The 51,295-nt window shown below is 43.7% G+C and overlaps 2 protein-coding genes across 2 annotated transcripts; both read left to right on the top strand.

The window, feature by feature from the left end:
* Nucleotides 1-4,779: 4,779 nt before the first annotated feature.
* On the top strand, nucleotides 4,780-50,850 carry LOC127670681 (zinc finger protein 25-like). The gene is given in 7 exon segments (XM_052165124.1): nucleotides 4,780-4,935; nucleotides 6,707-6,833; nucleotides 17,885-17,977; nucleotides 22,107-22,145; nucleotides 22,148-22,215; nucleotides 23,183-24,889; nucleotides 50,118-50,850. Coding segments are annotated over 6 exon segments (1,833 nt in total). The 5' UTR covers nucleotides 4,780-4,932; the 3' UTR covers nucleotides 24,686-24,889; nucleotides 50,118-50,850.
* LOC127670686 (zinc finger protein OZF-like) lies at nucleotides 39,438-50,124 on the top strand. The gene is made up of 5 exons (XM_052165138.1): nucleotides 39,438-39,508; nucleotides 41,251-41,377; nucleotides 44,430-44,522; nucleotides 47,567-47,676; nucleotides 48,567-50,124. Exons 1-5 carry the CDS (start codon nucleotides 39,506-39,508, stop codon nucleotides 49,911-49,913), a joined length of 1,680 nt encoding a protein of 559 aa, XP_052021098.1. The 5' UTR covers nucleotides 39,438-39,505; the 3' UTR covers nucleotides 49,914-50,124.
* Nucleotides 50,851-51,295: the final 445 nt, after the last annotated feature.

Genomic DNA, 51,295 nt, shown 5'->3' with positions numbered 1-51,295 from the left:
GCTAATTAATATCTACTTATCAATGATTGCATTCCATGTGTATTCTTTTGTGATTGGGTTACCTCGCTTAGGATGATATTTCCAGTTCCAACCATTTGCCTAAAAATTTCATGAATTCATTGTTTTTAATTGCTGAGTAATAGTCCATTGTGTAAATATACCACATTTTCTGTATCCATTCCTCCACTGAGAGACATCTGGGTTCTTTCCAGCTTCTGGCTATTATAAATAAGACTGCTATGAACATAGTGGAGCATGTGTCCTTATTGCATGCTGGGGAATCCTCTGGGTATACCCAGGAGAGGTATAGCAGGGTCCTCTGGAAGTGTCATGTCCAGTTTTCTGAGGAACCGTCAGACTGATTTCCATAGTGGTTGTACCATCTTATAATCAAAATCCCAACTCAGTTCTTCACAGAGTTAGAAAAAGCATTCTCAAATTCATCTGGAATAACAAAAAACTCAGGATAGCTAAAACTATTCTCAACAGTAAAAGAACTTCTGGGGGAATCAGTATCCCAGACCTCAAGCAATACTACAGAGCAATATGTTAAAAACTGCATGGTGTTGGCACAGTGACAGGCAAGTGGACCAGTGGAATAGAATTGAAGACCCAGAAATGAATCCACACACCTATGGTCACTTGATCTTCGACAAAGGAGCAGAAAACATCTAGTGGAAAAAAGATAGCCTTTTCAACAAATGGTGCTGGTTCAACTGGAGGTCAGCATGCAGAAGAATGAGAATTGATCCATTCTTATCTCCTTGTACTAAGCTCAACTCCAAGTGGATCAAGGACCTCCATATAAAACCAGACACACTAACTAATAGAACTATTCTAACTAATAGAAAAGAAACTGGGGAAGACCCTTGAGGACATGGGCACAGGGGGAAATTTCCTGAACAGAACACCAATAACTTATGCTCTAAGATCAAGAATTGACAAATGGGACCTCATAAAATTACAAAGTTTCTGTAAGGCAAAGGACACTGTCAAAAGGACAAAACAGCAACCAACAAATTGGGGAAAGATCTTCACCAACCCTATATCCGATAGAGGGCTAATATCCAATATATACCAAGAACTCAAGACGTTAGACCCCAGGGAACCAAATAACCCTATTAAAAATGGGGTACAGATCTAAACAAAGAATTTTCACCTGAAAAAATTCGGATGGCCAAGAAGCACCTTAAGAAATGCTCAACATCATTAGTCATTAGGGAAATGCAAATCAAAACAACCCTGAGATTTCACCTCACACCAGTCAGAATGGCTAAGGTTAAAAACTCAGGAGACAGCAGGTGTTGGTGAGGATGTGGAGAAAGAGGAACACTCACCCTTTCAAAGTGTCCCTTTTTCTTCCTGAGACTTCTACTAGCAGGTTGAAAGTTAGAGCCTTGAAGTTCCTGCTGAGATAGAACAAAGGCCACATTACTTAACCCCCCTCCCCCTCCCCACCCCAGCTGTTAGTCTACTTGTTTCAATTGCCTAAGCCTGCAGTTTTTTACCCTCTGAAAGAGCAAGAAAGTTTTTAGGACTTTTTAGAAGTTATCATCAGCATTTCAGTATCCTTAGAGAGCTAGAACTTCTATAGACCATCAGTCTTTAAAGCCACACCAGAGTCCTACTCTGTGACTGATCCTGGCACCTCACTAGAGTTCTGCTGTGACCAATGATTTGTGAATCAATTAACAACTCTAGGTCCTCTTGAGTCTGCCCTGAGTCTTCAGTGTATGAGTATTTATTAGACCAAAAAGGAGATAGCCTTCCCTGGTTCACACATGTAGAAATCGACTTTTTTCTTCTTCTGATGTCCACTGAACTTATACATTTCTCTGCTTTCTTGCATTTTATTTAATGTGTGTGTGCTTGTGAGTATAAGGTATGTGATGGCTAATCTTGGCTGCTGGGAAGAGGACCAATTACACAGTTAGCCTGTGAGCTTGACTATGGGGCATTTTTTAAAATGATAATTGATTTGGAAGTGCCCAGCCCAACATAGGTAGTACCATCCCTAGGCAGATGGGCTTGGGCTGTATAAGGAAGGTAGCTGACTGTGATTGTTAGCATCATTTCTCTGTGGTTTCTGCTTCAAGCTCCTGCTTCAGTGGCGTTCCCTCCTGTATTTATTTAGTCAGGGTTCTCTAGAGTCACAGAATTTATGGAATGTCTCTCTATATTAAGGGAATTTGTTTTGATGACTTACAGTCTATAGTCCAAGCACCCCAACAATGGTCAGCTGGTGAATGGGAAGTCCAAGGATCTAGTAGTTACTCAGTCCCATGAGCCCAGTCGTTTCAGTTGACCTTCTGTAGAAGTAGGTTCCAGCAGATGTGCTGGCAAGTGAGTGCAAGCTGGCCAGAAGAGTGAATCTTCCTTCTTCCAATGTCCTTATGTAGGCCTCCAGGAGAAGGTGTGGCCCAGGTTAAAGGTGTGTACCTCTGCGCCTGGATCTGGGACTTGTTTTGTCCCAGGCTGACCTTGAACTCAGAGATCTTCTTGCCTTAGTCTCCTGGGATTAAAGGTGTGTACAACCTTGCCTGAGCCTAAGCTTTTCGTATGCCAATGTAACTCAATATCTCTAAGCTAAGATTCAGGTCAGAAACTCTTGTCTTCCAGCCTCAAGATCTGGATCACAGGTGAGCCCTCCAATTCTGCATTATATATTCAAGTTGACAACCAGGAATAGACAATATACCCCACCCTTGTGGAAAGCATCCCTGCAGTTGTCCAGGCAAGCAAGTGACCCAACCCATGAAGAGATGAGAATGAAAATGGTTCATATTGACTTCACCATCCTGGACCAGACTCAGGGAGTCTAATGTCAGGTGGTTCGTTGTCAGCATATTTTAAACATAGTACAGTTTGGGGAAAAGCTTCCAGGAAACAATCATTCCATTCTAAGTGCACAATGAAGCTTAAGGTTTTACTTTATAGAAACTCCTTTACAAAGTACTTGTGGCCATGGGTGTGTTCTACAGCTAAACATCCTAGAATCTAGTGTGGTCTCCAACCAATAGCATAGAGGTTAGCAGGCCATAAAATACATGTGGTGGATCCAACCAATAGCATAGAGGTTAGCAGGCTATAAAATACATGTGGTGGAATCCACACTAAGGATGGGTTTTATTTATTAAAAGCAATGGAGAGAGAGAGAGAGAGAGAGAGAGAGAGAGAGAGAGAGAGAGAGAGAGAGAGAGAGAGAGAGGTTATGGAATAAACATTTTGCAGGATGCAGAATTTGTGTAAGGTATAGCAAAAGGTGAGTTTGGTCTGTTCCCACAGACAGCACGGATGTCACCAGGTCATTAACAATATCCACTTCTAGTCATGTGGGTGGAAAAACAGGCATTTTTATCTCATCCTCTGAGGAGAGAACCCTGTGTATTTAACATTCCTGGCTTCCTAATGCTCTGTGGGCATAAGAACCTTTGTGCTCCCAACATGCTCCGACTTCCCTCAAAGACAGACTTTTAAGTTATAAAACAAATCAAACCTTTCCTCCCCAAATTGCTTTTGGTCAGTGTTTAAACACAGCACCAGAAAGGCAAACAGTATGGCTGTCACAGAGCACATATGGAGGCCAAAGGACAACTTTTGAGAGTTGGTGCTTTCCTTATAATATCTGGGTTCTAGGAATGGAACTCAGGTTATCCAACTTGGTGGCAAACTCCTTTACCCAATGAGGCATCTTTATGGCTTCACTTTTAAGTAATAAACAAAACTGTGTTATTTATGAACAAAATGGCCAAATAACACCATTTGTATTTTCAGATAATGAAGTAATCTAATCTGTGTGATATAATTTTATTGCTGCCCTCGAGTGTGGATTAAACCAGAATCAACATCAAGTAGAGTAACACATTAACCCTAAATAAGCCTTAATCACAGAAATGGTCAGGCATTATAGAGAGACTACTACAAGTTCAAAGCCATAGCTGGCTCTGTAATGAGTTCCCAGAAAGTCAGGATTTTGTACTGAGCCAAAAAGAAGCTGGAAGGATGAATTTCCAATCATGAGATGGAATCTCTAGCGCCTACATAAGGAAGTTGGGGGATCACTGGGGTGGGCTGGCTGCCACCTTTCCTCTAGGTTAAGCAAGAAACTTTGTCCCAGGGGGATCAAGTCCAAATGTCATAGAATAAGATATTCAACCTCCTTCTCCGGCCACACATACGCACACGCACACACACACACACACACACACACACACACACACACGCACACACACGCACACATAAAAGAAAAAGGAAACAAAGTTGGCCAGCGAGATGACTCACTGAGTAAAGGCTCCCCCATACAACCCTCATGGGGTGATCCGTGGGACTCACAGGGTAGAAGGCAGGAACGACAACTCTCACAAGTTGTCCTCTGAATACTACAAGTGTGCCAAGGCAGGAGGAACCCCACAAAAACCAATAAATAAATAGAACGTAAAAACGACAAAGAAAACAAGAAAAATCTGCTAATTAAATGAAAAGAACACAACAAAAATCACAATTACTATTCATTTGTTCGCCAATGGCAAAGAAATTCCTTTCTACACGAGTGCAAAGTGGTTACTTTCATTCCATGGGGTGGAGTGCTGGGGGCGCAGTGACCTGTCTAGCATTTGCTGGCCACTGGAAAGACACATCTATAGCCCTTTCTCCTGTCACTCAGGAGGGCCTGAAACTCTGTCCAATCAAAAGCACTGTTATAGGAGGATCCAATTGAATTCCCTGAGAAAGTTGGAGGGCGGGCTTTGAACTAAGGTTCTTCTTATCCCCGCCCACTTACCACTACCCACCCATCACCTTCCCAGTTGGAATCTGTCAGGTGCTTCACCATCTGGGGGTTTGGGATTCTCTGCCTCGTCCTCTCGTCAGTGTCTCACTGCTTGCTGCTGAGGGAGGCTCCATAATTAGGACCCTGGAGTCCAGGAACCGGAAATGGTGAGCGCGTGGCGTCCTGACCTGGGCTCTGTGTTGGAGCATCTCACCTTCCAGCCTGGTCCCTCCGGACAGTCCTGTCCAGACCGGGACTGGTGTCCTGCCAGGGCTGATGGGTTTTCGGGACCTGGGCTTTTGAGAGTGGCTTGGCCAGGCGCGCCGCGGAAAGCGCAGTCGTCGCTGCATCTAGGCCAGGGCGTTCCCAGACTCGCGCTGTGTTTTCTGCTGGGTTCTGAGTGCACTTTTGGGTTTGTGTATCTGCCTCCATGTCTTTGTGGTTTTTTGAACCAGACTCTCCAAATCTAGGTGTATGAGCGCCGGCCAGCACTATGGTTCTGCTGCCGCGGACTTGGCTTTAGTTTTCACTTAAGGAAATGCTTCCTGAGGAGAAGCCAGTGGCTGATTGAATCTCTGCCCCTCCCCTTACTCACCTGGGGAGGTGGGTCCAGGGCTAGCTGGACCTAGGCATGTAAACAGACTCTTGGTTTATCTCTGCTGTCACTTCATCTTTGTTTAATTCAACATTTTTATTTTAAAATGATATTTTTATTTTACATGTTTATTTTACCTACATGTACGCTTGCCCACCTCGTGAGTACCAAGTGGCCTTGGAAGGCAGAACAGGACATCAAATCCACTGAACTAGAGTTACAGTTGTAAGCCACCATGTGGATGCTGTGAATTGAACCTGGTCCCCTGCATCAGCAGACAGTACTTTTAGTTGTTGAGTTCCAACCCTGTTTAATTATTTTTATGACATGACCAATATATTACATTGTAGCTGTACTGATGTTACATTCTCCTGCTTTAAAAATTATACACATATATGATATGTATAATTACCCAATTGTCTCTTCACAACAAATCTCTCTAGTATGTGTGTGTGTGTGTGTGTCATCATGAGCAAAGGCACCTTCCCAGTGATCACACTAATGAAATATGATGTCCCCTCCAGTATCTATTAAGTACCTAGAGCTCTATAGGGGGAAGTGAGGCCTTATGCACCCTTCTCCATCCCCGGATGGGTGATGGGCCTTGTCTTGTGAAGTAGGCACTGCAGCTGTGAGGTCCTGGGTGCAGTAGCTGTGTCGTTCCTGTACTCCTGCCCACAGGCTGACTCTCACACTTTCCATGCCCGCATCAGTGGTGTTCCCTGAACCTTGGAGAGGGTGAGAACAGATGCCCATGTGCGGCTGAGCAGTCAGTGGTCACTTATTCCTGGCATTCTGCCCTGTTACAAGTTTCTGTATTAACTGTTTCTTACTGGAAACAAGCTTCTCTGACCAGGACTGGGATTAGTGCTACACCATTTAACCATTTTTAAGACAGAGTGCTAGGAGTTTCCTTTTAACCACAGCCTTTTCCTTTCAAACACTTGTACTCTGGACATCACAGTGGCAGGAGATTGAAATAACTCATCACATTGGATCCATAAACAGAGCACAGGAAGCCAATGTTTTATCTCTCTCTCTCTCTCTCTCTCTTTCTGCCCCCCCCCCCCCCCCCCCCCGTTCTTAAAACTCAGGACCCAGCACTTGAGACAGCAGCATCCACAGTGGATGGGTCCTTTCACCTCAGTCAAACTACTTTTAAAAAATTCCAACTCATGTCTCCATACTCTAGACCGTTTGTCGTTGAGGTTTCTCTCTCATTATCTCACAGCCTGCCGAGCCTTCAGGGAAAACCACACAGGGAGGGTGGTGAAACCACACAGAGAGGATTGGGGTTCCCAAAGCCGAGTGCTTGTGGTCTAAAAAGGAACGTGTCACTCCAGGGCTCCGTGTCCTTTGAAGACATCGCTGTGGACTTCACCTGGGATGAATGGCAGGGTCTGGATGCTGCTCAGAGGACCCTCTACAGGGACGTGATGCTGGAGAACTACAGCAGTCTCCTGTTCCTGGGTAAGGCCGAGCTGCCACTCGCAGTGCCGACTGCATTTTTGGATGGTAATTTTAGGAATTATTATTTTGTTGTTGTTGTTTTATTTTGTTTTTGTTTTTCAAGAAAAAACCAAAACAGCCTGTTCTAGAGAGTAAGGTTCTCAACAGCTAGGGCCACACTGGGAAACCATGTCTTGGGGTGGGGGTTAATCATTACTTCCATATGCATCTCAGTAAACACTCCCAGTCTTCTGCCTTTTTCCTCTCCCCTGAATAGTTTCCAGACTCTAAGGGTTGATGTTTTCTTGGGGGAGGGGGTGTGGATTTGTCTTTGTTTTCTCTCTATTGCTGCCAGGTAAACTTAGCTTGCAAATAAGATGAAAACTGCTGGACGACTTCTTCTTCTTCTTCTTCTTCTTCTTCTTCTTCTTCTTCTTCTTCTTCTTCTTCTTCTTCTTCTTCTTCTTCTTCTCCTTCTCCTCCTCCTCCTCCTCCTCCTCCTCCTCCTCCTCCTCCTCCTCCTCCTCCTCCTCTTCTTCTTTTTGTGTGTGTGTGTGTGTTGGGAGTGAGATGTTGTATGACATATTTAGTTTATGTTCTTTATTTTCCTGGGCAGACATAAGGAAACTTCTGTCCATAAGTATGAACTGAGTAGATGAGCCAAAAGCAAGGTTCCATCATTCCAGCTTAGACAGGAAGTGAGCGTCCTGGGATCCTTAGAGAACAAGTGCACTCAGACAGTCGTAGCACCAAGAGGTCCCAGCCCTGCTCAGGTTATACCTAGTGTGTCGCATAGTTGGCTAAAAGCCAGTCCTGAATGGAATGCTGGTCGTGTTTATGACAACCCTGTGTGGGAATTTCAAGAGACCCACAATATTATCATCACCTGAGAGCCAGGCATCTGCTCTATGGTCCTGTGTTGCTGTGACTGTAGACAGGAGTCTACTGCAGGTCACCACAGCTACTCGACTTTAAGCTCAGAGGAAATGACAGTTATAGCTTCCTATAACCCCCTCCAGTGTGTTCATGTAACCGTAAGACTTCATTCACTTCAGCGAGTAGTGCTAGTCTTTGTGCCACATGGTTTTCACTGTCTCGATAGACCCTTACCTTAGCTTTCATGAACAACACTGAAATACCCAGAGAGCTGCAGAGGTCTCTACACAGTACACTTCGTGAATACTGTGTCTTGGTCAGTCAGCAGAACAATAGCAACATCATGTTTTTTGAGAATGTTTCAAACTATATTGCATGTTAGCTGTACTGGTTTGTATTAGCATCGTCATCTTTGGGGACTTTTCATCATTGTTATTGTAAATTTTAATTGATCATGCTAAGATGACAGAAGTGACACCTCCTTGTGATTGTGCTTGGTGTTTTCATGATGAGTAGGAGCGGTGGGCTTTCTTTTTATGCTTTTGTGGGCTGTTTGTGTTTAAGAAATGGCTCTTCAGGCCATTTACCCAGATTTAAGAGAAGGTTGACTGTGTTCCTTCTCCTTAGGGATCCTAGGTCATTACTTGTTCTGTAAGTGACTGTCTTGGATGAATTCTTTGCCCATGTTTTCCCCCATATAGGATGGTTTCTTCTATTGGTTGTTTACCTTCCTATAGAGATGATTTCAAGAGTCATAACCAATTTGACATTTGCTTCTATTTGCTCTTTTACACATATATTAAAACGCTGTATGATTGCTCCAAAGAGTTTTCTGTATATGCTAACAACTTTATAGTTTCTGTCTTGTGCTTAAATTTTGATACAATTTTAACAGATTTCTGTATAGGGAGAAAGAAGGCCTATTACCTTTCTTCAACTGGTAAGTACTCATGTTTCTCAACATGATTGCAAGTAAACTTAACAGGAGGAAAGATTTATGTTGGCTGTGGCTTTGAATAGTTTTAATCAGTGATTACTTGGAATCTTATTTACCTTCCTACTGCTGTTATAAAACACCAAGAGCAAGGCAACATATAGAAAGAAGGGTTTTCTTGGGGTTTGTGGTTCCCGAGGACTAAATCTATTACTACCCTGCTGGGGATGCATGGCAGAAAGCAGACACAGCAGAAGGGACAGCTGAGAGCCCCTATCTCCAACCACAAATAGGAAGTAGAAAGAAAAATGGGATTGAAAATTCTCTGAATTCCCAAAGCCCTTCCCCAGTGACATACTTCTAGCAAAGACTCATGTCCTGAGTTTCCCTGCACAGTGCCATCCACCAGTGTTCAAATGCCTGAGACCATGGGGGGCATCTCAGGCAAACCATACTTGGCTATGTTACTTTTATCCTCTGGTGAGAGAGGTAACACAAACTGTTACAAAACGGTTTGCCTCACTGCAGGGTTGTTCCTTGGGGTTACTTTGACAATTGGCAGTATTATTCCTTGAATGTGTTGGTTATAATCATTGGTTGCTTTTCTATTTCTGAAGAATATTATTGTTATTAGATTGAAATGGAAAGTCGCTAATTAAAGTATTTTCTAGTCTATAACATCAATGGAATATGATTGATTTTTTTGTTTGTTTGTGTTTGCTTTTGTTTTCCTGGGGAGGGGGCCCTGAAACAAGGTTTTACTATCGGGCATAATCACTGTTGTGTGAAAGTATAGGCCTGTGCCTAGTTTATCCAGCTTGCACAGTAAGTAGCTGAGGTTGGCCTTTAAATACATTTTTGAATATTTATTTTATGTGTATGTGTGCCCGAGTGTGTACCTGCGTGTCCAGTAGCCTGGGGATGGGGGACAGAAGGGGGCATCCGATCTCCTGGAGCTGGAGTTACAGATGGTGGTGAGCTGCCATATGGGTCGGGCAGACTGAACTCCAGTTCTCTGCAAGGCATTTAGTGCTCTCTGCCATGAGCCATGGACTCTGTCCCTCCCGTTTAAGTCTATTTGTTTGTTTCTTGAAGTAAGACATTTCTATGTAGTCCTGTATACCCTTGGATTCTATAGACCAGACTGGCCTAGACTTCAGAGTCACCTACCTCTACCTCCTGTTGGATCATATAATATTATTTATATGTATGCCCTTAGGACTGACTGTTTGGCCCTAGACAATGACTGTACTTATCTTGACTACTGCGCTTATATAAAACACAGTTGTGGGGCTGGGGAGATGGCTCAGTGTGTAAAGGTGCTTGCTGCCAAGCCTGACCACCCAGGTTCAATCCCCAGGACCTGCAGTGTGGAATGAGAGAAGTACCTGCTAATAGTTGTTCTCCATCTTCCACATATATGACATGCCATGTTCATGCTCAAACACACGCATACACATAACACACACATACACACAAATACATACTTGTAGCAAACACATTTTAAAAGTAGACTTGCTGAGCCTAAATAGCTGTTGCTCTCACTAAGGATTCAAGTCAATTCCCAGCACACACATGGTGGCTTACAATCCTCTCTAACTCCAATCCCGGGGCATCTGATGACTTCTTCTGACCTCTGTAGGCACCAGGCATGCACTTGGTGTTTATATGCATGCATGCAGGAAAATCCTCACACACATAAAATGAACCTAATCTAAAAGAAGTAGAGTTTTTGATTATAGGTAATTGGTAAGGGGCTTTCATAGTGTGACTGAGATTCTACATGTAATTTTCAGTATTGCATAAAAGAAAACCATATAGGCAAACAATAAAGTCTTAAACCTTTAAAAAAATTTTCCAACATAATATTTTTATTGATTATTTGGGAATTTCACATAGTGCACCCTGATCATACTCACTCCTCAGTTTTCCTAGGTCCTTGTGCCCTTCCTCATAAAACAGACACACACACACACACACACACACACACACACACAGAGAGAGAGAGAGAGAGAGAGAGAGTGAGAGAGAAACAGACACATATACAAACACACACAAAGAGAGAGAGAGAGAAAATATATATCACGTCTAAACCGTGTTGCCCATATTCTCATTGGAGCATGGTCAGACTCCCAGTGACCAGACCCTTAAAGATAGCTGAGTCTTTTCCCACCCTATCCCCACAAGAAGCCAACTGTGAAGAACTATACTTCAGACTCCTTATTAAAAATTTAAAGGGCTCTTATCAGTAGCTTCCTGTCAAGACTGGTTTTTGTGGGAGTTTGGGAGTTTGCTGTAAGGTTGTTGGGGGAATTGTCACAGAAGCCTTAAATAACCGTCTTTCTCAATTGTGAATCTGCAGTTTTCCTTGATAGTACTGCATAAAGAAGCTTCCTTGCCTATAATAGCCAGCAGCAGCCTGGATCATGTACTAATACATGGTTTCTGGGGATAGCACAGACCACAGACATCAACATGGCCCTGAGCCACAGTACTGGCCACAGATAATAGTATGGCTTCAGGAGGTAAAATGGGTCATGGATGTGGTTGGGGAACAGATCATGCACCTCAATATGACTCCCTGCAGGAGCATGGATCATGGACACCAAGATGGCTCTTGGCAGCAAAATCTGAAAGTCCTCTGGCTGCAGTATGGACTATGAACCTCAACATGGACCACAAATACCAACATGGCCTCAGGCAGCAGCATGGAACACAGACATGGCGTCAGGTGGCATCATAAGACCACAGGCACCAGCACATCTCTGGGATATAGCACTGACAATGGCCACCAAGTTGGCCTGTGGAGGCCACAGAGGACTCTTGAGGAGGCCCAATCCAGAAAATGAACCATTCTCCAACTTGGTCATCCTGTTGTTACTCGGAGTCAGAGCTGTCATGCCGCTGGGCAGCATGTTTGGGGGCAGATCCTGATGAGCTGCAGATGCTCCACACCACCGTGCCAGCTGACTTGGCAATGACATGCGTCCCTCCACCGCAGCCACGCTCCCACACCTGTCACCACCGTTGAGTCTATTTCTGCCTTTCTCCAGCAAGTGCATGCCGCCTGTTCCACCAGGGCTCTCACCTCTTCCGTACACACTTGTTTTTCAGAGTAGCACTGCAAAATGCAGTGGGGCACACAGTAGATTCTTTTGCCCAAACTCCTTTACATGCAAATACTTACAGAAACAAAGCACCATAAATACTGGACTATTGCTAAGATGCATCTTGGATAGGCTCTTGTCACCCACAGTTGGAGATGTCAGGGAGATGTTGCGGCTGGGCAAGGCATCCTTGAGCACTATCTGTGGGCACAACATCTGGCCCTCGAGGCTCAACAGGCATGACCTGCTGCTGTTCTTATCTGTGGGAAACACCACAGCCTCTCACTCCTCTCCTCCCAGGAAGGCAAGCAGACGGGGCTACAACAGTAGTGGCTCCATGCTGCAGGATGCCCCTCACTCCTCCTGGTGGGCTGAGGACCAGCCCTATTGATCAGGAACATGTTCTTCGTCTGCTGGAGCCATACTCCCATCCTGATCTCCTACTCTGTGCTGTGGCGTCTCTAGTTTCACCTTTGTGAAACCTGTGGTGTCTCTAGTTTCCACTTCATGTCTGCCTCTACCCTGCCATAGTTCTTTTAACTTCATGAGGTAAATCTTTCAAAGCGTCTCTGCATGAGACCTGCCTTTTTGTAGTCAGTCCAGAGATACTGTGGTCTTTGCAGAGTCCTCTTCCCCCCTCTATCTCCCTTCATAGCTTTCAGAAGACTCTCTGCTCCTCAGCGCTGCTCCACGGTTCTGAATGTTCCCGTGACCACCACCACTTTGAGTCAAGTCTGTAAAAATTAGGAATTTAATGTGTATGGGTTTTGTATGCATATGTATCTATATATCACATACAAGCCTGATATTTCTGGGAGGCCAGAAGTGGATGCTGTAGTTTTCTTAAACTGAAGTTAACAATGGTTGTGAGCCACTGTGCCTGGAACTGAGCTCAGATCCTCTGGAAGAGCAGCAAATGCATTTGAGCACTGAAACATCTCTCCAGCACCAGCATCGAAACGTCCTTGTTTGACTGGGTTTCTTTGTTTTCTGGTTATTTATTTAGTTGGCATTGTTTTCTGGTTATTTATTTAGTTGGCATTGTTGCAATTGGTAGTACTGGAACTTCTTACATATACTAGGCTGGTCTCAAATTCATAGAGATTTGGCTTCCCCTGGCTCCTAAGTGCAGGATTAAATGCATGCACTACCACTGTTGGCTCTGAGTGGCCATTTAAAAAGAGGATTGTGTTCTGATGCTCCGGCAATTTCACATAGAAGGTATTTAGTTTGTTTTTTGACTTCTGCTTTTGTCAGGTTGTATCACTTCTCCCCTTTTTGGCATCAAGGTTTTCTCTTTCAGTGTGATTTATATGTGGGCTCAACTTTACTTTCCTCTGCTGCTTGGGGTGTTCTTGTTTCTTTACCTTATCAGGTATGTATGTCTATAGACTTTATTACTAAAATCAAAGATTGGTGGAAGGCCACTCCTGCAGTGTTCCTAGAGGAAATCACCTCAGGTTTGCTCCACTCTCCCGCTATGGGCTGTGGCTCTGGGATATGGAGATAGCCATGTTTCAAGCTATAGTTTACTGATTTTTTTCTCTGAACATAACAGTAGCTTTAATGTACCCAGTGTATGCCTGTGGCAATTTTTGTTGTGTTGGTGGTGGTTATTTGACACAGGGTCTCCCTATGCAAGCCTGGCTAGCTTGGAACTCACAGAACTTGACTTGCCCCGACTCCTCTGGAATTAGAGACAGGTGCCACTGTATGTAGAAATATGACTGTTTATCATTCAGTGCATGTGTATGTTTCCCATTTCCATATGGTGAGTGCTGCAGTCCTAGTATGAATCACACATGACCATAGCTTCTAATTGTGTTATGTGCTGGTTGGTTTTTCTGTCTTGTTCAGAATTGTTGTGCCTGTGTTCCCTGGGGTCAGTGTTCTTGTAGTTTGGTTGCTGTGTCCATGTGAAGCCTTGAAGTCATTGTAATGCTGGGGAGTATGGTGACAGCTAAACACATGACTAAGGGGTGTTCTTGTGTATGCAGCATTACATCACCGCCTGCTCCTCCTCCTGCTCCTCCACCTTCTCCTTCCTCCTCCCCACTCCTTTTGGGTTTTTTAGGATAGGGTTTCTCTTTGGAGCCTTGGCTGTCCTGGAGCACATTTTGAAAACCAGGGTGGCCTCAAAACTCAGAGATTTGTCTGCCTCTACTTCCTCCAGAATGCTGGGATAAAGGCATGTGCTATCACAGCCCAGGTTAGGCTTTCTTCTTAAAATGTTTGGAACTTTCTCTGGTTTGCTACTTTGCCAGTTTGACAGTCATTTGCTGGTGTATGACTCACCACTCCAGTTTTGTTTCTTTGTTGTCCGTGTCTTCCAGAAAACATAGGGAAAACATTTTCTTTTCAATGATCATGTGTGTGTATTGAATCATCCTTATATTCTATTGATTTTTAAACTCTGCCTGGGTTATTTAATTTATTTATTTTTGAAAAAGAATCTTACTTCATGACTGGCCTGGAACTCATTACATAGACCAGGCTGATCTTTAACTCAAAGTGATCTGCCTGCCTCTTCCTTCCAAATGCTGGGATTAAATACATGCTCTGCCATTCCTAGTAATTTAGCTTATTTAAAACATTTTTTGTATTTACTTTTATTTATAATGTATATGCAGTGTGGAAAGACCAAAAAGAATGTGAGATTTGGTGGAACTAAACTTACAGGTGGTATGTGCCACCTGATATGCTTGCTGGGAATTGAACCCAGGTCATCATCTGTATGATTAGCCAGTGGTCTTTGTAGGACCCCTGATTTGGGGAGACCCCACTTGAATCTCGGGTTGGCACACACCCAAGGAAACACGAGAGACCGGCTTGATGCAAACACACGAGGCAGTTTAATATCGGAGCTCCGGGCTGACATGTATCTCACACAGGAGACAGAGGAGTCGACCCTGAGACTCAAAAGCCAGGGGGTTATATAGGAAAAGTCAGGGGGGGGGTTGGCACACTGTCACACGATTGGTTGATTCAAACATTGGCGGGAGGAATTGGCACACAATTACATCAGCAGGTAGTACGTACAGATCAGTGCATCAGCAATGTAGGAGGGCAGGCGGCTTATCTTTGTTAGCAGAGGGTCTGGTGATGTGAGGACGTATGTCTTCCCGTGCTTCTCCAGTCCTTCAGCCCCTCAGGGGTGGTAGTTTCCTTTTGGTAATTCCAATATTCTTCTCCTAATTGCAAAGATAGCCCTAAGGTCTGAGGTGGCATAGCTCCCCAGGACAATTCCAGTCCGGAGGGGGCAAAAGTTATTTGTGCCTTTAACTTGGTTAGCAAGTCTCTTCCTAGTAGGGGGGTAGGGCATTCAGGGATAACCAAAAATGAGTGAGTTACTAGGTTTTTTTCCTAAGTCCACCATCCAGGAAGTGGTCCATGGGTAAGATTTCTGCCCCATGGCCCCAATTACCAGCGTCTTTTCATTTCTTAGCTTACCCAGAGGGGTTTTAAGCACCGAATATTCTGCACCCATATCGACCAAGAAACTTACGGGGGTCCCCTCCACTTGTAAGGTTACCCTAGGCTCGGGGAGGAGAGCCGAGCCCCGTTTCCCCTAGTCTTCATCATCCTCGAGGGACAGCACCTTTGTCCCCTGCTTCTTCTTAGGGCACTCACGGGCTCAGTGTCCTTTACCTTTACAGTGTGCACATTTATCTTTCTCTAGGTGCAGGTTATCTCTTCTGGGTCTCCTTGGCCCCTGTCATCCTCCGCCTCCCAGGTCCCCTAGCTGTCTGTTCCTGTCTCTTCTGTATCTACTACTGTGGCCAATATTCTAGTCAGAGTCTTCTCCTGCTTCCTCTCTCTCCTATCCTCATCTTCTCTCTTGTTTCTCTTCCTCTGTCTCCCCCTTGTGATATACTTTCTCAGCCTCTCTAACCACATCTCTTATAGTATAATCCTGCGGTCCCTCAATCTGTTGCAATTTCTTTCTGATGTCAGGAGCTCACTGCCCAATAAAAGCCATAATCATGGAAGCTCGCTGCCCTTCAGACGTAGGGTCGAAAGGGGTATACCTCCTGTAAGGCTCCATGAGCCTCTCCAGAAAGACTGAAGGGGGTTCAGTCGGCCCCTGCATGACCTCTCTTACCTTAGCCAAATTTGTGGGCCTTCGTGCGGCACCTCTGAGCCCGACGATAATTGGACAGCCGTTCCCTACCTTGTGCTCTGTTATAGTCCCACTGAGGACGCATCAAGGGGAATCCTTCATCTATCCCCTCTGGGGTCTGGACAGGACGTCCGGCATTGTCCCGGACATTCTTCCGAGCCTCAAGGAGAATCCTTTCCTTCTCCTCGGTGGTGAACAAGGTCTGTAAGAGCTGTTGGCAGTCGTCCCAGGTAGGCTGATGCGCGTACATCAGGGACTCTATTAGACCTGTAAGCCCTGCCAGATTATCTGAAAAGGGAGGATGATTAATTTTCCAGTTATAGAGATCAGAGGAAGAGAAAGGCCAATACTGCAAAAGTTGTAAGCCATTCTGGTCATTTGGACCTGGGGGCACCCGACAGCCCTAAGGGGAGCCACACTGGAGTCAGCTGGCCCCTCAGGGATAGCTCCTCCTCGACTTTTTGTCCCTGCAGAGGGGCCCTCCCTTTCTCCAGCCTCAGGGGCTGGAGCTGGAGGGGGGCTGGTGGAGCCGAGGGTTGGGGTTCCGGTTGTGGGGCTCGAGGGTAGGATGGGGGCGGGGGAGTAGGCCATTCTGAGGTGCAGAAGGTCTGCCAGGGTTTTTTCTTAATTTCTACTGACAAATTCCGTCCTCTCGCCCTAACATCCGTCCAATGGTCCTTAGTCAAGGACAAAGGGGTTGTCACCGTCTGCCCCATGGCAAAAAACAAAAAACACAAGAACAGAACACAAACAACAGACACTAATACGTCCAAACATACTCGCCTGCATCTGGTGTTAAACAAACAGCCAAACGCAACCTCTGATGGATTGGGATTCTGTGCCCACTCTCTCTTCGGTAGAAAGAGCACTCCGTCCCCTTCATTCCAAAAAACCACAGTTAGGCATTCCTGACTGACCCTCACCCTTGGAGCGTCCTCCAAGGGCTCTAGGGCATCCTCTTCCACAGCCACTGGGTCCTTACAGCCCACAACGGCAGCTGCGAAATAACCACGGAGCAGGATTCCAAGTCTACTCCTTTCTGTTACAAATCGAAACCAAGACACCAATACAGCGGCCGTACTCAGATACTCAAAACTCATACAGACGTACCTCTAAGGGGTCTTCGGGGTTCCTGAGTGCTGCAGGAATCCCAGACGAGCTCCCACAATGTAGGACCCCTGATTCGGGAAGACCCCACTCGAGTCTCGGGTTGGCGCACACCCAAGGAAACACAAGAGACCAGCTTGATGCAAACACACGAGGCAGTTTAATATTGGAGCTCCGGGCTGACACGTATCTCACACAGGAGACAGAGGAGTCGACCCTAAGGCTCAAAAGCCAGGGGTTTATATAGGAAAAGTCGGGGGGGGGGGGGGGGGGAGGAATTGGTGCACAATTACATCAGCAGGTAGTACAAGCGGGATCAGCAATGTAGGAGGGTGGGTGGCTTATCTTTGTTAGCAAAGGGTCTGGTTAACATTAAACTACATCAAAGGGGGGGGGGGGGCGCCAATCCAGACGGCTCATGACTCCTTGGGGATTGTTTAGGCAGTTACCTTATCTTTATGGTCGGGCAGTTCCTGGAATGCCTTAACAGCCTTGAAAGACCAGCCTGTCCTGGCTTGCCCTGGCTTGTACTGTTCTGTTCTTTTCTCTAGGCCCACTTTCTGCCTGGATCATGGATTCCATGAAGTTCTAACTCCTTTTCAGTCTTAGTTCTAACTCCTTTTCAGTCTTAACCACTACAGCATCTCTTAGGACCCTTGGCTGATCGTCTTATGAGTACCTTCTGTAGAATTTGTTTTAAATAGTCTTTCCTTTTATTGTGTTTTCTATTCACTTATGCTTTCTTAAATTATCTGGAAATCATTATACTGATTGAAGATGATATTCCAGTCAGTGAACAATGTAAATGTAAAACCTCTAAGGAAAGTTTCTGATTTACTGATCAAAGCAGAGGTCCTGAATTTTGTCTTTCCTTAGTGAACGCACCTAACACTTTTGCAAAAACTTGTTTATTCTTCATCACTTACAGGACATTGCATGTCGAAACCTGATGTGATCTTCAAGTTGGAGCGTGGATTTGGGCCATGGCCTGTGGTGGAATCTTCTGTCTGCAGCCTTCCAGGTCAGTGAATGCACACAAAGGAGGGCAACAAGAGGACAGCTTACCATGTTGGTCATGTTGAATGCTTCTCACCTGCTTACCTAGCCCTGACCTGACACTTGATTTTTGGAGTGTCTGAAAAAAATTACCCATATCAATATATCTCCTAGGTTTTGGTTCTTCCTGATATATGTGTTTTTTGTATGAAAACATCCAAGTATTTAACTGAATGTTGCCCTGTTGCTAACAGATAACATTAATGAGGCCAGCTGTGAACCAACATACAATTGTGTGGTAAGGTGTGAACAGAGGACTGAGATTAGACCCTAGTCACACACCAGTGACTGCCACTGTCTTACTTATGGTTCCTATTACTATGAAGAGACACTGTCTTAGGGTTTACATTGCTGTAAAGAGACACCATGACCAAGGTGGACAACATTTAATTGGGGCTAGCTTACAGGTTCTGAGGTTCAGTCCATAATCATCAAGGCGGGAGCATGGCAATGTCCTGGCAGGCATGGAACAGGAGGATCTGAGAGTGCTACATCTTCATCTGATAGAAGACTGGCCATAAGGACCCAGTGGCTGTGGAAGAGGATGCCCTAGGGCCCTGGAGGATGCTCCAAGGGTGAGGGACAGCCAGGAGAGCCTGACCGTGGTTTTTTGGAACGAAGGGGACGGAGTGCTCTTTCTACCGAAGAGAGAATGGGCGCAGAATCCCAATCCATCAGAGGTTGCGTTTGGCTGTTTGTTTAACACCAGATGCAGGCGAGTGTGTTTGGACGTATTAGTGTCTGTTGTTTGTGTTCTGCTCTTGTGCTTCTTGTTTTTTGCCATGGGGCAGACACCTCACATGTCTAGGAGGAGGGTCTCACTGCTCACCCCCTACAGTGGCATACTTCCTCCTGCCATTCCCTGGGCCAACCATATTTAAACCACCACATTCCACTCCCTGGTCTTCATAGGCTTGTTCAAACCCAGGAGTCTATACCTAGCCATAATATAAGATAAAATACGTTTAGTCCAACTTCAAAAGTTCCATAGTCTATAACAGTCTCAACAGTGTTAAAAGTCCAAAGTTCAAAGGCTCTTATGAGATTCATCCAATCACTTAACCATAATCCCCAAAGCAAGAAAGGAAACCAGCTGGGCAAACTTCAAAATGCATCTCCATGTCTGATGTCAAAGCAGTCTTCTGATCCCTAACTCCTTTTTGTTGTTGTTGTTGATTGCAACATTCTTTCTCCTGAGCTGGTTCCACTCCCTGTTAGCAGCTTTCCTTGGCAGGCATCCAGTGGCTCTGGCATCTTCTATCACCTTGGGTTCTCCAAGGTACCTCCAATTTCACAGCATCCTATTTCAATGTGTGGGATCCACACGTTATCTTCTACGCTCTTCCAGAGGGCTTGGGTCACTTTTCCAGCTCTGCCCTCTGTAGCACTCTTGGCTCTGGTTGATCCCACTCCACTAATGATGCAGTTCCTAGTGGTCGTCCCATGGTACTGGCATCTCCAATATGCTGAGGTCTTCTGCTGCAACTAGGTTTCACCAAGAGCCTCTCACAGGTTTCCTTCATGGTCCTAAGCCTCAACTGCTTTATCAACTGCTTTTGTTGTTGGGACATCATCTGCAACTAAGGCTGCACTTCACCAGTGGCCTTCCCTGGCCTCACCCAGTGCTGGTCCTCAGCTGCTATGACCTCTTTATGCCTTCAAAACCAGTACCAACTGGTTGATTCTTACTGTTATGCTTAGACCTCAGGGTCCCCACAGACCAACAAATACCACCAGGAGTCCAATTCCTATGCAAAAGCAAAGCGTCTTTCTTCAAGCTGGAGCTCTGACACTTCCAGCCTCTCCAGTGCAGTGGATGGGTGTGGAAGGTGCTGAGCTGGTGTCTGCCTTGCTTTTTATATAGTGTTAAGCTGGGTAAGGGACTTTCCAACTTGGCAGTTACTTGATTGGTTGACCTTTTAGAAAGCGTACCTTACATAAAATTTTAGCTAACATCATAAACTTTGCTATAACTTGAGTCATTTGCCCTTAACCCGACACTCAGCATTTCCTTCTGTCAAGAGTGGAGTGAGTGTAACTCGGATCTGTTCTGGTTCCTGGAATAAGCTGTGGTTTTTCCATTTGCCAAGTTCAACCTGAGGACAAGCTGAACATAAGATAGAGTTTGAACATAAGGTAGAATTACCTGGCTGGGTTCTTCACTTACACACACCACGCCCAGCTGCAGCACAAGGTGCAACCTTGGCTATCTCTGGAACACAGCTTCTTTGTGTTCCTAGAAAACATTTCCAGGAAATTTCACCTCAGTGATGCCGGTCTCTTCTTAATTACCTCTAATTTCTTAGCTCCGGCTAACCAGCATCAATTGTCCCAGCAGTCCCTTCTAGTCTTGATTCTGAAGCCCAGTCCACATAGCTGAAGCTGCGGTGTTCTGCTTGGCTGTCCTAGACCTTGCTTTGTAGATTGACCTTAAATTCGAAATCTGCATGGCTCTGTCCTGGATTCTGGGATTAAAGGTATGCACCGCCACACCCAGATTTAAGCTTTTCTTTATCTGCAGCTTGCTCTGTCCTGGGTTGGCCTTGAACTCAGGGATCTCTTTGGCTCTGTCTCCTGGGATTAAAGGCATGGATGTCCCACCATGCCTGGATCTAAGCTTTTTGTGCTCATTATTCCTCAAGATATGGCTCAAAAGCCCGTGTGGTCCATTTTTGGATTGTAGTTCATTCCAGATTAAAAGTGCAAATGAAAACAATATGCAAGTAATTATTCCTTGTTCGCTGGTAAACATATAGACAATAAGCTTAGCTGGGTGGGATCTCAGTGTTACCACTCAATCTGTTTATCTGTTTTAACACAGTGCCATTGCACTTCCTGCTGCCCTTTTATTATTTGAACCATACATTTTGTATTTTTTCTTTCTAACCTTGCTATACTTTATCAAAGCACTTCATGAAAGTAAACCAGAGGACAAAGTATATACTGGGCTTTTCTGAGACTTCATGAATGCAATTAATTGAAATCTCTTTACCTTAGCCTCAGATAGACTCTTCAGACAAGGTAAAAAAATCAGCCACATGTTTCACTAAAATATCACAACAATCTTCAGGCAATGTACTAAAATTCCTCTTCTCTGAAACCTCTAGAGCCGGGGTCCCAGAGTTTAAATTACCCTCAGTAGCAAAGTCTTTCACATTCCTGCTAGGATGGCCCATTAAGCCCCACTCAAAGCATCCACTGCTTTCCAAAGTCCCCAAATCTACCTTTCTTCAAACAAAAGCATGGTCAGGCCCAGCACAGCAATAGCCCAGTCCCTGGTACTAGGGTTTCCATTGCTGTGAACAGACACCATGACCAAGGCAACTCTAACAAGGACAACATTTAATTGGGGCTGGCTTACAGGTTCAGAGGTCCAGTCCATTAGTATCAAGGTGGGAAGCATGGCAGCATCCAGGCAGACATGGAGCTGTTGAAGGCCAGAATGTGTCAGATGAGACATGTCTGAAAACAAAAACAACTGCAGCCACAAAAAATGAACGCCTGTGTTGTAAACTTAAATTTTCTTACTAGCAATGTCCAGAATGGAGAGGCATCATGTAGATAAAAAAATGTTTTCCAGTATTTATTCAACATAGGATTAATATTGTGAATATATGAAAAAAGAACCCATCATACACAATTGCTAATAATATAGAGTTATCCAGCTACTATGGAGGTTTTTTTTTTTTTTCCAGATAGGAGAAATAGAACAGCTGTATGATCCAAGTATCTCATCCTGGATAAACGCATGATGAGACCATGTATGCAGTGGCTGCCCTTTAAGACACATGCTCATCATAACCAAGATACAGTGTCATTCTCAGTGTTCATCAATGGACTCATCAAAAAGATGATTCAAACTTCAAATGTATCATGTAACTGAAAAGAATCAGATTGTGCTGGGCCTGGTGACACTCATGCAATGTGCAGTAAATAAATTTATGATATGCATCAAGAAGAACTAAACTGTATACTATTATCGTAATTCAATATTTTATACTTTCCATGAGGATAGGAATATGCGTTTATTTTTAATAACATGAAAAAGACTACAGAGTTATTCACAGAGAGGGATATTTTTAATATCATTTTAGGTATTCATAAAGTGACTGTTCCAATTGAGACCCACCAGGAAAACACAAGGGATATTTATGGCAAGTTGAAATTGCCAACAGTCAGACTTCAAATGAGAAAATTACTGAAGTAAGTAAAACATTTAACAGGAGTTCTTAACAAAATTCTAAACATGAAGATTGGAAATTACTTAGTAATGCTTCTTTAAGAACTCAACCTAAGTCAACAAGATGAACCAGTGTGGAAAAGGACTTCCCACTAAGCCTGACCATTTGAGTTTGATCCCCATGTCCCATGTGGTGGATAATGACGAAAACCTCCAAAACTTGTTCTTTGAACTTCATATGTGTGCCCTGCTGTACATATGTATATACACACAAACACAAATGTAATTTGAAAAATAAAAGAAAGTAACTCAGGCCTGGGAAAATCGTTTGGTCAATAAAGTAATGGAGTCAAGTTCAGGAAGATTTGAGTTTGGATCCTCAGCATTCATATATAAAGCTAGTTTCAACAACATGCATCTTTAACCAGTGCTATGAAAACAGAAAGATTAGGGTCACTGGGGTTTCCTGGCTATAATTCCTTTGAAGCTAGGAAACTTCAGGTCTAATGAGAGACCTATTCTCAAAAAATAGGGTGGTGAATAGTGATTTCTGAAGACACTGAAGATCAACCTCTAGTAACCTCACACATGCACACACAGACACACTTAAACTTGTATATACTTTACAGCTTCCCTCCTGTAGACCCATAGCTGAGTGTCTTTTCTCTGTTATATAGCTATTAAGTTGCCAACTGGAGAAGATATGATAGTTTTAATGAAAATTGAAAATTATTCTGATGTCATGATCAAATTAATTTGCCAAAAAACTCAGTCAAAGTTCACAGTAGTGTTTTCTATATATTTGACCATGAATATTGTTTTAAATAAATGCAATAAATATTATTTAAAATAATATTTCATAGTAAAGAGATCTTTGGTAAACAAAGTAAATATTTGAAATTTTTACATATTCTAAACCAAAATCAGAAAGTACATTCTAGGAAAAAGCCCTGTGGCTATATGAAATATAACTAATTCTTCTCCTTCAAGACAGACCTGAAGATGGTGGCACAGAAGATCCAACAAGGGACAACATTCTATGAAGATAAAGAAAGCATGAAGGCATTTATCCAGCAGTCACAGCACATGAGGAGCCCGATGAGCTACACGTGTAAGAAAAGCGTCCGTTATAAGTCGCCTCTCAATAAATGTCAGAAGCGTGTTTGTGAGGAGATGGTGTCTACACACAGACAGCGCAGGAAGTCACACCCGACGGAACAGAGAAGCCATGAAGGGGAGAAGACATATGAAAGCTCAAGATGTGGGAAAACTTCCCACACCAAGTCTCAGCGTCAGAACACTCACAGAGATGAGAAGCCCTACAAATGTCTAGAATGTGGGAAATATTTCTACTACAAGTCACAAATCATTGAGCATCAAAGGAGTCATACAGGTGAGAAGCCTTATGAGTGTGCAGAATGTGGAAAATCTTTCAGCTATAAATCACATCTCACTGTACATCACAGAAGTCACACAGGGGAGACGCGTCATGAATGTTCACAATGCAAAAAAGTTTTTTACTATAAGTCTCAACTTACTCGACACCAGAGGAGTCATACAGGGGAGAAGCCCTATGAATGTATGAAATGTGGAAAGTCTTTCTACTGTAACACACACCTTTCTCTACACCAGAGGATTCATGTAAGTGTGAAACCCTATGCATGTTCAGAGTGTGGGAAAACGTTCTCCTTCAGGGCATGCCTCACTCGACACCAGAGGGTTCATACAAATGAAAAGCCCTATGAATGTACGCAGTGCCCCAAAGCTTTTTACTTCAAGAAGCAACTTACTCATCATGAGAAAACTCATGCTACAGAGAAGCGCTTTGAATGCAAACAATGTGGCAAGGCATTTTACTGGAGGGCCAACCTTACTGTGCATCAGAAAACTCATGGCGGGGAGAAACCCTTTGAATGCAAGCAATGTGGAAAAGCATTTTACTGCAAATCCCACCTCACTGTGCATCAGAGAACTCATATAAGTGAAAAGCTCTATCAGTGTTCACAGTGCAGGAAAGCATTCTACTCTCAGACACAGCTTTCTGTACATCAGAGAATTCACACCGATGAGAAGCCCTATGAATGTAAGCAATGTGACAAAACATTCTACAGCAAGTCTGGACTTACTGCACATCAGAAAACTCATACGGGCGAGAAGCCCTATGAATGTAAAGAGTGTGGGAAAGCTTTCTATAACAGGTACCTGCTCATTGAACATCACAGAGTGCACACAGGTGAGAAGCCCTACCAGTGTGCAGAGTGCAAGAAAGCATTCTACTGCAAAAAATACCTTTCTCTCCATCAGAAAACTCACGCAAGTGAGAAGTCATTTCGTTGTGCAGAGTGTGGGAAAGCTTTCTCCTGGTTGTCACACCTCACTCAACATCAGAGAATCCACACAGGTGAAAAGCCCTATGCATGTGAACACTGTAGGAAGACTTTCTACTTCAAGAAACAATTAACTCGACATGAAAGAACACATGAGAAGGCATGAGGTGTAAATAGTGCAGGAGACCATTTCAGTGCAAATGCAACCTTCCTGTATATGAAAGAGCGCAAACAAGGGAGAGACGCTGTGGTGAGAAGGTTTCCTCCCTCATGGATACCTTACTCCAAGTCAGAAGAGAAAGCCTGACTGAAAAGAATGTATGAACTCTTAAGTGTATAATTAGAAAGCTTGTGAGTGGAAATGATTAAGGTAAGAACGAACTGTGGACATTTTCTAGTGTGAGTCAGGTGTTACTCAACCAATGAACATATACTGGAGTCTGTCTGCACACATTGTTGGAAGGCATGTACCACATGTACTGTCTGTAAGAATTCATGCATGGGGCTGTCTCCTGTGAAGTTGGAATCTATACATTATATACTTTCTTATTCTTCAGATTACTTGAGTATATTGTAGGTGAGTGACACAGAATGTAAGGAGCGGAGGAGAGTTTTCTAACTTTAAGTTCCATCAGTTCACCCTGAAAGCTTTTACAGGTGTGGGCCCCCGTGAAATTAATGGAAATAGACACATTTTGAGACAAAATGGGTCCTCTGCATTAGCAACTCCTCATGTGATCTGCCAAGCAGAGCAAAAGGCATAGTGAGATGTATTACTTGACGCCTTCAGTTCTAGGTCCTGCTGCTGTAGGCTTCCTGCAACTCAGTGATTGAAGAGTGAACTTAGCAACCAACATAGGCAGGTTCCATTTGACAAAAAGCAGAAAAGCCTTCTCGAAGTGCCCGTGCCAAGTTATGACATTGCAGCCCATGTGTTGAAAAACAATATAAATTATCAAATATGAAGAGTATAAAGAGTATCAAATCATTTGACATGAACTTGAAATTTATCTGCATCATTAACCCAACATGTGATTAAACAGAAGATTCCAGTATGAAAACATTCTTTCTTCCATAGTCCAAGTGACTTCATTACAAAAATCCCTCCGCTATTTTTAGCATAAGTATTCTGGTAAAGGCATTCCGCCATGCTTCCACAGTACCAGCCATCAGATATCTCACAGTGAGAGCACGATTGACGTTTACACACTAGCTTGTCTTAAACGTGCCTCAGTGGCTGTGTACTCATCAGGCTTGTGCTGTGTGTCTACACATAGGACTTGTCATGTGTCATCTCAACTTAGGGTATTTTCAGTCAGGTTCATTTGTAAATCAGTTCAAACTGTCCCCAAGGTTTAATGCCTCATCAGGCATGAAAATTTTAAATGTGTTTATGTTTCTATAATTGTTTTGAAACAAACTCTTGATTTGTAGCCGGTCTGTTCTCTGGCCTCTACTTGTACCCCCACATGCACATATAGAACATGTACCAACAATAGAAAAACAAAAAAATTTCATACATTAGGAAATTGTATAACACCAGTATATGTAATTTTGCTTAACTGTGTTGTGTGTAGTTTTAAAAACACGCTCCCGCCTTAGCCTGGAAGCTGCTACTGCAGTACCGCCCCTCCCCCCCCTCTTGTCCCACCCAGCTTAGCTCTGGGATTGATTAGTCATCCCCACCCTGGCTTCCGTTTCTAATGGCCTTTGCTTGGGCTTGGCTCTGGGGTCAGCTGCCACCAGCCTCTCTCTCTACCCACCTTATGCTCTGGGAGTTGCCTGCTCCAGCACTCTCGAGACCCTAGAGTTCATGGATAAAGGACACACAGGCAACTTTTATTTTCATTTTTTAGAACTTGCCGGCTAGACACAATTGCTGGGCACAGAATCTCCTGTGTGGAAAGGCATGTTCTCATCAATTATTACCTCCTTTTCTCCCCCTGCCCTAAACTTAGTGGCTTGTATCCACTAGCCCCTGGCAACCTCCCTGGCCCCTGTCTACAGTGGAGACTGCAGGCCCAAGCTGCCCTGAGGCCTTACATGATTCTTCCTCCCAAGCTTGGCAGAAAAGCCCTCTCTCTTTCCCTTCTCTTCCTCTTGGGACTTGGAAGTCCCACCTCTACCGTCTGCCCAGCAATTGGCTCCTGGCCTTTATTGACAAATCAGGAACCAATTAGGGAGATAAGAAACTTAATATCTCTTACCAATACCCACAAGGCAATTTCTTTTTTTAGATTTCTCTTCCTTATTGTAGTTCTTTGGATCAACCCTCCAGACTCAGACCTCCTAGGCAGACTCTACCATGAGCTTTAGGTCCCTAGACAATATTTTGATGTTTTATCATCATTACCAGAGATTTGTAGGTGAAACTATAATCTATTAAAGGCCATACATATTGTTAAATGTATATGCTTTGTGGATAGTACTTTATTTTCTTGAATGGTTTCAGCAAGCGTAACCAAATAGAATATGTGAAGTTTGTCTAAAAATTCAGCACTTGAATGTTGAATATACCTTAATAACATGGCATATGCCTTTGCAAGTAAACTTTATATCTGTCATCTCCAGGACACACAAATACTATAAACTTCAAGAGAGTAAGTATAATTCAAAGAGAGGGTAATAGATATATTCTTCAGTTATAACCTTGTGCCCTTGACCAACTAAGCTGTACCTTCTAAAGTCTAAAGCATTTCTACAAATAGTGTATTTTCAAGATCAAACACTTTGGTGGACATCCCATGTATCTCATAGCTACATAAAAATAATATATTTTTGAAAGCTGCAGGTACACGTGCAGGAGTGAGGCACCTCCCCTGTATTCCACTGCAGATTAGGGGAGAGGCCAGCTCTCTCATACTCAAGCCCTCAAGGCAGGCTTTCCTGTTCCACAAGGACAGCTCTCTTGTGCTGCCCAGGCAATGTGCCTAATCAGTGAGGGCCACGGCCATCTCTGAGCTGCCCTTGGACATCAGCGTGGTCCCAGGCCATAACACAGACCAGGAGTGTCCACATGGATGGGCCACAGGCATCAACACAGACCATTGTTGCTGCATGGCCCTGGAATCCAGACATGACCGTCACGGGCAGCGTGGGCTGGGACTATGGCGCCCAGTGGCTGGATACGCTACTCACGTCAGGCTGTTCTTCTCCACCCTTGACGTCTACTTCCACCTCTTCGTGGTGCTCAAACCTTTTCTGCTTCTCTTTCTCTTCCAGCTCTACCACATCCTTGCAGATTGTAGCAGCTCCTACTGCAGACTGGGCTCTGGGAGTCTTCTTTCGTGAACAGTAGCTGAAGCACTGGGGAGAGCTGGGCCTGTACCTCATTTGTGCAGCAGAGTAGAGCTGGGCCTGGTGCAGTGGTTAAGCTGGCCGGACCTCAGAAGGGCTGTCCATTCCAGCTGCCACATTGGCTGGGCTGGCCATAGCAGTTCTGGAGAGCTCCACCTAGTGGCATGGGGGTGTAACAGTTGACATTCCGACCAACTCGGCTACTTCCTAGATCCAGATCCAGGGCTTTGATTTAGTCCACCCCAAGCTCTTCCCCATCTATGAATCGTTGTGAAGGATGTGAAAGGGCTGGTCCTGCAGGTCCAAAGCTTGAGGATCTCCATACCACAGAGCAACATCAGGATATCTGAGAGGAGTCCCAGTGAGGATCCAGGATTGATACTGCAGGAGAGTCCTGAGGCCTTGAACCAGAACCATGACTCAATTCAATTAACATTTAAATAGTAAAAATGTGCGGGAAAAGAGTATTCTGTGTGACTCAGTGCAGATTCCATGACAATATAGTTTTGTTTTTTTTTTCTCGCTTGTTTGTTGCTTGTTTTCTTTTACAGGAGCAGCCGCAAGGGCCTCCTGAGGATGGCTGTCAAGGGTCAGGAGATGCATGGGATTGGGGAGTATGATGTGAAATTCATAAAGACTCAAAAGTTAGTTAGTTTTTTTTTTTTAAGTAGGTGTAGGGATATTTTAGAAATTGTTGGAAATTCTTTTATTCCAAGAAAGAGTCCATTTAATAATTTCTTTATACCGTACATTTCTTCATATCATCAACCCAGTGAACAGCTAGTCATCCATTCAATTATTTTGAATCAAGGTCTCACTGTGGAGCCCTGGCTGGCTTTGAGCTCATTATGTAGACCAGGCGGGTCTAGAACTTGTACAGATCTGCCTGTTCTGCCTCCTGAGTGCAGGGATTAAAGCCACATGCCATGTGCTCTTTGTTTTGCTTTGCTTTGTTTTTGAAACAAGGTGTCCTTCAAATTCAGGCTGTTCTGTATCTCTATCTAGCCCAAGCCTCTCTCAGAGCCACAAATTGTCCTGTCTCAGTCTCTTGGTGCTGGAATGGCAGATGTGAAGCCAAATGCCCAGCTAAAAGATGTTTGTTAAGATTTGTTGTATTTTTAATTTCTTCGTGTGTGTTTCTGTATGTATGTGTGTGTGTGTGTGTGCGTGTGTGTGTGTGTGTGTGTGTGTGTGTGTGTGTGAGAGAGAGAGAGAGAGAGAGAGGGAGAGAGAGAGAGGGAGGGGAGGAGGATTTTATATGTCCCTGGAGACCAGAGGATTTGGACCTCCATCATTGTGAGTGGTGTGAACTGAAAACCAAATATGTTAGATTAAAAAAGGGGTCACAGGAGGTTTGGAACCAAAAGTGAGACACAGAGTCCTTCATATGAGAGCTTTACTGGGGGCATCATAGCATCACAACTGGCAACATGATGGGGTCCTGGAGGGGAGAAAAGTCTTCAGTTCTAAACAGCAAAAGAGTTTTAAACTTGAGGTTTTTAAAATAATGGGTACATTCCATATCATGTGATAGATATAAACCTATGTGCCAGGAGTCAAGGTGTAAGGCATTACACAATAGCCAGCTTATAACTCAAGACCGTCCTGGGTCTAGGCACCATGGGGAGGGGGGCTGGCTGCAGCTGCAAGGTGGAAGGAGAGAGCTCAGCTTTTAGTGAGAGCTGCAAGGTCAGCAGGGGTGGTTGGGATCTGAAGAGGGAGGGGAGGGGGCGAGGTGTGGCCAGATTTGCACGGGAGAGCGCCGCAGAAGGAGTTGTCTTCCAAGCAAAACTTCAAATATGTACTACAATCTTCAAATATGTAGTGCATTTACTTTTGATAAAAACTTTAGAGAAGATCCAGTGTGGAAACTAAAGTCTTCTCAACAAATGTTACTTAGATATACAAGCATCCACCCACACAAAACAGTTGTACACAGACTTTACATCATTCACAAAACTCAAGAGTGGATCTTAAACCTAAGTATGAACTGCAAAGTGCAGAAGTTGTGCAAGAGAACCCCGAGAAAGTAGGGGCTGGGTAGCAGTCATGACTAACAATTCCAGGGCAACTGAGCCTGCGAGAAAACCTCTCTGCTAAGCTGCAAAGCCATTCCAGCTGTCCTTTCCAAATGCAAGATATATGTGCATACTCTGAACAGAGCTATCACCTACAGGGAAGCTTACCCAGGTGGGGCAGAACTGCACAGCTGCAGCTCTGAAGTGAAGCTGTCCAGGGGCCACCAAGACAATACAGAGATGGCTCCAGATGCCTTGTCGGGTTTCTGACTTAGTCCTGGCCCAACCCCCAGGGCAGCGGGGGTGGGGTGGGGTGGGGGAGGATCTACACTGGCTATATCTAAGGACTCAGCTGCCTGCTCCTTCCTGTCCGAGTTAGTGGCTTACTCACCATGACTGGCTTCTGAATACTCCCCACAGCCCTTTAGTAGCAGCATTCAAAGCGCGATCCCTAGCAGCTGGGGTGAACCTGCACCCCCACCCCCGCTCCTGGAGTTTGTGATTGGACCGACAGGGCCGCATAAACTGATTGGCTATAGAAAGCATAGGGACTGGAGCAGCATCCTTAGGGAGGGAATGGAGCAGAGATCGTGGGTCAGCATGGCTGGCAGGAGAGGCTCAACCCTGGCCCAGCTATGGGTAGATTTGCAGGTACTGAGTGATGGCGAGACACATTCACAGTCCAAAGGAATGCCATCCCCTGCTTCAACCGCCGGGAAGGAGCCCAGCATATGCTAGATTTTTTTTTTTTTTTTTTGAACATCACAAGATTTCCAGGGATCAGGAATTCATGCCAAGAACTGTTCACACCTTATCTCTCAGGCTACATAATTTAATCCACCAAACAAACAAACAACCCAGCAACATTAAAAACATCAAGTGGAGCCTCAGGCTTGCAATCACAGCCTTTAGGAGGAAGAGACCAGAAGCCAATGAACCCATCCTGGGCTACAGAATTTGGTTTTTGTTTTTGTTTTTAAACAACACATTCGTAACACAAAACAAACTCTAAACAACTGCACACAGAAAAATAACCAAGCACATGCCTAAAAAGCAAAACAAAAAATGACTGCTGTATGAAAAAAGTATAATTTATAAAAAAAAAAAGATAAGATGCTCCTGCCTGCTTGGCCCACGTTGGGCACAGCTAGCAGAGGTGAATACTGTCCTCTGAACTTTGTAATCAAGTCCACAGCTCTGCCTGCCTTCCAGAGGAGACTTGCCAGGTCCCAGGGGTCTAGGTTAGACCCCTCCCCACCAATGCCCTGCCTGCTGGGTCTATCTGAGGCACGCCCAGAAGAGGTGAGCAGCATGCCTTTCCCTGATCTTGATCTCTGTTGTCAGACCCATGGTTCTGCCTGCCTTCCTGAGAAGACTTCCTGGTTCCAGGAATAGCTAGCCAACACCAGGTGAAAACCAGATGTCTGAGGGCCAGCTATCCCGCTACAGCAAGCCCAAGATAGCTTAACAGCCTACGAAGAAGAAGATGACCTTAAATCCAATCTTATAAAGATGATCGATGCCTTTAAAGAGGAAATGAATAGATCCCTTAAATAAATACAAAAAATTACAGCCAAATAAGTAAAGATAGAAAATAGTTCAACACCTGAAAATGGAAATGGAAACAATAATAATAATAATAATAATAATAAAACAGAGAGGGAATTCAAGAGAAGAGAAACCTAAGGAAGAGAACAGGAACTACAGATACAAACATCAACAAAATATAAGAGATGGAAGAGATGTAGAAGACACAATAGAAGATGTTGATATGGTCAAAGAAAATGTTAAAAATAAATTCCTGGCACAAAATATCCAGAAATTCTGGGAGACTATCAAAACATCAAACCTAAGAATAATAGGAATAGAAAAAGGAGGAGATTCCCGGCTCAAAGCTCCAGAAAATATTTTTAACAAAGCCATAAAAGGAAATTTCCCTAACCCAAAGAAGGAGTGTGGGAAGCCATAATGGACTGTCACTAACAGCCCGGAGGGCTGGCAGGGCAAAGGTCCTGAGTAAAACAAAGAGCCTCTCCCCATGAACTGCTGTTTGAAGGGAACTTCTGAGATAACGGCAGGATGCTCCGGACTGTGCAAACATCAATGTCTCCACCAGATGGCCCTTATCTCTTCCTGCTGAAACTGCCAAGAATGCCCCTCCCTCCTTTGTTCTTGCCTCGAGGCGAGCTCTTCCTCTGAATGCTTAAAACCTGTGTACCCCAGAAAATTAAATTAGACCTCGACAATTGAACCCCCCCCTTGCCTGGTCTCCTTTCTCTCTCCCCCCTTTGACCCTCAGGTAGCACCCCTTTGGAACCCTGAATAACTGGACCTGCTGGACGGGTCAAAGGAGATGCTTATAAACATATAAGAAGCTGACAGAACACTAAATATATTCTGTATATAAATATACAGAACACACACAACAAAAGAAAACTCCTCTGCCACATATCAATACAAACACTATATTTATAGAACAAAGGAAAAATATTAAAAACTGTAAGGGAAAAAATCCAAGTAATATATAAAGGCAGATATATCAGAATTACACCCGACTTCCCAACAGAGACTTTAAAAGCCAGAGAAAGGGTCCTGGGCAGATGTCTTGTAGACTCTAAAAGACCACAGCTGTCAGCCCAAACTACTATACCCAGCAAAACTTTTAATCATCATAAATGGAGAAAACAAGACACTTACAAAACCAAACTTGAATAATACTATCTACAAATCCATCCCTACAGAAGATAATAAAAGGAAAACTCCAACCAAAGGAGGTTGACTATACCCAAAACATACAAGAAATAAATAGTTCCACACCAGCAAAGTCAAAAGAATCAACCCCCTACACACACACACACACACACACACACACACACACACACACACACGCGCGCGCGCGCGCGCGCTCGCGCGCGCGCATACGCACACGCACACATACATACATAGCACCAAATTAAAAAATACAGGAAATAACAGTCATTGGTCGTTAATATCCCTTTTAACATCAAAGGATTCAATTTCCCAATAAAAGGAATAGTTTAACAGATGGATGTGAAAACAGGATCCCTCATTCTGCTGCAATCAAGATACAACTCAGTAAAGAAACGGACATTACCTCAGAGTAAAGGGCTGAAAAGGGTTCTCCAAGTAAGTGGACACAAGAAGCTAGCTGGAGTAGCCATTCTAATACCTAATAAAATAGACTTACAGCCAAAAGAAATGGGAAAGGACATTTCAAAGGACTTATCAAAGGAAAAATCCACCAAAATTACAAATCAATTCTGAACATATATTCCCCAAATTCAAAGGTGCCCACATTCAAAATAGAAACATTACTAAACCTTAAACCATACACATTAATGTTGGGAAACTTAAACATCATACACTCACCAATGGACAAGTCAGCAAGAAATAAACGTAACAGACAAATAATGAAACTAACCAATATTATGAATCAAATGGACCTAGCATATCTACAGAACATTTCATCCAATCACAGAAGACTATACCTTCTTCCTAGCACCTCATGGAACCTTTTCCAAAATTGGCCACATAGTCAGTCACAAAGCAAGCCTCAACAGACACAAGACTGGCCACACCTACTCTAACAAGGCCATACCCCCTAACAGTGCCACTGCCTGGGCCAAGAATATATAAACCATCACACAAAGAAACAAAAATAGGAAATAAAAAGGGAGACATAACAGATGCTAAGGAAATTCAAAGAATCATTTTTACTTCAAAAGCCTGTACTTAACAAAATTGGAAAATCTTAATGAAATTGATGATTTTCCAAACAGATACCACTTACCACAGTTAAATAAACATCAGGTAAATGATTTAAACAGCACTATAACCCCTAAGGACATATAAGCAGCCATTAAATGGCTTCCAACAACAACAACAAAAAGGCTCAGGGCCTGATGGTTTTAGTACAGAATTCTACCAGAATTTCAAAGAAGAGCTAATAATAATACTCATCAAACTATTTCACAAAACAGAAAGAGATGGAATGCTGCCCTTTCATGTTAAATGTCATATGTAACTTCAATTTTTTCAAAACCTATTTTTATTGATGGTTCTTAAATGCTTTAACCTCCCTTGTTGCCTTGTAACTATCCACCAGAGGTCGTGGAAAAGAAAGTGGTCCTGTTTAGAAAGGTTCTTTGGAGTAACTCCCCCCATCTGTGTTGTCTGGAAATCAGCAGTTCAGTTCACAGGTCAGCAGGCAGTGGCAGCAGCTTGATCCACTCTCAAACACTTCACGGATTCACTAGTAGTTCAGTCCTGTAGAGTCAGCAACAGCAGTGACATGGCCTAGCAGAGACAGCCAGGCCTCAGCCTTGGCTTGAGTCAGCAGGAGGACCTGGACGAACACCAGGAGAAGTTCTCGGCTGCGCCTCTCTAAGGGAAGTGGAGATCAGCAAAGATGCAAAACCCACAAGCGTTGCACAGCTGGCTGTACCAGCAAGCCCAAGCTCTGTCTCTGTCACTCCGTGGAGCCCTATTTATACCCTTCAAACATCATGTGTCCTCTAGGTGTCTTGTCTCAGCATGTGTGTCTGTCACAGCTGACATCACTCAGAATCAGCCCAAGTCCTTGGAAGCAGCAAGAAACTGTAGCACACCACCAGAAGTTTTTTTTGTGTGTGTTTCTCTCTATGGATTCTGATAAATGCAGCACAACTATGCAATGCAAGGCAGACCAATGCATGCATGTTGTTAGCGAAGAGTCCTTCATCATACCATTTCATGTGCTTGCCTTAGCGGAATATCCTTCCTCCTGTGTCTGCTTCAGCAAAATGTACCTTCACAAGTCTGCCTGAGCCTTTCAGAGTTGTGCCCACTTCAACTAAACATTCCTTCATGTTTGCCCCAGCAACACACCATCTAACATAACTGACTGTCCAAAGAACCCTTAACATTTCCACTTTAGTCCTGCAGAGATCAGGGTTACAAGGAACATACCTAAACATAATAAAAGCAATATGCAACATGCATATAACCAACATCAAATTAAATGGAGAGAAACTTGAGACAATTCTACTACAATCAGGGACAAGAGAAGGCTGCCCACTCTCTCCCTATCTATTCAATGGAGTACATGAAATTCTTGCTAGAGAAATAAGAAAACTAAAGGAGATTAAGGGGATAAAAATTAGAAAGGAAGAAGTCAAAGTATTTGCTATTTTTTGGATCATATGATAGTATACAAAAGGGACCCCAAAAATTCTACCAGAGAAATCCTACAGTTCACACTTTCAGCAAAGTGGCTGTATACAAAACCAACAACAACAACAACAAAAAATCAGTAGCCCTCCTTAACAAATGATAAATGGACTGAGAAAGAAATTAGGAAAACAGCACCTTTTACACTACTCAAGAATTATATAAGATAGCTTGGTGTATTTCTAACCAAGCAAGCAAAAGACCTATATGACAAGAACTTGAATTCTCTCTCTCTCTCTCTCTCTCTCTCTCTCTCTCTCTCTCTCTCTCTTTTGGATTTGGTTTTTTTTTTTTTTTTTTTCGAGACAGGGTTTCTCTGTGTAGCCCTGGCTGTCCTGGAACTCACTCTGTAGACCAGGCTGGCCTCGAACTCAGAGATCTGCCTGCCTCTGCCTCTGCCTCCCAGAGTGCTGGGATTAAAGGCGTGCACCACCACCGCCAGGCGAACTTGAATTCTCTAAAGAAAGAAATTGAGGAAGATACCAGAAGATGGAAAGATCTCCCATGCTCATGGATCAGTAGGGTTAACATAATGCAAATGGCCATCTCAGGACAAGCAGTATACACATTTGATGCAATGTCCATCAAAATTCCAACATAATTCTTTACAGACCTTGAAAGAGGACTCCTCAACTTCATATAGTAAAACAAAAAACACAAGATAGCGAAAATAGTCTTGAACAAGAAAATAATTTCAAATAGACCTTTATCTATCACCCTGTACAAAACTAGAGTCCAAGTGGATCAAAGACCTCAACATAATACCAGGTATATAAATCTGATGAAGAGAGAGTGGGGAATCGCTTTGAACTCATTGGAACGGGAGATGACTTCTAAATAGAACACCAGCAGCACAGACACTAAGATTAATCATAAATAAATGGTACTTCACAAAACTGAAAAGCTTCTGCAAGGGAAAACAACACAAAACAAAAAAACAAGCTACAGAATGGAAAAAGATCTTTACCAACCCTACATCTGACAGAGAGCTGATAGCAAAAATATATAAAGAACTCAAGTAACCAAATAACGCAATTTAAAACACAGAGCTTAATAGAGAATTTTCCACAGAGCTATCTTTAATGTGCAAGAAGCACTTAAAAGAAATGTTCAATATCTTTAGTCGTCAGGGAAGCACAAATAAAAACGATGGTAGCATTTCATCTTATACCCCTTAGAATGGCTAAGATCACTAACTCACATGAGCGTACATACTGGTAAGGTTGTAGAACAAGGGGAACCTCCCGCCATTTCTGGTGTGAGTGCAAACTTGTACAACTCTTTGGAAATCAATTTGTCAGTGTCTTAGAAAATTTGTAATAGTTCTAACTCAAGACCCAGCTATACCACTCCTGGGCATATACCGAAAAGATGGTCTACCAAATGAAAAAAAATAAACAAACAAATAAAAAAGCCCAAACACTTGCTCAGCTATGTTTATAGAAACTTTACTCATTATAGCCAGAAACTGGGAGCAACCCACATCCCCCTCAATGGAAGAATGGATAAAGAAAATGCGTTTCATTTACATAATGGAATATTGCTCAGCTAGGAAAAACAAAAGTATCGTGAATTTTGCAGGCAAGTGAATGAAACTAGAAATTCTGAATGAGGTAACCGAGACCCAGAAGGACATGCATATCATGTACTCACTTATAAGTAGATATTAGCCATAATGTACAGGATACCCATGCTACAGTCCACAGCCCCAAAGAAGATAAGTGACATGTAGGGCCCAAGGAGGATTCTTTTTTTTTTTTTTTTAAGATTTATTTATTTTATGTATGTGAGTACTCTGTTGCTCTCTTCAGACACACCAGAAAGGTGCACTGGATCCCATTACTGATGGTTGTGAGCCACTGTGTGGCTGCTGGGAATTGAACTCAGGACCTTTGGAAGAGCAGTTAGTTCTCTCTGTCTCTCTCTGTCTCTCCCTGTGTCTCTGTCTCTCTGTGTATCTCTCTCTGTGTCTCTCTCTCTGTCTCTCTGTGTCTCTCTCTGTGTGTCTCTCTCTGTCTCTCTCTGTCTCTCTGTCTCTGCCTCTCTGTCTCTCTGTCTCTCCCTGTGTCTCTGTCTCTCTGTGTCTCTCTCTCTGTGTCTCTCTCTGTCTCTCTGTGTCTCTCTCTGTGTGTCTCTCTCTGTCTCTCTCTCTGTCTCTCTGTCTCTGCCTCTCTGTCTCTGTGTCTCTCTCTGTGTGTCTCTCTGTCTCTGCCTCTCTCTCTCTCTCTCTCTCTCTCTCTCTCTCTCAGATAGGGTTTCTCTGTGTAGCCCTGGCTGTCCTCGAACTCATTCTGTAGTCCAGGCTGGCCTTAAACTCAGAAATCCGCCTGCCTCTGCCTCCCAAGTGCTGGGATCAAAGGCGTGCGTCACCACCACCCTGTGGCCCACCAGGCCCCATTACTATTCTTAACTGCTGAACCATCTCTCCAGCCCCTCAAGGGAGCCCCCCCTTTTTTTATTGGATATTGTCTTTATTTACATTTCAAATGTTATCCGTTCTCCATGTCTCTCGTCTAGAAACCCCCTATCCCACCCCCCTCCCCCTGCCTCTATGAGGGTGCTCCCCCACCCACCCACCCCTGGCATTCCCCTACACTGGGGTATTGAACTCCCACAGGACCAAGGGCTGCTCCTCCCCCTGATGTGTGACAAGGCCATCCTCTGCTGCACACTCAGCTGGAGCCGTGGCTCCCTCCATGTGTACTCTTTGGTTGGTGGTCCAGCCCCTGGAAGCTCAGGGGTCTGGCCGGTTGACACTGTTGCTTCCCCCACAACCATGGGGCTGAAAACCTCCTCAGCTCCTTCAGTCCCTTCTCCATCTCCTCCAACCAGGGACCCCACACTCAGTCCAATGGTAACTTAGTCAGGGAAGAAATAAAAAAAGAAAGTCAAGACTTTTAGAGTTCAATGAAAATGAAGGCACAACATACCCCAACTTACTGGGGTCAAGAGGCGCTTGTGGAAGGGAACCAAGTGCGGCAGTTCCTGGGAAGTTCCAGCCAGCAACTGACCAAAGCAGAGGCAGATGCCTAGAGCCAACCATCAGGCTGAACTCAGGGAATCCGGTGGGGGAACTGGCAGGACTGGAGGAGTTGAGGGGGATTGCAACACCATTGGAAGAACAGCATAGGCTGGCCTGACCACCCAGTCCTCTCGGGGACTAGACCACCAACCACTGAGTGTACCTAAAGGGATCTTTGGCTCCAGATATATATGTAGCAGAGGATGGCCCCTCCTGACAGCAATAGGAGGGAGGCCCTTTGTCCCTGGGAGGTTTGATGCCCCAGAAGAGGGGGATGCTGGAGCCTGGTGGTTCGGAGAGTGGGGAAGCACTCTCATACAGGCAAAAGGAAGGGGGGAGGGCGTTGTGGGATGGGGGGGGGCATGGTAGAGGGGTAACTGGGAAGTGGGATATTATGGGATGGGGGTTGGTGGAGGGGGTAACAGGGAAGTAGGATTTCGTCTGAGATGTAAACAAATGGAATGATCAATAATAATAAAAGAAATACATTTTAAAATCTGGGAGTTTTTACATATTAATCAAAAAAAAATCCCAGCCTCTGTGTCTGGTTTTTGATAAGGCTGATATTTCCACTTATGAATAAGAAACATTTTGTCTTGGTCAGGGTTTCTATTCATGCACAAACATCATGACCAAGAAGCAAGTTGGGGAGGAAAGGGTTTATTGAGCTTACACTTCCATGTTGCAGTTCATCACCAAAGGAAGTCAGGACTGGAACTCAAGCAGGTCAGGAAGCAGGAGCTGATGCAGAGGCCATGGAGGGATGATTCTTACTGGCTTGCTTCCCCTGACTTGCTCAGCCTGCTCTCATAAAACCCAAGAGCACCAGCCCAGAGGTGGTACCACCCACAAGGGGCCCTCCCCACTTGATCACTAATTGAGAAAATGCCCCACAGCTGGATCTCATGGAGGCACTTCCCCAACTGAAGCTCCTTTCTCTGTGATATCTTCAGCCTGTGTCAAGTTGACACAGGAAACTAGCCAGTACATTTGTATATCAACATTAGCGGCTATAACCTTAGGTAGAAGGTTATCCTCAAATATTCAATTAATCGTGGAGAAGCTTCTCAGTTTTTCCTCGAAGCCAGAGGGCTTGCCCAGGAGACATCCTACAACCTCTCTGGCTTTGTGGGCAAGGCACACACCCTCCCTTGCTCCTCTGCCCTCCACATAGGAGTCCAAGGCTTGAAGCCCTGCCCAATCAAAAGCACTGTTAAAAGAGCATCCAATCAGATTCGCTGACAGACAGGGAGCCGGCTCAGTTTAGAACTAAGGTTCTCTTTTCTTCTCCCACCCCCATCCCCCACCTCCCCACCCCCACCTCCCCACCCCCAGCCTTGGGATCTGTCAGGCGCTTCTCCATCTCTGCCTCATCCTGTTTTCATTGTCTCGCTGCTTGCTGCTGAGACTGGAACCGGAAATGGTGAGCGCGTGGCGTCCTGACCTGGGCTCTGTGTTGGAGCATCTCACCTTCCAGCCTGGCCCCTCCGGACAGTCCTGTCCAGCCCGGGACTGGTGTCCTGCCAAGGCTGATGGGTTTTCGGGACCTGGGCTTTTGAGAGTGGCTTGGCCAGGCGCGCCGCGGAAAGCGCAGTCGTCGCTGCATCTAGGCCAGTGCGTTCCCGGACTCGCACTGTGTTTTCCGCTGGGTTCTGAGTGCACCTCTGGGTTTGTGTGTCTGCCTCCATGACTTTGCGGTTTTTGAACCGGACTCTCCAAATCTAGGTGTACGAGCGCCGGCCAGCACTATGGCTCTGCTGCCGCATTAGTTTTCACTTAAGGAAATGCTTCCTGAGGAGAAGCCAGTGGCTGATTGAATCTCTGTCCTTCCCCTTACTCACCTGGGGAGGTGGGTCCTGGGCTAGCTGGACCTAGGCATGTAAACAGACTCTTGGTTTATCTCTGCTGTCACTTCATCTTTGTTTAATTCAACATTTTTATTTTAAAATGATATTTTTATTTTACATGTTTATTTTACCAACATGTACGCTTGCCCACCTCGTGAGTACCAAGTGGCCTTGGAAGGCAGAACAGGACATCAAATCCACTGAACTAGAGTTACAGTTGTAAGCCACCATGTGGATGCTGTGAATTGAACCTGGTCCCCTGCATCAGCAGACAGTACTTTTAGTTGTTGAGTTCCAACCCTGTTTAATTATTTTTATGACATGACCAATATATTACATTGTAGCTGTACTGATGTTACATTCTCCTGCTTTAAAAATTATACACATATATGATATGTATAATTACCCAATTGTCTCTTCACAACAAATCTCTCTAGTATGTGTGTGTGTGTGTGTGTGTCATCATGAGCAAAGGCACCTTCCCAGTGACCACACTAAAGAGAAATATGATGTCCCCTCCAGTATCTATTAAGTACCTAGAGCTCTATAGGGGGAAGTGAGGCCTTATGCATCCTTCTCCATCCCTGGATGGGTGATGGGCCTTGTCTTGGGAAGTAGGCACTGCAGCTGTGAGGTCCTGGGTGCAGTAGCTGTGTCGTTCCTGACAGTGTTTCCCAGTACTCCTGCCCACAGGCTGACTCTCACACTTTCCACGCCCGCATCAGTGGTGTTCCCTGAACCTTGGAGAGGGTGAGAACAGATGCCCATGTGCGGCTGAGCAGTCAGTGGTCACTTATTCCTGGCATTCTGCCCTGTTACAAGTTTCTGTATTAACTGTTTCCTACTGGAAACAAGCTTCTCTGACCAGGACTGGGATTAGTGCTACACCATTTAACCATTTTTAAGACAGAGTGCTAGGAGTTTCCTTTTAACCACAGCCTTTTCCTTTCAAACACTTGTACTCTGGACATCACAGTGGCAGGAGATTGAAATAACTCATCACATTGGATCCATAACCAGAGCGCAGGAAACCAATGTTTTATCTCCCCACCCCCTTCTTAAAACTCAGGACCCAGCACTTGAGACAGCAGCATCCACAGTGGATGGGTCCTTTCACCTCAGTCAAACTACTTTTAAAAAATTCCAACTCATGTCTCCATACTCTAGACCGTTTGTCGTTGAGGTTTCTCTCCCATGATCTCACAGCCTGCCGAGCCTTCAGGGAAAACCACACAGGGAGGGTGGTGAAACCACACAGAGAGGATTGGTGTCCCCAAAGCCGAGTGCTTGTGGTCTAAAAAGGAACGTGTCACTCCAGGGTTCCGTGTCCTTTGAAGACATCGCTGTGGACTTCACCTGGGATGAATGGCAGGGTCTGGATGCTGCTCAGAGGACCCTCTACAGGGACGTGATGCTGGAGAACTACAGCAGTCTCCTGTTCCTGGGTAAGGCCGAGCTGCCACTCGCAGTGCCGACTGCATTTTTGGATGGTAATTTTAGGAATTATTGCTGACTTTGGGCGTGGGGGACAGAGTTTTCAAGACAGCCTGTTCTACAGAGCCAGTATCTGAACAGCTAGCTCTACACAAGAAAACCCTGCCTTGGGAGGCAGGGCTCACTCATTACTTCCATATGCATCTCAGTAAATGCTCCTGTCTTCTGCCCATTCCCCTCTCCCCTGGATGTTTTCAGCATTCTAAGTATTGCTAGGTTTTTGTTGTTGTTGTCATTGCTGTTGTTGTTTTTCTTTTTTTTCTTTTTCTCATTACTACTGAACAGTAAACTTCACTTGCAATAAGGACTGTCCAGTAGCACCAAGAGGTCCCACCCCTGCTCAGGTTATACCTAGTGTGTCACATAGTTGGCTAAAAGCCAGTCCTGAATGGAATGCTGGTCGTGTTTATAACAACCCTGTGTGGAAATTTCAAGAGACCCACAATATTATCATCACCCGAGAGCCAGGCATCTGCTCTATGGTCCTGTGCTGCGGTGACTGTGGACAGGAATCTCCTGCAGGTCACCACAGCTACTCGACTTTAAGCTCAGAGGAAATGACAGCACTGTAGCTTCCTATAACCCCCTCCAGTGTGTGCATGTCACCGTAAGACTTCATTCACTTCAGTGAGTAGTGCTAGTCTAGTGCCACAGTAGATAGTTATCTATTAACACCACCACCACATGCTGGTACCAAAGGATTGAGCATCTCGTCTTTGGAGGACATTTTAGATCCAGAGGATAACACTGAACATACAAGCTTTTATACTTAGGTTATCTAATTGTTTCAGTGTGTGTGTGTGTGTGTGTGTGTGTGTGTGTGTGTGTGTATCTCTATGCCAGTGCCCTGGTGTTTTTGTTACTGTCTGTGATCATGCTGCTATTACAGGGACTTCAGGCTTGTTCTCTGGGGTTGCTTTGACAATTGGCAATGTGTTAGTTGTAATCTTGGGTTGCTTTTCTATTTCTGAAGAATATCATTGGTATTAAAATTGAGTATTTTAATGAAATGGAATGTCACTTTGAGTAGTGTCACTATTTAAAATATTTTTCTCATCTATAAAACAAAATGGTATGTGATTCATGGACCACCCCCCAGCCCTGGGGAGGGGGGCCCTGAAACAAGGTCTTTCTATCGGGCATAATCACTGTTGTGTGAAAGTATAGTCCTGTGTCTAGTTTATCAGAGCTTGCACACTATATACCATATAGCTGAGGATGGCCTTTAAATATGTTATTTGAATGTTTATTTTATGTGTATGTATGTCCAAGTGTGTATCTGTGTGTCCGGTAGCTTGGGGATGGGGGACAGAAGGGGGCATCAGATCTCCAGGAGCTGGAGTTACAGATGGTGGTGAGCTGCCATATGGGTCGGGCAGACTGAACTCCAGTTCTCTGCAAGGCATTTAGTGCTCTCTGCCATGAGCCATGGACTCTGCCCCTCCCGTTTAAGTCTATTTGTTTGTTTCTTGAGATAAGAAATTTCTGTGTAGTCCTGGGTATCCAGGGACTCTATAGACCAGACTGGCCTAGATTTCAAAGATTCACTCACCTCCGCCTCCTGTTGGATCATACAGTATTTATATATATGCCCTCAGAGCTAACCAGGAGTGGGGAGGTGGAGGGAGAAGGTGGAGGAGCAGGAGGAGGAGGAGGTGATGCACTGCTGCATACACAAGAACACCCTTAGCCATGTGTTTAGCTGTCACCGTACTCCTCAGTATGGTGGACACAGCAACCAAACAACAAGTACAATAACCCCAGGGAACACAGGCACAACAATTCTCAACAAGATAGAAAAACAACCAGCACATAAAGCAATTAGAAGCTATGGTCATGTGTGATTCATACTAGGACTGCAGCACTCACCATATGGAAATGGGAAACATACACATGCACTGAATGATAAACAGTCATATTTCTACATACAGTGGCACCTGTCTCTAATCCTGAGGAGTCGGGGCAAGTCAAGTTCTGTGAGTTCCAAGCTAGCCAGGTTTGCCTAGGAAGACCCTGTCTCAAATAACCACCAGCAACACAACAAAAATTGCCACATGCATACACTAGGTACATTAAAGGTACTGTTATGGCCTCAAACTCAGAGATCTGTCTGCTTCTGTTTCCTCCTGAGTGCTGGGATAAAGGCATGTGCCATCACCGCCCAAGTTAGGCTTCTTAAAATGTTTGGAACTCTCTCTGGCCTGCTACTTTGCCCCTTTGACTATAATGTGACAGAGTCATTTGCTGGTGTATGACTCCTCTCTCCAGTTTTGTTTCTTTGTTCTCCTTGTCTTCCAGAAAACACAGGGAAAACATTTTCTTTTCAATGATCATGTGTGTGTATTGAATGAACCTTATATTCTATTGATTTTTAAACTCTGCCTGGGTTATTTAACTTATTTATTTTGGGAAAAGAATCTTTCTTCATGGCCCTGGCTGGCCTGGATTTCATTATGTATACTAGGTTGATCTTTAACTCAAAGTGATCTGCCTGCCTCTTCCTTCCAAGTGCTGTGATTAAATACATGCCTTACCATGCCTAGGAGTTTATTTGATTTAAAACATTTTTAAAATTTATTTTCCTTTATACCATGTGCATTGAGTATATACAGACTGAAAAGAGAGTGCCGGATTTGCTGGAACTGGACTTAGAGGTGGTGTGTGCCGCCTGATATGGTTACTGGGAACTGAACCCAGGTCATCTGCATGATTAGCCAGCGGTCTGAACAACTGGAACATGTCTTCAGTCCCTGGTATAATTTGTATTAAATAGTCTTTTCTTTTATTGTGTTTTCTCTTCCATTCACTTCTGTTTTCTTAAATTATCTGGACATCATTATACTGATTGAAGATGATAGTCCAGTCAGTGTTGAGTGAAAGTGTAAACCCTCTAAGGAAAGTGTCTGATTTACTGATAAAAGAACAGGCCCTGAATTTTGTCTTTCTTTAGTAGACTGCACCTAGCACTTTTGTAAAACTTGTTTATTCTTCACCACTTAACAGGATATTGCATGACCAAACCTGAGGTGATCTTCAAGTTGGAGCATGGATTTGGGCCATGGCCTGTGGGAGAATTCTCTGTCTGCAGCCTTCCAGGTCAGTGAATGCATATCAAGCCAAAGCAGGCAGCAAGGGGGCAGTTACCATGCTGGATATGTTGAATGCTTCTTACCAGCTTACCTAGCCCTGGCCAGACTCTCATTGTTGGAGTTTCTGGAAAGAATTAGGCGTATCAACCCATCACCGAGTTTTAAGTTGTTTCTGATGTGTTTTCCTCATATGAAAAGTTTTTGTCTGAATGATGCCCTATTGCTGACTGACACATGCCATGGATGAGGCCAGCTATCAATCAACAGACAGCACCTAGTGGTAAGGTGAGAACAGAGGACCTAGATTAGAGCCTAGTAACACGCCCCAAGCTGCCGCACTTTGTTGGCTCCTGACAGACAGTGCTCTCAGAGCAGACGAATAAAAAATGCCCTGCCCCTTGAACTCTCTACTTCATGGTTGGTGTGTTGACTTTCTTTCTTTTTTTTGATTCAGTTCTTCTGTGTTTACATTTTTTTCCTTCCTTGCAGGCTTATATAACTTTGTGGTTTTCCTTTTTCCACCAGATTCATTATCTCCTGTGGGTTTTCTGTTTCCTTTTCATGGCTTTCTTTCCATTTTTATTTTTGTTTTTATTTTCCTGTTACCTAGCCCTCTTTTCCACTTTCCTTATCTATATCTGTTTCAGTTTTATTATCTCATATACATTTCTTCTTTTTGTTTCTTTGTTTGTTTGGTTGGTTTTTCAAGATAGTGATTGTGTTGCTTTAACTGTCCTAGAACTGTCTCTGTAGACCAGGCTGGCCTTGAACTGAGAGATCCACCTGCTTCTGCCTCCCAAGTTCTGGGACTAAAGGCATGCCCCTAGAGGCCCAGCTGTCCATTAAGGCTCGTAAACATCACCTACAAGTAACAGGTTATACAATCAATATAGCAAAGCTACAGGTAAAAATAAGTTCTATGTATTATTTGTAACCAGCCAAGTTCAGTAATCCTGAGATAGGTCTTCAGCCAGGACAATAAGTGGTTTTTTTAAAGCAGCATCTCATGCATTCCACGATGACACCACCATTATTGTCTTGGGGAGGATCACCTTGAATTTCCGAGATGGGTACCACCCTGCATAATTCATGTAGTGCTGGGGATTGAATCCAGGACTCTGTGTGTGCTGGGCGAGCACGCTACCAACTGAATTTCATCCTTAGATTTCAGTGTCTTTTCTATACATGAATAATGGGCATGGTGAGAAGGAAATGAAGAAAACAATGTAATTTAAAATTGCCTCCAAGTAACCCTAAGCCACCTAGGAATATTCTCAATAGTGTGTGTAGTTAAACCAGTAACAGTGGTGAAACTGAGTTTAGCCTGCTGGCTCAATAGATAAGAGACTGGAGTTCAGTCACTGACAGCAGTATGGTTGAAGGAGAGAACAGACTCCTATGGGTTTGTCCTCTGACCTCCACGTGAGTGGTGTGGTATGTGTGCACTCTCACATATAGACAAACACATGTAATCTTTTCAAAGAAATTGAGGAAGACAATACAGTAATTAAAGATGCTATATGTTCATATATTAATACAATTAGTTTACTCATAATGTCTTTAATTTTTAAGATGATGATGATGATGACGATGACTTTATGTATAGGCCTGCTGGGTGTGGCAGGGTCATGTGTGCCACAGCATGTATGTGGAGGTCAAAGGCCAACTATGTGGAGATTTTTTTTCTTCCACCCTTCTGTGGATTCAGAGGATGGAACTCACAGTGCCAGGCTTGCACAGCAAGCATCTTTTCCAGATGAGCCATCTAGCTAGCCCCTAAAATATCCTCTTAATGAAAGCTGTGCACACATTCAGTGCACTCCCATGAATGATAACATATTCTCTAGAAAACAGGAAAATATAAACATGTAATTGTCTTATAGAAGAAGTAATACAAACTAGCCAATGGAATCCTGCAGAAAAGGTGATGCTGAACTTATCCCTATACCTTCTTTCAAATAATGCTACAAGAGCCACATGAGCAAAGACAGCAAGCTGTTGGCAGAAACCTTTAGCACAGACCTTGTGCCGGACCTTCACAATGATCCAAAAGTATATTCATACAACTTTAGCCATCTTTTTCTCAATAGTATTACCAAGAAGCTATGGTTCAACAAAAGGACTTTCAAAGATGATTCTGTAAAAAGGACATATCCACAAAAAAATAAAAATAAAAGACTAAATGTAGACAGATATTTCTTACACTGTACATATGGAACAGAGACCTTAACCAGAGGCCTTTAATCTTGAAACAGCTGGAGAAATCCATGCGAACACAATTGCATGCGCAATGTGTGTTGACTTCTGAACAGACTGTAAACATCTCTGGAATATGGATCTACCAGGGCATGGTGGGTCATGCCTGTAATCCCCAAAGTGAACGGAATTCAAGGTCATTCTCTACATAATAATGTTCAAGGCCAGAATATGTTAGATGACACATGTCTGAAACAAAAGCAACTACAACAACACAAATGAATGCCTAGATTTTAAATTTAAAATTTCTGGCTAGTAATATCCAGACTGGAAGTGCATGATATAGATAAAAAAATGTGTTTGCCAGTATTCATTCAATGTAGGATTAATATAGTGAATATATGAAAAAAGAACCCATATTCACAGTTGGTGATAATAGAGAATTATTCACCTCCTATGAAGACATAGAACAGCTGTATGAAGCAAGGATGCCATCCTGGGTAAATGCACAGTGAGACCGTGGGTGCAGGGCTGCCCTTTACCATGTTCTTAGTAACCAAGATACAATGTTGTTCTCAGTGCTCATCACTGGATTCATCAAAAAAGATGATGATAATTTCAGATGTATTATGTAACTGAAAAGAATCAGATTGTGCTGGGCCTGGTGGCACTCATGCAACATGAAGTAAATAAATTTATTATATGCTTCAAAAGAACTGAAAATGTATACTGATATCATAAGTCAATATTATTTTATACTTTCTATGAGGTTAAGAAGATGCATTTTATTTTTGAGTTACATGAAAAGGATTTCAGAATTATTCACGGGCAGTGATATTTTTAATATCATTTTAGGCATTTATAAAAAGACTGCCCGGAATGAGAGTGACCAGGAAAATCACAAAGGACATCGGTGGCAAGTTGAAATTGCCGACACTCAGACATCAAATGACAAAATTGTTGAAGTAAGTAAGATATTTAACGTGAGCTCTTACCATATTTTAGATCTAGACATACATGTTGGAAATTACTTAGTGATGTTTCTTCAAGAATTTAACCCAAATCAAGAAGATGGCTCAGTGTGTAAGAAGACATGTGCTCCTTATGGTGGATAATGAGGAAAACCCCTGAAACTTGTTCTCTGACCTTCGTGTGTGTGTGTGTGTGTGTGTGTGTGTGTGTGTGTGCATGCGCGCGCACAAGTGTGCGCCCTGGTGTGCATATGTATATAAGTACAAACACAAGTGTAATTTGAAAGATAAAAGAAAGTAACTTGGGCCTGGGAAGATTGTTTAACCACTGCGGGGTGCTGCCTACCATTCCTTCTAAGCTAGGAAGTTTCAGGTCCAGTGAGAGACCTGATTTCAAAACATCAGGCAAATAGTGATTTATGAAGACACTGAACATCACCCTCTAGTAACCTTACACATGCACACATGCACACAGAGAGACATGTAAACGTGTGTTTACACAAATGTGCCCTCATATACAATGAGGAAGGAACCCATAGCTTAGTGTCATTCTCTATTAAGACAATGTAGTTATTAAGAGCCAGTGGGAGAGGAATGTGACAAGTCTAATCATAGTGGAAAATTCTTCTGATATCACGATCAAATTAATTTGCCAAAACCTCAGTCAAAGTTCACAGTGGTGTTTTCAATATATTTGACCAGGTATATTGTTTTACATAAAGGCAATAAATATTATTAACTAATGAATTTTCATATATAAGAGATATCTGGTAAACTCAGTAAATATTTGAAATCCTTATATATTCTAAGCCAAAATCAGAGAGCACATTCTAGGAAAAAGCCCTATGGCTATATGATATATAACTTAATTCCTCACGTTCAAGGCAGACCTGAAGGTGGCACAGAAGACTCAACAACGGACAATGTCCTATAAAGGCAAGGGATGTTTGAAGACATTTTGCCAACTATCACAGCACACAAGGAGTCAGATGACTTACACATGTAAGAAGAAAAGTGTCCTTTATAAGTCTCCTCTCAATAACTGTCAGAGTCTTAATGAGGAGACACTGTCTAAACACAGACAATGCAGCAATACATTTTCTGGGAAGTCACACCTGACGGAACAGAGAAGCCATGAAGGGGAGAAGACATATGAAAGCTCAGGATGTGGGAACACTTCCCACACCAAGTCTCAGCGTCAGAACGCTCACAGAGATGAGAAGCCCTACAAATGTCTAGAATGTGGGAAATATTTCCACTACAAGTCACAAATCATTGAGCATCAAAGGAGTCATACAGGTGAGAAGCCTTATGAGTGTGCAGAATGTGGAAAATCTTTCAGCTATAAATCACACCTCACTGTACATCACAGAAGTCACACAGGGGAGACGCGTCATGAATGTTCACAATGCAGAAAAGTTTTTTACTATAAGTCACAACTCATGCAGCACCAGAAAATTCATGCAGGGGAGAAGCGCTATGAATGCACACAATGCCCCGAAGCTTTCTACTTTAAGAAACAACTTATTCATCATCAGAAAACTCATAGTGCCGAGAAGCCCTTTAAATGTAAAGAATGTGGTAAAACTTTCAACTGGAGATCCAACCTTGCTGTTCATCAGAAAATTCATAGTGGGGAGAAGCCCTTTGAATGCAAGCAATGTGGAAAAGCATTTTACTGCAAGTCCCACCTCACTGTACATCAGAGAACTCACATAAATAAAAAGCTCTATCAGTGTTCACAGTGCAGGAAAGCATTTTACTCTCAGACACAGCTTGCTCTACACCAGAGAATTCACACCGATGAGAAGCCCTATGAATGTAAGCAATGTGACAAAACATTCTACAGCAAGTCTGGACTTACTGCACATCAGAAAACTCATACGGGTGAGAAGCCCTATGAATGTAAAGAGTGTGGGAAAGCATTCTATAACAGGTACCTGCTCATTGAACATCATAGAGTGCACACGGGTGAGAAGCCCTACCAGTGTGCAGAGTGCAAGAAAGCATTTTTCTCCAAGAAACATCTTTCTCTCCATCAGAAAACTCACGCAAGTGAGAAGTCATTTCGTTGTGCAGAGTGTGGGAAAGCTTTCTCCTGGTTGTCACACCTCACTCAACATCAGAGAATCCACACGGGTGAAAAGCCCTATGCATGTGAACACTGTAGGAAGACTTACTACTTTAAGAGACAACTCACTCGACATGAAAGAACACATGAGAAGTCATGAGGTGTAAATAGTGCAGGAGACCATTTCAGTGCAAATGCAACCTTCCTGTATATGAAAGAGCGCAAACAAGGGAGAGACGCTGTGGTGAGAAGGTTTCCTCCCTCTTGGATACCTTACTCCAAGTCAGCTGAGAAAGCTTGACTGAAAAGAATGTATGAACTCTTAAGTGTATAATTAGAAAGCTTGTGAGTGGAAATGATTAAGGTAAGAACTGTGGACATTTTCTAGTGTGAGTCAGGTGTTACTCAGCCAATGAACATATACTGGAGTCTGTCTGCACACATTGTTGGAAGGCATGTACCACATGTACTGTCTGTAAGAATTCATGCATGGGGCTGTCTCCTGTGAAGTTGGAATCTATACACTATATACTTTCTTATTCTTCAGATGACTTGAGTATATTGTGGGTGAGTGACACAGAATGTAAAGAGCAGGGGAGAGCTTTCTAACTTTAAGTTCCATCAGTTCACCCTGAAAGCTTTTACAGGTGTGGGCCCCCGTGAAATTAATGGAAATAGACACATTTTTGAGACAAAATGGGGCCTCTGCATTAGCAACTCCTCATGTGATCTGCCAAGCAGAACAAAAAGCATAGTGAGATGTATTACTTCATGCCTTCAGTTCTAGGTCCTGCTGCTGCAGGCTTCCTGCAACTCAGTGATTGAAGAGTGAACTTAGCAACCAACATAGGCAGGTTCCATTTGACAAAAAGCAGAAAAGCTGTCTTGAAGTTCCCTGTGTCAGATGATGACATTGTAACCTATGTGTTCAAAACCCTATGAATCCAGAAAGTACCAAACTTTTGAAGTGAACTTGAAATCTATCTGGCATCAGAAACCCAACAGACTTTGATTAAACAGAGGATTCTACTATGAAAACATACTTCAGTATTTCATGTGACTTTTTTTTACAAGTATTCACCAAGTATTCTTAGTGTAAGTGTACAGCATTCAGTCATGCTTCCACAAGTGAAAGCACATTTTGTCTTAGTTAGGGTTTTACTGCTGTGAACAGACACCATGACCAAAGCAACCCTTATAGGACCACATTCAATTGGGGCTAGCTTACAGGTTAGGAGGTTACGTCTATTATCATCAAGGTTGGAGCGTGGCAGCATCCTGACAGGTGTGGTGCAGGAGGACCTGAGACTTCTACATCTTCATTGGAAGACTGCTAGCAGAATACTGGCTTTCAGGCAGCTAGGATGAAGGTCTTAAAGCCTACATCCACTGTAGCACACCTCCAATAATGCTACATCTCCAAATAGTACCACTCTCTGGGCCAGGCATATTCAAACCACGACACCTTTGATGTTTGCACACTAGCTTGTCTTAAACGTGGCTCAGTGGTGCTCATCAGGCTTGTGCTGTGTCTACACATAG

This window comes from Apodemus sylvaticus, chromosome 1, assembly GCF_947179515.1.
Source record: "Apodemus sylvaticus chromosome 1, mApoSyl1.1, whole genome shotgun sequence".
NCBI classification, from domain to species: Eukaryota; Metazoa; Chordata; class Mammalia; order Rodentia; family Muridae; genus Apodemus; species Apodemus sylvaticus.
The sequence above is the reverse complement of the archived record's forward strand: the minus strand, read 5'-3'. Positions and strand labels throughout refer to the sequence as shown.

Excerpts from the sequence above, each read along its gene's own strand:
- LOC127670686 (XM_052165138.1), top strand. Across the intron at positions 41,378-44,429 it reads CAGCAGTCTCCTGTTCCTGG|GATATTGCATGACCAAACCT; the intron begins GTAAGGCCGAGC and ends ACCACTTAACAG. Across the intron at positions 47,677-48,566 it reads CAAATGACAAAATTGTTGAA|GCAGACCTGAAGGTGGCACA; the intron begins GTAAGTAAGATA and ends CTCACGTTCAAG.